Source organism: Silene latifolia, chromosome 7, assembly GCF_048544455.1.
Source record: "Silene latifolia isolate original U9 population chromosome 7, ASM4854445v1, whole genome shotgun sequence".
Lineage (NCBI taxonomy): Eukaryota > Viridiplantae > Streptophyta > Magnoliopsida > Caryophyllales > Caryophyllaceae > Silene > Silene latifolia.
Genome location: NC_133532.1, coordinates 19,429,053 through 19,501,141, shown reverse-complemented (window position 1 = coordinate 19,501,141; position 72,089 = coordinate 19,429,053). Strand labels below are relative to the sequence as shown.

Genomic DNA, 72,089 nt, shown 5'->3' with positions numbered 1-72,089 from the left:
CATTTGTGAGGTGTCCTGGTCAGTGGCTCCTGCTGCAACCTCCCCTGGTTGAACAGGGCTTGTCCTCAAGCCTGGTGACTCCTCCCCCTCAGCATCCTCATAATATGGACTTAGGTCACCTACATTAAAAGTGTCATGCACCTCATACTCTCCTGGTAGATCCACTTTGTAGGCATTTGGACCAATCCTCTCAATAATTTCAAAGGGGCCATCAGCTCTTGGCATTAACTTGTTCTTTCTTCTTGCTGGAAATATCTCCCTTCTTAAGTGAACCCAGACCAAATCCCCTGGAACAAATTCTTTCCTTTTCTGATGCACCTTTGACTGTTTCATGTATTTCTCATTGGTCTTCTCAATCTCCCTTTTCACAGTTTCATGGAGTTTCAGTAGTTGTTCTGCCCTGGCCTTAGCATCATGATTCATCTCATTTCTTGGTACAGATGACAAGTCTACAGGCATCAGGGGATTAATCTCATAGACAACCTCAAAAGGACTATGACCAGTAGCAGTTGATGGTGATCTGTTGAAGGCAAATTTTGCTGCTGCTAACTTGATGTCCCAATCTTTTAGACTCTTGCTTACAAGACATCTCAGAATCCTACCCAAGGTTTTGTTGGTGACCTCAGTTTGGCCATCTGTTTGGGGGTGGTGAGATGTACTGAACAACAGTTTGGTCTTGAGCAGCTTCCATAGAGTTTTCCAAAAGTAACTCATGAACTTTGTATCTCTATCTGACACAATTGTCTTTGGAACTCCATGAAGCCTCACAATTTCCTTCAGATATAGCTCAGCAACACTGGCAGCATCTTCTGTTTTCTTGCAAGCTATAAAATGGGCCATCTTACTGAACCTGTCAACAACAACCATGATTGAATCCTTTCCTCTCTGTGTCCTTGGCAATGCAACAATAAAATCCATACTCACATCCTCCCATGGCCTGCTTGGTACTGGTAATGGGATATATGGACCAGTTTGGAAGGAACTCTTAGCCATTTGACATACTGAACATCTCCTGAGAACATTTTGGACATCCCCCATCATTTTTGGCCAATAGAACTGTTCTTGTAGTATGTTCAGTGTCTTTTGAACACCAGAATGCCCTCCTAAGCCTCCCGAATGGACTTCCCGATTAGGAGGTCCCTGTAGGAACCCCTTGGAACACAGAGCTTGTTCCCTTGGAATAGAAACCCATCTTGCAGCAAGTATTTGTTCCCTGGAACCCTATGCCCTTCAAACTGTGTGATCCATTCCTCAGAGAAGTCAGGGTCTTCCTTGTACATCTCTTTCATAAACTCAAAACCAAGGACCCTGGTTCCCATAGTTGACAGTGAGGAGTGCCTCCTTGATAGTGCATCTGCCACTACATTTTGTTTCCCTTCTTTATACTTGCTGGAAAAGGTGAATGATTGCAAGTACTCCACCCATTTAGCATGCCTGTGACTCAATTTGTGTTGACCATTTATATATTTCAAAGCTTCATGATCAGAGTGTAACACAAATGGCTTTGGCTTCAAATAGTGATTCCAATGCATAACTGCCCTGATAATTGCATAAAATTCCTTGTCATAGGTAGAATATTTTAATTTAGCTCCATTCAATTTCTCACTGAAGTAAGCTACAGGTTTCTGAGCTTGGATCAGGATTGCACCAATGCCTACCCCACTGGCATCACACTCCACTTCAAAGAGTTGATCAAAGTCTGGCAATTTCAGAATAGGAGTCTCACACATCAATTTCTTAATCTTCTCAAAGGACTGTTGAGCATTCTCAGTCCAGTGGAACTCTCCTTTCTTCATACACTCGAATTGGAGCAACAACTGAACTGAAGTTCTTGATAAATCTCCTATAAAATGAGGCCAATCCATGGAACCCCCTCACCTCAGTGATTGTTTTAGGAGTAGGCCATGATTGAATGGCTGCAACTTTGTCCTGATCAACTGTAATTCCCCTCCCAGAGACAATGTACCCTAGGAATGCCACTTCTTCAACCATAAAAGTGCATTTTTCCAGTTTGCCAAATAGCTTTTGTTCCCTGAGGATCCTGAACACAGCTTCAAGATGTTTCAGGTGTTCCCTTTTACTGCTGCTGTAAACCAAGATATCATCAAAGTAGACCACTGCAAATTTGCCTAAACATGGCCTTAGCACCTCAGTCATCAGTCTCATAAAGGTGCTTGGTGCATTAGAAAGACCAAATGGCATCACAAGCCACTCATATAGTCCATGTTTAGTTTTGAAGGCAGTCTTCCACTCATCTCCTTCCCTTATCCTGACTTGATGGTACCCTTGCCTGAGATCAATCTTAGAAAATATCATGGCACCACTGAGCTCATCTAACATGTCATCCAACCTTGGTATTGGGAACCTGTACTTGACAGTGATGTTGTTAATGGCCCCGCTGTCGACACATCCTCCATGTCCCATCTTTCTTTGGAACAAGTAGAGCAGGGACCGCACAAGGATGAGTGATTCCCCTGACAAATCCTTTGCTCATAAGTTCCTCAATTTGGCTTTGCAATTCTTTGGTAGCAGCTGGATCACTTCTATAAGCTGGCCTGTTGGGAAGCACTGAGCCTGGAACAAGGTCTATGTGGTGCTCAATGCCCCTAAATGGTGGCAACCCACTAGGCAGCTCTTTTGGAAATACTTCCTTATACCTCTGAATTAATGGCCTAACTTCAAAGAGGCATCTCGGGGCTCCCTTCCTTGCTTACTTCTTTGGATAGTAACACCCAGACAGGTTGTTCTTGCTTCATTTCTTTGATCATGGCTGCTTCAGAAAGAAATAGCACACCATTGCCCTCCTCTAGCATACTTGGACCTCCATAGTTTCTCTGGTTGGGTGGTAATGGGGTCAGGGTGACCTTCTTACCTTCATGCTTGAAACTATAGATGTTATCCTTCCCATGGTGAGTGGTATTCCTGTCATACTCCCATGGCCTCCCCAGGAGTAGGTGGCAGGCATCCATTGGGACAATATCACACAAGACTTCATCTTTATACACCTTCCCAATAGAAAATGGAACCAAGCATTGTTTGTCCACCCTTACTTCTGCTCCCTTGTTCAACCATCTCAACTTGTAAGGGTTTGGGTGCTCTTGAGTTGTCAGGTTGAGTTTACTAACCATGGCATTTGATGCCACATTTGTACAACTTCCCCATCTATGATTAGGTTACAAACCCTCCCCTGGATCGTGCATCCGGTTCTAAATATCGGGATCTTTGATCGGCTTCCGAGGTGAGTGTTGGGAATGCATGACCCTCCACAAGACTAAGTTGTGACCTGTATCGGGGGGCCACAACTGCATCTTGTTCTGTTCTCCTTCGTCTCCACCTCCTCCATTATCGGGGTCTCATCTTCCTCATCTTGAACCAAGCCTTCCCTCTCCCACTGTTCTACTTCCATTGCTTTGTCAGTTCTCTTAGAAGGACAGTCCTTCCTAAAATGGCCATACCCTTGGCACTGGAAGCATTTAATTTTCCCATCGATCACAGTGTGTTGGTTCTAGGATTCACATGACTCTTCCCCTTGTCTGGTGTTGGTTGGGTTGCAAGTTTTGGAGTTTCTCCAATCCTAACCCCAGAAAAAGGTTTGAAAGTGGGTCTGGTAAGGGGTTTGGAAGCAGTGACCTTGGCTTTTCCCATCTTTTCAATCCTCAATGCCAGGTTGACTGCCTCATCAAAGGACCAGACTTGTTGCATTCTAACTCTTATAGCAATCTTAGGATCTAAGCCCTCAACAAACCTAGCAATTTTCTGCTCAGGCTTTTCAGTGATTTCACATTGCAGGGTAAGTTGTTCAAAGCTCCTAAGATAAGACTCAACAGATTGTTGGTCTTGTTTCAGTTGGGTTAACTTGATAAACATATCCTGTGTGTAATCTTTAGCTATAAACTTATCCTTCAATTTCTTTTTAAGTTTTAGCCAAGATTTAATGGGTTCCTTGCCTTCTCTCATTCTCTGGCTTTTCAGGGTTTCATACCAAAGTGAGGCATAACCTTTGAATTTAAGGATAGAAACTTTGAAAGCTTTCTGTCGATATATCCCTTAAATTCAAAGACTCTCTCAACAGTTCTAATCCAGTCTAACAAATCTTCAGGGTTTAAACTACCATGGAAATCAGGAATTTCTACCTTTATATCTTTGTCTCTTTCCATGTAGATGCCCTCTGCTATAGATTCATCAGTATCTGACATGTCTTCTCCATGTTCCTGGTGGTATGGTTGTCCTCTTCCCCGCTCCAACAAAGCCTCTACCCCCCCTCTGCCTCTGTAGGGTGGCCTGTTAGGAACTCCTTCTGCAAGAGTGTTGACAATATTTACCAGTTCATTGATTCTTCCTGCTATCTGATCCACCCTGGTCTCAATACCAGTAAATCTCTCTTCACTCATGGGTTATTTTTTTGTAGTTTTGTTGTAGTTAGGGTAAAAATGAACTCACTTTCCTTCCCAAGACTAACACAAGATGGAATCGTGTTAAAACCTTGCTCTGATATACCAATTTGCAGTGTAATGTCCAAGGGTTTAGACAAAACCAACAACAAACCAGCAAAAATAAAACAGTTTCTCAGGAATGCAATAAACTTGTGCTAATTAATAAAATTATGAAATGACCTCCTAAAATCATGAAACTTGGCAGTAAATTCCTTTAATATAAGAACTAACTCTGAGTAAATTTCTAGGATTTGTAGAGGACTCAAAGTAATTTAAATACTCAATGAATCGACCGACGTGACACAAATGGACAATGGTCGGGGTAGTTCTGGGATTTTACTGAAAGGAGGGAACTTTGGATATAATTATCAACTGAAGACCCACAGAATACTCACAGGGAATTAAGTTAACAATTTGGGGTGCTTAAATTAAGAATTTCCACAGCTTAACACAGGAAAGACTCAACTAAAACAAACAGCAAAGCCAAACTAGCCACAGACTCAGCACAGGAAAGTTTAGACTCCACTAACAGGTACTTAATCAATAACCACAGTCTAAGCACAGGTTATTATCAAGCCTGACTCTAATCTACAGACTAAGCACAAGATTGAGAGGTTTAAATTTGAGAGAATTCTCAGGTTTCATTCATTAATCAGCCGTGTTACAACAGTCTGAGCTAAGGTCCTTATATAGGCCTTTCTAGGTTACAATTCGAAAAGAGAACTTCATCTAAGGGTCAGGATCCCTTCTCACATGCTAGTAAAAGTCCAAACATAATATTACAATGGTTACAAAGCTCTTAATTGTAAACTGGAATGAAAACAAAAGAGATGCAGGTGACAGTGACAGGCAGTGGTCCTTTGCTGCATTGCTGGCCCTTTCAGTTGTGTTCCGGGTATGAATTCCGAAGTAGGTTGGTTTACCACGCTAGCTTTGTCGAATAATGCCTCTTCTAGCCTTGATTGCTCTCCTCGGCCTCTCCTGCAACAATGAGCAAACTGAGGGCTTGGCTTTGTGCCAAGCGTACTCACTCCGACGCTCAAGTCAGTGAACTTATTGTGATTAAGTAGTATGTTGCTTGATGACGTGTATTGTAGAGAGATGAGAGAGATAATACCAATTTAAGTGGTTCTTAGGTTAGATTCTGGATCCCCTTCTCAATGAGAGAGGTGGAGTATTTATAGACTTTCACCTTTTGTCACGTAGTGGCCAAGTGGGCCAAGTGGCCTAGCAGGTGGAAAGACCGATCGACCCTCGGCCGAGGGACCCTGCGAGACCGAAGGGCCCTGTTGACTTCATGCCGAGGGGTCTTGGATATGAGTACGCGGATGTGTCTCCCGGTGGCTAGTTACCGTAGAGAGACGGGTGACTGGCCGATAGGCCGTACCGGATATGCTGTTTGAAGTCGTTGACTGGCTGTGGATATCTTTGACCTCGCTCAATGTGTTGACTTGGTCAGCGGGTGCAGAATATGCCCCATCAATTTGCCCCCAGCGTAGTCTATGCCGTGGTATGGGCTCCGATGTATGTTGAGCGTATATTCTGCGCAAGTGAAAATTTTCTTCGCCGCTTCTTCTCCCTCGGCTTACTTACATACATGCCGTACCATATCCCCCCTCCACATGGATGGGTAATGGACATCAAATGTGGAAGAGAAGATGCTTTCTGGCGGCGGACCCAAGGTTGAGAGTGCTTAGGTGTACTTTTGATTGCCCCGGCCGTGCTACCTAGCTTGGTTAGTCATGTTGCCGGCGGAGAAACGGATACTTTAGGATTTTGGCTTTGAGGAAGATGAAAAGGCGAAGGGATATGAAGGGGCGTGTTGAAGACGCTTGGTTACTGTTGCATTGATTGACATTCAACTGTTGCGTCGATTGACATTCCGTGTACGCATGCCTGACATGTGTCTCTTCGTTGATTGGCTGACGATTCATGGGCTGCGCTTTGATTGGCCCTCCTTTATGGGCCTTTGCCTATAAATACCAGATCTTTGAAGTGAAATTGGTTACTAATTTCATTCATTCCAAAAAATTTTCTTCTTTCTAGATCTTCAAGTGTTTCTTTCTCTTCCAATCTTCAGAATTTTTACGTCGGCGTGGCACTTTTCTTCAAGGTAAACCAAAAAAACTTATCAACTTTTTAATTTGTTTTAAGTAATTGTTGTGAACCATGTCTTCTGCTGACGCCGGTCCCAGTAACCGTGCACCGGGGGGTTCCCCGGCGCGTTTGGATGAGGAGGAGGCGGTAGCCGCCGTTCCGTTAAGGTCGGGGGGCCCTAGGTCTCCTTCTCCTGAAGTTGACCGCGAAGTCCTGGAGCAGTGGGAGGATGATGACGATGTTGATGACGATGAGGAAAGGAATCCTTCCGGTGGGGAGAGGTCAACAGTCCTGCATCATTATGATGCCTGTACTATCGGCGCCGATCGTGGTTGGATCGATAAGTTCATCCGCTGCTCTGGCTCTGAATTTTTCGAAGATCACTTCTTTTTTGGCCAGGGGTACAACATTGTTATCCCTGGAGAGGGTCAGGCCGTCTGTTGCCCTCCCCCGGGTCACATCGGCGTATATATGAGGCACCTGGAGTATGGTCTCCGGTTTCCTCTCAATATGTACGTCTCTACCATAATTCAGGCGATGAACGTTGCAGCGGCGCAGCTTCACCCTTTTGCCGTTAGGACTATAGTCGGCTTTGTGTGGCTGTGTCTCTTCAGGGGGGTGATTCCAACGGTAAATTTATTCCGCCGAATTCATTTTCTTCGAATGAATGTTCAAGGTGGCCGGGGGTGGTATAGCGTCCAGACTGAGCCAGGCTATCTCACCGTGTCTAAGCTCTCCTCCTGCAAGGGCTGGAAAGAACGGTGGGTGTATGTCGAGGTCCCAGATGATTATCCGTTGCCTCGGTCTTTTCAGCACCACGTTAACTTGCGGTGCGAGAGCAGGGGGGAGCGTGAGAAGATGATCCCCAAAGGCAAGAATAAGATGGACGCCGCAAAGGTCTGTCTCAACGAGGACGAGACGCGGGCATTGAAGCTTTTCGAGGTCGATGACGATGGGACGCCGAAAGTTTGGTTGCCCCCGACGCAAGTCATCCTGATGGACGAGCCGCTTTGCCACGTCGGCCTCATACCGGCCCTAGCACGGGGTGAGTGGGGTCGGTGTGAGGCCTATTTCTGTTTTAGCGTTCTTGTTTTTGTGCCTTGACTTGTTCCTTTGTCTAACCCTTACTTTGTCTCTCTTACGAGAGAACTTTGGCCCGGCTACGTCGAGCAACTCCTCGAGAAGATGGGACTTGACAAAGACGGTAACGTTAAGGAGAGGAATCCGAAGGTCGATGTACATGACCGTCGTCCGTCGCCTACTGACCTCATGGAACAAAGGCTGAAGAGTTTGGACGAGACGGAGGCTCAGGCCGAGGTAGCTGCTGCCATTCCGCGCCGGGTCCGAAAAGCCAAGTCTTCGGCGACTACGGTGTCAACCTCAGTTCCGCCTCCAACTCCCGCTGTCCAGAAGAAGGTGGAAATCGTCGACATTGTCGACGGGGAGGATTCCGATCTTGAGGGATCTCCACTTAGGCGTAAGAGGAAAAGGCCTACCCCTACCGCCGATGCTTCACGCCCACGACTCATGCTAACGAGGGCGCCGAGGAACGGGTCAATCGGCCAAGAAGAGCAAGCCCTCCGTGCAGATCTAACTTGCGGCTCAGATTTAGCCGGCTCATTAGATATACCTGATGACCGGCTCTCTGGTATGTCCGTGAACGTTGACGTGGACTCTTTGATTGAATTTTTGTAGATCAACCGCGCGATCTGTCCCAATTGCGAGCGGCAAATTGAGGAGAGGCTGTGCGGACGGCGGAAAAAATGCCACCGCCGACTCTATACTGCGTCGATATCCAACGACCACTCATAGCGGAGGGTACAAGGTGGGCAAGAGGATTGGGAAGTGGTCCGAACGCGGCTTTCGCATTAGGGAGCAAGAAGAGGCCCTGGCCAAGACGGGACCGTTGATAGAACGGTGAAGCTTGATGTTGTCGCCGCAAAGGGGTAGCCGGGAAGGCTAAGCTTGATCTCCTTGCTTTGCACGAGCGCGTGTGGAGGAAGTTGAGAAGAAGGCGTCGGCCGAGAAGGCCAAGTTAGAGGTGCGACCTCGCCGCCGCCAAGTTCTTTGGAGGAACGGGACAGTACAATGGCGGCTACGACGTTGTTGTCGCCAAAGGGAGGAGTCGAAAAGGGCGTACCGGCTCCCGGGCGGAGTCACATAGGGGTACCAGTGCTATCCTTGCCCAAAGGGAGAAGGATATTGAGATGCTTCAAAAGAAGATTATCCCCCGCATGTGTGCTCAATATAGGGACCTCGACCGAAGAAACCTTCGGGGAGGTGATTGGGGAGTCAGATCCGGATGGCTCCTTTCCGTGGCCAAAATTTGACGGGCTGTTCGACGATAGGCTCGAGGCTAACGAGAAAGCTGCGGCGGATAAGGCTGCCGAGGATGCGAGGGCCAAGAAGGAGGAAGAGGCTGCCGCGGAGAAGGCGGTCCTTCTTTGAGAAGACGAGGGCGCGAGAGAAGAGTCCATTAAGGCCAAGGCGGCCGAGAGGATGCTAAGGCCAAGAAAGCCGAGGATGCTAAGGCCGCCAAGAAGGCCGAGGATGCTAAGGCCGCCAAGGCCGAGGATGCTAAGGCCGCCAAGAAAGCCGAGGATGCTAAGGCGCCCGGATTGCATCTAAGTCGCCCACCAAGGATGATGTTTGCGATGGCGGCAAGGGCAAGCGACAACGAGGCATAGGGAGACGGGCGGTCGTCACCGAGCTCACCGGCGTCTCGGATAGCTTCCGGCTATTCGGGGCCAACTATTAAGCTTTTTCTCCCCGCCATCCTTTTGGCGCTTCAAAGAACCAGTCCGTAACCTTTTGCTTTACTTTTCCTTGTATTTTGTAAAACCTTGGTAGGTAGAATCTTGGCTCATCCCAAAGGGGACTACCGTCGTCTCGTATTTCTCCTTCTTGTAACTCGTTATCTTTTTCTTAATGAGAATTTGCTTGCTTTGCCTCTGGCTTGGCCGAGGCCTTTGATTTACTCCTTCACTTGTCTTCTCGCGTTAATTAATTGAGCGCTTTTCGTTTTTACCTTTGGCTTTAGCCGAGGCGGTTAGAATGCGTATCTCAACTGTGTTTAACGTCTTTAAACTCGGTCTTAATTTGCCGAGGGCAGTTGCGTTAATTAATTGAGCGCTTTTCGTTTTTACCTTTGGCCTTAGCCGAGCGATTTAGAATGCGTATCTCAACTGTGTTTAACGTCTTTAAACTCGGTCTTAATTTGCCGAGGCGATTCGTTAATTAATTGAGCGCTTTTTTTTTACCTTTGGCCTTAGCCGAGCGATTTAGAATGCGTATCTCAACTGTGTTTAACGTCTTTAAACTCGGTCTTAATTTGCCGAGGGCTGTCGCGTTTCACTCGTCTCTTCCCGGCCAGTTACCGGGGCAACGGAGTTTACGTTTTGACCGCCGTTGAACATATGTTAGCATATCGGCTCGTCCCCCCGTCACTCCCGTTAAAGGCCGAGGTGATCGAGGTTTTGGCTCTGTCTGCTGTGTACATATGTTAGCATGCCTTCTTACTGGGGTGACCGCCGTTGTGTTTTCCTCGACATGACTATGGAGGGGATTAACACTTTGATGGAAAATGGGGATGACTCCTATTTAGATATGAACATGCATTGGGGTGCCAACAATTGTTTTGGGCACCTCCGCTTGCTTATATACAAAGTATTTTCGAGATTGTCGGTGTTCCAATGGCTCATCAGAGGTACATCCCCCATGTCCGTCAGCCGGTATGTACCCGGCCTCATTTCTTCAACTACCTTGTAGGGACCTTCCCAGTTGGCCGTCAACTTGCCATGAATGTTTCCTTTATTGGTGGCGGCTGACTTCCTTAGGACCAGATCACCTACCGTTAGATCCCTTTTGTGGACCCTTCGGTTGTAGGCCCTTTTCATTCGGCTCTGATATATCGCTAAGTTGAGGCGTGCTGCATCTCGGCTTCCTTCGACCAGGTCTAGGGAGGTTCTTAGGCCTTCCTCGTTTTCATCCGGGTTAAAAGTGGCCGTTCTGAATGTTGGCACCGTTGCTTCGATCGGCAGGACGGCTTCGGAGCCGTAGACTAAGTGGAATGGACTGTACCCCGTTGCCTCTTTCTCCGTGGTTCGAAGGGACCACAGAACGCCGGGTAGCTCATCGGCCCATCTTCCCTTGAGGTCTTCAACTGTCTTCTTCAAGCCGTTGAGGATTGTTTTATTGGCTGCCTCTGCCTGCCCGTTGCTCTGGGGGTGGCAGACGGAGGAGTATGCAAATTTGATGCCAAGTTCTTCCAACCAGCTCATTATTGTATCACTCCAAAACTCTCGGCCATGGTCGAACACCATGACTTGGGGTAACCCAAAACGAGTTATGACGTTTTCCCAGATCACCTTTCTTACGGCCGTCGCGGTCTTGGCAGGTACTGCTACAGCCTCAACCCATTTGGTGAAGTAATCGACGGCGACGATTAGGAACTTTCTTCCTCCGGATGCCGTCGGAAATGGCCCTAGTAGATCCATTCCCCACTGTGCAAAAGGAAGGGGACTAAGCACCGGCTGCAGGTCTCGGGAAGGTGCATGTATCACCGGAGCATGCATCTGACAGTTGTTGCATTTTTTTGTTTTGTTTCTGGAATCTTCAAACATGGTGGGCCAGAAGTAGCCGGCTCGGAGAGCTTTGTGGGCTAGTGTTCTTGCCCCCATGTGATGACCACAGATGCCTTCGTGTATTTCTGTCAGTATTAGCTCTGCATCGGCTGGACCGACACACTTCAGGAGTGGCCTTGTCACGGACCTCCTGTATAACTCTCCTTCAAACACCAAGTACCTTGCTGCGATCCTCTTTATCTTTTGTGAGAGATTGCGGTCCTCCGGTAGCTCATGTGTCAGTTTATACCTCTTTATCGGAGTCATCCATGTCGTCTCGGCCTCCACGTCGCACACCATGCCGATGGTTTCGTCAATGCTTTTAGCGTTCCTGATGTCCACTAGCACGGTTCGGCTGATATTCCTGATGGTTGAACGCGCTTTTGAGAGAGCGTCGGCCGGTTGTTCTCGGACACAGGGATGTGTCGCATTTTGAATGACTTTAATTTTGAGGTCTCGGCTTTTACCTTTTCCAGGTATCTTACCATCCCATCGTCCCGAGCTTCGTACTCTCCTTCGTATTGGTTAGTTACCAAGAGAGAGTCTGTTTTCAAAATGATGTGTTACGCCCGCGGCTACGGCTAACTCAACTCCGGTTATCACTGCCTCATATTCGGATTCGTTATTTGAGGTTGAGAAGGTAAACTTCAAAGCGTACTCGAACTCGTCCCCGTTTGGGCTGATGATAAGGATGCCGGCTCCTGAGCCGTTCGTTGTGGAGGATCCATCGGTATATACCTCCCACATGCGGGACACGACTCTTCCCGATACGTGCACTCGGCCAAGAAGTCTGCCGCCCTTTGCCCCTTTATCGAAGGCCTCGGTTTGTATTGAATGCCGAAGCCGATAGCTCCACCGCCCATTTGATAAGCCCGCTGATCGTTCGAATTTTTCCAATGCTTTTTCCAACGGCTGGTCGGTTAAGACCGTCATGGGATGCGCGTCGAAGTAGGGTTTCAACTTCCTTGCGGCAACAACCACGGCAAAGGCTGCTTTTTCAATCAGCGGGTAGTTTCTCTCGGCGGGCAACAGTGTATGGCTGATGAAGTAGATTGGGTGCTGCTGCTTGTTTTCTTCTCTGACGATTACGGCACTGACCGTGGCCGAGGTTACTGCTAAGTATAGATATAGCGTTTCCCCAAATCGGTCCGGACGAGGTCGGGAGAGTTTGCAAGATGGGCTTTCGGTTGTTTGAAGGCGGTGCTCTGTTCCTCCCCCAGCAGAAGTCTTTATTCCCTTTTAGCACTTTGAAGAATGGGGTGCTCTTGTCGGCTGACCGAGAGATAAAACGGGCAAGGGCCGCCATCCTCCCGGTCGATTCATAACCTCTTTGCGATTCCTCGGCTCCGGCAGGTCTAGAATTGCTTGGACTTTCTTCTGGATTGGCGTCAATTCCCCCGCGCTAACAAGCACGCCGAGGAATTTGCCGGCCCGGACACCGAAGTTGCACTTTGTCGGGTTAAGCTTCATCTTGTATTTTCTTAGTGAACAAAATGTCTCGTGTAAATCGGCTAAGTGCTCGCCGTCAGACTTGCTCTTGACAATAGCATCGTCGACGTAGGCCTCAATGTTTCGTCCTTTTTGATTTTGGAATACTTTGTCCACCAGTCTTGTGTAAGTCGCGCCGGCATTTTTCAAACCGAATGGCATCATTTTGTACATGTAGGTGCCGTGTATGGTGATGAATGCGCATTTAGGCATGTCTTCCTCTGCCATGAATACCTGATGGTATCCTGAAAAGGCGTCGAGCGGGCTCAAGATTGTGTAGCTCGCCGTTGCGTCTATTAAGCTATCTATCCGAGGCAAGGGGTAGCAATCTTTCGGGCATGCTTTATTAAGTTGCGTAAAATCAACACACATCCTCCACCCCCCTGATGACTTTTTAACCATTACAACATTAGCTAGCCATTCAGGGTATGTACAAGGGATGATAAAGCCTGCCTCTAACAACTTATCAACCTCGGCCTTGATGGCATCCTCCTTTTCGGCCGAGGAATTTCGCACCCTCTGCTTCACAGGGCGGGCGCCGGGGAGTACGTTCAGCTTGTGAATGATGACCTCTCGGCTTACACCTGGCATCTCGGCGGCTGAGTACGCAAAGACGTCTTTGTTCCTCCTCAGCAGGTCTAGGAGATCGGCCCGAATTTTGGCTCCGGCCGACACCGACGATTACGGTGCGTCCCCGGATCAATCTCTATCTGCTCGGTCTCTGCCCCTTCGACCATGCCGACGTGGTTGGTGCTCATCGGTTCGTCCTCCTGTCGTAAGGATGGGCTCTTCCCTTTTTCCTCTTTCTTTGCTACTTTGAAGGATTGCATGTTGCATCCTCTGGCCGATATTTGGACGTTGACCACCTCGTCTTTTTCGTTCTTTGAGACGAGTTTATGAACCTCCCCGCGGTCCGAGACATACATCAGTGTCAGGGCCCGGATGGACATTACGGCATCGACCTCACTCAGGGTGACACGACCGATGAGAACGTTGTATGCGGATGAGCCGTCGATGACCACGAATTCGGACATCACATTCTTGGCCGCGTCAGACTGGCCGAACATCACCGGTAACTTGATAGACCCCAGGGGGACCAAGCCTGCCCCGGAGAAGCTGTACAATGGGTTGGTGCATGGGCTAAGGTCCGCAATTTTCAGGCCGAGCCCTAGAAAGCACTCCCTGAACATGATGTTCGTGTAAGCACCCGTGTCAATCAGGCATCTCATGACTAGGTGGTTAGCTATGTCTAAGTGGACTACGAGTGGGTCGCTATGCGGGGCGATGATTCCTTCGTAGTCCTCCTTCCCAATAGTTATGTTCGGGATGTTGGAAGCACGGGCCGCTGTAGTGGGCACGAAGTTGACGGCCTGATACAGTCCGTTCAGGTGCCGTTTGTGTCCGCGAGCGGATCCGCCGTTCTCGTTTCCCCCGATGACAACATGAATTGTTCCTATCCGTTCAAAGACGGATTTTTTATCTGAGCCACCGGTGTTAGTCTTTTGCCTCCGCGACATATTTGCCGAGGCTCCCCTTCCGGATCGCTCTTCAATGGCATTCTTCAAATGCCTAGCGAATCGTTGGTTAAGTGACCGGTGTGGCCGTGGTACTCACAAGATCGGCTCGTGTCACCGTCCCCCTTGGTTTGGGGGCCTTTCCCACTTCCTCGCCCTCGTTCGCTCGGGAGAAAACCTCGGCGGCGGATACGACCGGGGGGTGTGATCCTTGTACTTCTTATGGTAGTACTGCGGACTGAACTCCCCCGCGTCGGGGGTTCGCTTCTGGCGGGCTTGTCAAACCGCGACCTATTATTGTCGCGGCGTCCTTCATCCGGTTTGTCCTCCCGGTGGCTCTTTCTTTCTGAGTGCCCGGCATCGCCGTGGCCTACCCAGATTTTGTGATAGTCTTCGACCTTAATGGCCTGGTCGGCCAATTTCCTGGCGGACTCTAGGCCCAGGCCACCGCACTTGATGAGCTCGTTTTTCAAGTCCCCTCTGGGGAGGCCTTTCATCAGTGCGAAGGCCGCTAGTTCGCTGTTCAGCTCCCTAATCTGCTGAACCCTGGCATCGAACCTCTTCACATAGCTTCGGAGTGACTCGCCTCCCTCCTGCCTGATAGTCAGGAGATCCGATGTCTCGACGGCTCTCCTTTTATTGGTAGAGTACTGGGCCAAAAACGCGTCTCTTAGGTCGGAGTAGGAGTATACCGACCCATCGGGTAGCCCCTTGTACCAGCTTTGCGCCATCCCAACCAAGGTCGTTGGGAAAATTCGGCACCAGACCTCGTCGGGTTGCTCCCACACCGACATGTGAGACTCGAAAGCCTCGGCATGATCGGTTGGGTCGCCCTCTCCTTTGTATGATATAGATGGTAGCTTTAGCTTTGGCGGCACCTGGGTCTCTAGGACGTAGGCACTGAGGGGCTGTCTGACCACGTGTCTAATGACACGCGGCGATCGGCTCCTCGCATCCTTAGTCCGGCCCCTCTCCCCGTGGCGGGAAGGGCTTCTTCTCCGACTCTGGTGAGTCGGACTCCTTCTCCGACTCTGGTGAGTCGGACTCCTTCTCCGACTCTGGTGAGTCGGACTCCTTCTCCGACTCTGGTGAGTCGGACTCCTTTCGCTCGTCTGGGGCATGCCTCGTTGGCGTCGCGGCGACATCGTCCTTCCGTGAGTGCGGGAAGGGCTTAGTTCTACCACTGACACTCTGGGCTCCCCCGGCGTCTTGGTGGGTTCAGCCTCTCTTAGTGCTCCGTTCAAGTTTCTCGGAGTCACCTTTTGGGCCCTAGCTTCCTGGACGGGTTCCGCCGCTCTTGTCGGTGTGACAGTGTGAGCCGGCGTACTGACAATCAGGTCCAGGAGTTGCTTCAGTTTTGCTGCATCAACCACACGTCCCATGATGGTGACCTGGTCGGCGGGCAGCGGCGTATCTGGTATTATTGGCATCCCGAACTCCGGTTGAATTACCCGGCTAGTGGAGGGCTGCACAACTCCAGAATTGTGGACGGTATCCTCGTGGTAGAATTCGGTCTCGTCAGTCACGAGTACCTCTTGTTCTTTTGACATTTTCTTAGCTTTTGGGTGGGTTTTCGTTTTGGTTTGGGAATGATTAGCTTCTAGTACCTTCCCCACAGACGGCGCCAATTGTTCCGGGTATGAATTCCGAAGTAGGTTGGTTTACCACGCTAGCTTTGTCGAATAATGCCTCTTCTAGCCTTGATTGCTCTCCTCGGCCTCTCCTGCAACAATGAGCAAACTGAGGGCTTGGCTTTGTGCCAAGCGTACTCACTCCGACGCTCAAGTCAGTGAACTTATTGTGATTAAGTAGTATGTTGCTTGATGACGTGTATTGTAGAGAGATGAGAGAGATAATACCAATTTAAGTGGTTCTTAGGTTAGATTCTGGATCCCCTTCTCAATGAGAGAGGTGGAGTATTTATAGACTTTCACCTTTTGTCACGTAGTGGCCAAGTGGGCCAAGTGGCCTAGCAGGTGGAAAGACTGATCAGCCCTCGGCCGAGGGACCCCTAGCAGACCGAAGGGCCCTGTTGACTTCATGCCGAGGGGTCTTGGATATGAGTACGCGGATGTGTCTCCCGGCTGGCTAGTTACCAGGCCGAGAGACGGGTGACTGGCCGATAGGCCGTACCGGATATGCTGTTTGAAGTCGTTGACTGGCTGTGGATATCTTTGACCTCGCTCAATGTGTTGACTTGGTCAGCGGGTGCAGAATATGCCCCATCAAGTTGTATGTAGGCACTTGAGGACGAAATGATTGAGTCCTTGACATTAAGAATGACTCTAGGTTGTATCTGTTAGTTGTTGAGACAAGCCAAAAGTCTCTTGAGTGCTTTTCCTTCACGGTTTGGCCAAAAATGGAAAGGTTACTTTTGTTGTTTGTCACTTGCTGCAGATCTGTTCCAGCTTAGTTTTCTGGGACTTGCATTGTGATTCTTCCTTGGACCCCTAGGACTTTTCTGAGCCTAGTTTAGTGACCAACCAGCTGGCCATGGTGGCAGCTGGTGGTTGGGCTTGTACTCGTATCTATTGGCCACTAAACTTAGCCCAGTTTGGTTGGTTCCTGAAATGGGTGTGGTGCTGTTTTGGCCTGCTTGCATTTGTGAGGTGTCCTGGTCAGTGGCTCCTGCTGCAGTATGCTTGACTCAATCGGGATTCGAAATGCGGGGATGAGAAAAACTCACGCCGACGGGACGAGCCAATTGGTCGAAAAGGGTTAGGTGATGGGCCCGGACAAGGAACCCGACTATGACCGTAATATCAATTAATGCATTTCAACCAAGACCTCGTTCGAGTCTCTCTATCTAGGGATCACAAAGAAACAAGTGTCCTAGTTATCACCAGCAGAGTCGCCAATCTGTGGACATAGCCACCTAGACGTCAGGCCAATCTGTGGACGTATAGCGGTCTTTTTGAAAGCCACGCTCGGCGGCGTAAAAAATGCTTTCGACCGGATCGTTTTAGATCGGTCGGTTTCGTCTCGGCAAGGATCTCGAAACGATGCAAGAAATGTTTGGAGTGGCCACCAAGCATTTGTGGGATGCTTGGAACCCGTTCGAATCCACTTTATACCTAGGTCAACCAAGGCAAAAAGCGGTGTTTGACATAGGTACTAAAGATAAGGAATCGTCCCTCTTTACCATCCTATCTCTAGAATGACTCTCGTACGCCCTGGATAAGGTCGTCCACTATCCAAAGTTTCTGAGTAAGAGGTGAAGGTATGTATTGGGAAGCCCTTTAATCAGACACCCAATCCCGCCCGCGGTAGCAACCTCTATTGATCGATCTTTGTTGGTTAAATGCAAAAATTGATTAAACGGGTAAATGTATGAATGCGCATCCACTATTTTGAACCTAACATGCGAGCTTTCTATGTCGGTTTTTTTAATACAAGTATCAAGTATAAGATGTCAAGTTGAATTTATTGTTGATTTGCATGCAAGACGGAAATTAAACATCCATTTACCGAATTAGGTTTATGGTGCATAACGTGATCCATTTGTCTTAGTAAGGCATTTTGAAAATATGATGTTGAATGAGCATATTCGTCATCTGATCCGTTCTGCATTTCGGTTAACCGAAGTCGGGATCGTCCTGGACAAATGCTGGAAGGAGAACAGATCCTGCATCAGGCGGCCATAAGAGGCGCGAGCCTATTGGCGATGCAAATGGGTCTCCCCTGGTTTGAAAATAGAAAAGTGAGTGGCATGTTTTATGCGCGGGTCAACAGACGATACAAGACGCCTTCTTACCATTGAAAAAGTTTGTAAAATGTATTAAAAATTGGATGTTTGAACCCGTCATGATTAGAAAAAACCGTTTAGGCCGCTTTTGTGTTGATTTGAAGAACGAGACTTGAATAATCGTCATTGTTTTGGCAATATTCGATGTCGGGTTCGGTTTTGCAAGCTTGACATGATTAGTTTTGAAAATGATTATGAACTAATTGTTTTAAGTTCATTTGATTGTAATTAGTCAATGTTCATCATCGTACTCGGGTTAAAATCCGACATGGTATGTAAAACCAAGGATGACTTTGTGTTGGTGACTAATACATTTGTTTTGAAAATTTAAAGAAATGAGAAAGGTTTTAAAATACCGTTCAAAATGTAAAGACATGAAATAAAAGGTTTTAAAATACCTTTTATAATGTAATTAACCAAATATTATCACCGAAACACGGATTAAACCGTGATGGTATCAGGAACCAAGGGTGATTAATGTTTTATGGTTAAATACTTGTCATAAAAAAATGGTTTGAAAATACTTGAAATGGTAAAAACCGATTACAAGTATGAAATAAAAATGAAGGAGATGAAGAGACCAAACACGGTTTGGATTTAGGTTGAGCAGGGTACTTTAGGCGCGAGCCTATGTGCTACATAAGTAGCCTCTGCCTCAACCAAAAATCCGATTTTGGCTCATTCTTCCCATATTTTGGACCATGTTATAGTCATGAAACAAATGAAAACATGATAGAAGAGGATTTTTACACCCTCATACTTACATAATAGGCTTGTGGCGAGAAACCGACGAAAGTGTATCAACTTGTTTGGCCGGAAAACTCGGTTTAAAAACCGTTTTAGCAAGTAAAAGAGTGTTTTGTTAAGTTTAGTGATGGTGTAGTGGTCGAGATGGTCGGTCAAGTGATTTAATGCACGATGACGGTACCAAACAATGTGGAAGGCTTGTGTTCACGATCGGTAGGTCGTAAACACGTGTCGGTTGGTGACTTGAGAAGTCGAGTCTCGGATTTTAAGGGAGAAAAGAGGGGGCGGACACTCGCGTAACTCTCAAATGGTGGTATTTGAGGGGTATTTATAGGAAAATGGATGGCTGTGTGTGTTTTGAGCGACGTGGCCGCATTGGCTGCTCAAAGAGGCGCGAGCCATCTCACACGTCTTCGAGGTGTCTTGTCGCTATCACACAAGTGCAATCATGATTTTTTCTATCCTAAGATTTGGAAGAACTTGGTTTGTACTTGACCATTTAGGATTCCGGGAAATATTAACATTTAAGCATTTGAAAGGTTTATTTTTTTGTGTTTGACTCGTTGTTAGAGTCGGAATTTGAATTTTGAGTCGGTTTTTGGTCCGATGTCGATTTTGACTCTAGTTAGTGTCATTGCGACCCCGTCGTCATGCATTATACTCTCCAGGTACTTTTGAAAAGTTTTGAAATGTTTTATTTTCGAAATCGTTTTAAGTTTTCCGATGTAAAGTTGTACACAAACTGTCGATCAAACCCTGCGATTCCTAAGCATGTTGTAGTCCGATAATCATCGGGTGTTTGTTGGAGACTCAATAGATATTGGGTATCTACAAAGGACTACATAATTTATCATGATGTTGTAATTTTCGATACCACATATCGCACAGATCGATACAACCTCATATGCGGTGCCTTTGTGGGTGTAAATAATCACTGGTCAAATGTCATGTTCGATTGTGCGTTCCTTTCCGACGAAAAGCGGGAGTCCTTCGAATGGTTGTTCAACACTTTCAATGAATCAATGGGCGATGATGTCTTCCCTTCGTCTATCTTTACCGATTAAGACAAAGCTATGTCAAATGCTATAGAAGAGGTTTGTCAGAAACACAAGAATTTGCTTTATCTAGTTGCAAATTTTCTTTTTGTTATCTTGATGCTTAAATGTTAACAATGACCATTATTGACCAAGTACTATTGTACGTATCATAAACACACCATAATTCTATATAAAAGTAGCATTATATATACTCCATATAATTACACTTGCAATTGTATTGTCGTTTAGTACGAATCTGCTATAAGAGGCTACAACAATTTTTATGACAGGTACGAAATAGATATCTAGTATTGTTTAATCAAACCATATTTTCATTAACTGGTATTAGCTTATTTTCACCACTAAAAAACATATTTTCTATGGTACTCAGAGAATCTTATATTGTTTAATCAAATTGTCACAATTTTCTATCATTCTAGGTTTTCCCCATGTCACGACACCGACTTGTCAATGGCACATACAACAGAACGCCATTTCTCATTTTGGATGCCTTAAACAAGACGCATCATTCCAACATGTTTTCAACAAATGTCTTAAAGGGTGCTTTAATTCAGATGAGTTTGAAGCGATTTGGAGTAAGATGATATATGAATATGGGCTAGAGAATCATGAATGGTTCGAACGGTTATATGAACTTCGGGAGAAGTGGTCTACTGCTTACAGTAAGGATTTTTTCTCTGCTGGCATCCTTTCATCTCAAAGAAGTGAAAGCACAAATCATGCTATCGTCTTTCAATCTAATAAAACCACTTCACTCACCGATTTCTTTGGTATATATAATGACATTATAAAGAGGTGGAGGAGTGAGGAAGAGAAAATGAATTTCAATGCGGTAGATCAACACCTTCATCAAATATGTCAACAGTGGGACTTATTAGGAGTGCTTCAAGCGTTTATACTATCAACTTGTTTAAACGTTTTGAGGAAGAATTTATATACTCATTAGTTACAAATGCTATTGTTGTAGACAACGAAGATACAACAAAGGTATATAAGGTTTTCCTATTGGATGATCCTGACAGTTTTCATGTCGTAACCTTTGATTTTGCTAGTACTCTCATCTCATGCCCATGCCGAAAGTTTGATGAAGTTGGAATCTTGTGCTATCACTCCCTTTGTGTATTCCATTTGAGTTCAGTCTCTGATATTCTTGAAAGATATATCAAGAAACGGTGGTCACGATATGCAAAATCAGAGGTATTGTTTCTTGTTTACTAATCTTTATAAACTTTACACATTTACATATATTTCACAAATTTTCAGTTATCGTACCTATTGTTGTTAAACCATTACCATCTATTTCTATCATTGTACTTATATGTCACTTTTTTACGTCATAGGTGTGGGAATGGATGAGAGAACAGTCGGTTAGTATTATGCCATCAGTAGAACGTCTGTCCTGGCGTCGTGATATTCTCTGCAACTTTCATACCCTCATACTACAAAGTCAAGGTTTAAATGAAGCAAGGACATTCTTAGACCAAGTTTACACAAGTGTGTGCGCTGAAGTACGTAAAATTATTGAACAGACTTCTACTATCGATAACACCAACAATGACAGCCATAATGCGCCTCAAAGAGTACTAGACCCCTTACAATCGAAGACAAAATGCCGAAGTGCTAGGTTGAAGCGTCCTTCTAAAAGTAAGAAAACGAATGGAAGGAGAGTTCGTTCAACTTCAGCTAATTGTTTAGTACCATATACTCCGCCAACACGCTTAGTTTAGATTTGTTTGAGTTCCATAGACTACCTTGGAATATTTTTTACCCCAATGTTCTATTTTGTTTGAAACAACTTAATTGCAATTTTAATTTGATATCCAATACAGCATTAATACTATAATTCAAGAGTTTACTTTGATACTTTTGGTAACGATACAAAACATACAAACGGTGGTACGTAGTTCACTTTAATTAAGTATGGTTTCAAATAATATGAGGTACTAACCCGGATCTATTCTGATACATTCTTTAGTAATGCTAGTACTATAATTACATTAAACTTAGAAAAGTATGAACGTCTTTCATAAATAAGGTACTAAATCAGATCTATTATAATACATTTTTTTGTTAATGGGAGTACCAAAATTAAATTAAAGTTAAATCAATATACCACCAATGGATACGCTTCCAAAATTTCAAACGTACGAGAACCAATCACAATAGGTACCCAAACAGCTATAATAGATAAACTTAACTTGCATAACCATTCCAATATGATGACTAATAAAGTGCGCAATAAACTAAAACAAAATAATCCAACTACATAACCAACAAAAAAATATCTTAAAAGGTGTTCAATAATACATAAATAAGTTAAAGTCACTTCTTCTTGTTGGCTCCATGCTTCTTTGCTACTTTCACTCTAATTAGTCCCTTGTTTTTCTTTGGTGGACTAATATTTCGGAATCTATTAAAACCAACATCATTGATACCGAGGTCAAATGACGGCATTTCTCTTGCTGTATTAGTCGCATCCAAAACACGCTGAACTAACTCATCACAGGAACGCATTACTTCTTCGTTACCCACCAATTGTGTAAAAGTGACTTCGCCTTCACCATTTTCAACACCCCTAGCATCTTCAACATCTGTTGCACCCTTCTCCATCTCGCATAACTTTGGGAATTTGTCCTCATTCGAGCCACCCTCTCAATCGTTAGTCTTGAGTGTATTTCTTGATCCCTCTTTATCAACATAGCGTCTACCTCACACTCCTACGGATTTGAACCACAAATTATAAGGGGTACAAATCTCAATAATTTGGGTACACGAAACAGGTATGACAATACTTACCAGGTATATAAATTATATAACTGGGGTTCTTTGACAATACCAATAGGTACAACATTACTAGATGCATGTCATAGAAACTAACGAATAAAAAATTGTACTTGTCCTTTAATAAAAAGTTACATATTTAAAAAAAGGTACAAATCTGACATATCTGGAGACAAATTGAAAAATGTACTTCCATTTTTTGCTTTCTGGCGAATTTCCTCGTCAGTAAGTAGATCAGCAGGAACTTTATATGCTAGAATTCTTTCATCGCCAAATTTAATTGACTGAATCTGAACCATCGTTTTACTCGTAGCTTCTTGTTCGACTTTCTTTGCTTGTTCATCGTGTTTCCTTCTAATGGGATACGTTAAGGAGTCCCACTCACCAATTTCGTACTTTCCTTTCATTACTAAAGATGCTTTTATCTCTTGCTCTACCCGAGTTTTCAAATCTTTTGTAGTCCAATGTTGTAGTAATGGCAGTTCGAATGGTGCTGGTTTCGACTGCCATGTCAACTGGTCGAAATAAACCAGCTGAAGAAACAAAATGCAACCCCCAACATTCTTTAAATCTCTAGACCTCCACTTGGTGACTGCTTCACCAAGTTCACTCAAAATGTAGTCACACCAGTCCAATTCAGCTATCTTTTCCACATTTTTAAGAGAAGGAGCTAGATGGAGGTCAACATTCTTATGCGCTTGGGGTGCTAAGTGTACCTGATACCCGTCGTTGTGAGTACCAAAGATAAAATTTATAATCTCCTATTAAGACTAACCTAGGCTAGCGGTAACAGGGTCGAATCACAAGGAGGCAGTTGTAAATTCTAGTTGCTCTATATTTAGTCTAAGGTAACAAATGTGGGGGTTGGTTTGAATTGGTCTACAGTTAAAAGTGGATAAAGACAATAAACTAAATAAACGATTTAAACAGATAAAAGAAGGGTACTAGGATGGTCGGTTCATTATAGCTTCGGCGGCAGCAAACTAAATCGGTCTGAATCAAACACAGGTAAGGCGGGAGATAAAGAGGTCCTCTCGGTCCACTCTTAACAAATAGCATCTTTCGATCTCGCTATAGGTCCCTAATATCACTAATACTAACTTTCGTCCTGAAAAATGACTAACGGTCTAAACTATACCTATCTTTCGATCTTAGCACAGTCTAGTCGATTTAATTGATGGTCTAATAACCTCCCCTACCTTTCGATCTAATGGGTCAGTCACGAAATAGGTATCTAACTGGTCGCATGCATTCGATTCGTTAAACACAAGATTAAAACAATTAAAACGAATATAAAACCCTACGAGGTCAGTCGATCGACTGGCAATGTCAGTCGATCGACTAACACGCGAGACAGTCCTTTCTAATCTAATGCCGCCTATGCCATAAATTACCTACATCCTAGCACTAAAGAATTAGCTACTCATGCTAAAGGTAAAAACAACAATAAAACTAATAACGATTACTGAATTCATGCTTAAAGTAAATAACTAACAATGATAATACGATAATTGGCTTTCGGGATACTAACTAGCAAATCTATACTAATAACGAAAGTAAAACAATAAACTAAAATTACAGCAGAAGGAATACCGAGATTTCAGAGGAAAGATTAAGAACAAGAACAGAATTCCAATGCTAACCGATGTTCCAAACCCTAATTGCTTGAATAAACTAAAACTGAAAGTTATTGTATGTATTTGTGATAGAAACTTGGATAGAAAACTGATATCTAAACTGAATGTTTATGTTACGTTATATAGCAATCAACATAACACCTTATTTCCTAAACCTAAACTTCACGGGCTTCAAGATTCACGGTCTTTTAATTTACGTCTGGAATAGGGATCTGGTCGATCGACCGACAAGGCTGGTCGATCGACTGCTCCTCAGCAAACAGTAGCTTCTGGAACCCGAGCATTGGTTGATCGACTGAAGGTGATGGTCGATCGACCGGATGAGCTGCTACTTGACTTCTTAAAACACGTGGACTTGTCTTTTGGGCCTTGGATTGCGCACCAAGCTCGTTCCTTAAGTGATTCCTTTACGTCATTTGCAATGCAGATTACTCGGGGATGGATTTGGCTTGATTTCCCGTTGAATTCTTCACATTTCTGCAATAATGTACAAAATACGGAAGTAGACGGAAATGGGGAGAAATGCAGCATAAACTACATGAATGAGCTCTGAAATGCGTGTAAAAAGGGATGTGAAACATCATATAAATGACACGCATCAAACTTCCCCAAACCAAACCCTTGCTTGTCCCCAAGCAAGAACTAGACTCGATCTAACGACCTAATGGAACGAGTCCAATCTCAGAGCGAAATGCAGACTGTTAAGCCTAAACCGATTTTAATGCACAACCAACAATCAATTAGTAATGCGAATCATGCAAACGAATTACAAAGTCGTTAAAGATTATGCTGAACTGTCAACTGTAGAGACTTATCAAATTGGACTCTCACGGGTCGCTCAAATCACTCAAATAAGCACAGGTGAATAATGTATAAGATAGAAAGAAGTAGTTTTGTAGTGACTCTCACCTAACTACGACCTATGAAAACATGCCAGCAATAAAATATGAAAATGACCTCTACGACCGTACATATGCATTCCAACCGAACAGATGACCAATGACACATGCCGAGGTATATATGGGATATGTGAGGTATGGGTAAGAAGAGGCAAAACATTTTATGGTAAAGTGGAGGCACATGTGATCAAGCTAGTACCAAAACGGAACCAAGTGGCAACATCCAGCTTCTTGCTCATAAACAAGCGAAACGGTGCTATAGCAAGCACAAAACTCACAATCTCCAAACTATCAAATCAATAAACTCCCCATAGGATATAGATGAAACATGGGAGCAAAAATCGCCAAAAGATAAGGATTAAATTATGCGAATTGATCTCTTTTCTCTTCGAACCTCAGTCGATCGACCATATTCGGCAGTCGATCGACCCATTTGAACAGTACAGAACCTCTTTTTTTTTCATTTCTTTTCCGAATCATTTTTTCATTCATTTTTTTTTCTTTTTGTTTCTTTCTTTCCTTTTTTCATTTCCCAATCATCATCTTAACAGAGCATATGCCACCAAAAATGAGTAACAATCCCGAAAACACAGACTACTAGCTTGACAAGGGACAGCTAAATGTAGGATGTAGTAATGGGACAAAAAGGGTATTTTTGGCAGTGTGAAGCTTATGGGTAAAATGAGAAAAGGAAACCTCTACCACATGTGTCAACCAACCACAGACCGAATGCATACAGGTATTAAGTAGATCAAATTCATATTCATGCAAATTAAGGAAACATGTCTCATAAGGAGTACTACTCACATTCCTAAATAAACCGGTCATGAATGTCACCAGTTATATGCTCTAAACCTCAGAAAGTATAAGTAGTTTGCCAATATTCTAAGTCAAGTCTCAAGTTCAGCAAATAAATTAACGAAAACTCGTAGGTATGCATTTACGATTCTACTAATAACATGTTGATCTAGCAAGGCTCAGGCAAAACAGGTGCAAATGCAAAATCATCATAGAAATACTACCGTTCCGACTCAACCTATATGCTAAAATAAACGTGCATTTTATGGGAATTTTTGAAATTTTTCAATTTTTTTGAATTTTTGGTGTATATGAAGAAATAAACAACAATAATGCAAAACAAAAAAATAAACGTGAATGCAAGCAAATATGCGACGCAAAACCCTTCCCCAAACCAAATCGCACAATGTCCCCATTGTGCAAAATCATGTAGTGAAGAAAAGAGAAATGGGAATTGGCGAGAAAATAAATAAATGAGACACAAAGGAAAGATATGGAACTCACAAGACTTTAAGCGCAGCAGAGGAAACCTCCCCAAACCAAATATGAGCTAGGAGGTTTCAGTAGCTAGCATGCTACCAATAAGAGTGCCTGAAAGACAGAAAATACCACGCATAAGACTGAGAAAACAATTTTGAGGCGGTAAAATTGTGCACAAATAAAAGAACTTGAAGAAAGAAGTAATATGACGGAAAATAAAGTGGAGTAGAAAACTCCCTTAGGTCCGCATATCGACCAAACACAGCAGGGGAGAGGTCGTGAACAGGTACAGCAGCAGAAGTGGTCGATCGACCTATAGAGGCAGTCGATCGACTAGATGAACAGATGTGAGCTCCTGGAAAGTGCAACTCAGTCGATCGACCATGATGGCCAGTCGATCGACTGAAGGTACTGCTGTACTCCTTATTTCTTCGTATTTGCTCAATGAATTGAGCTAACAAGCTCTAAATACCTGCAAGTACACAATAAAACGCGCCCAAAAATTGCGCAAACCCAGAACGAAGTCTAAAGTACTTAAAAAAAATCCTAAGCAAATAAAATAAAAGCGAAGTTTTCGCGCACACAAAAAGCAATAAAATTGTCTTATCAAAGCAAATAAAGAGAAGTTTATAACGAAATCGATCAACTAATAGTTGATCAAGAAGGACCACGGTATGGCCCACTTCGTCGGCTTCTGGCTACTAGAGGTAGCCTCAATGGTGCTCATCTTATCAGTTGCACCCTTCTTAGCTTCAACAGTCGGAGAGCTCAATGGATCAACTTCGTCATCCCCCCAATCAAGGATTTCTTTGGGTTCAACGGAATCCAAGTCAGACCGTCTCACCTTGGCTGGACCATCATCCACTTCCTCATCAGTTCCATAGCTTAGGCATCCAAGGCCTCCTCTTTGAATGATAGGCTTCTTTACAGCTGGCACAACTTGTAGCACTTCCTTCCCCGAACCAACTCCTGCATTATCTAAAACAACAGATTCATCCTCCTTCGTGCTCCCAATCTGGGGCGGAGGGGTTAACACAGCAGTAGTGATAGGGATAGGCAATTCAGGAAGCATAAAGTACGATTTCTTTTCAGAAACAAGTAACAGGCCACATGGGATCCTTCTTTTAGCAGGTTGGGCAAAAATGATAGAATGTTTCCCAACTTTGAAGGTCAAAGTTCCAGAGCCTACGTCAATAACTGCACCAGCAGTGTGCAGAAACGGCCTTCCTAAGATGATCGGTATATGGGCATCCTCGGGCATGTCAAGGACAACAAAGTCAACAGGGAAGAAAAACTTCCCTATTTGGACGGGTATGTCCTCTAGGACTCCTATAGGCTCGACCGCAGATCGGTCAGCCATCTGAACTGTCATGTCTGTGATAGCAAACCGGGTCAACTTGAGTTTCCTAGCTAAACTCAAGGGCATGACACTTATACTAGCCCCTAGGTCACACAATGCCTTCTCAATTGAGAAGGTACCTATTTTGCAAGGAACAGAAAAGCTACCCGGATCCTCTAACTTATGGGGCGCAGTGTGAGACAGATAGGAGCAAGACTCCTTGGTGAGTGCGACAGTGTGCACTGTTTCAAGTGACCGCTTTTTGGACAACAGTTGTTTCATAAATTTAGTATAAGCGGACACTTGGTTAACTAACTCAAGGAAGGGGACTTGTACATTCAGACTACGGATTACTTTCTCAAACTTACTGAAAGATACCCGTTCCTTGGTCGGCACGAGCCTCTCCGGATATGGGGCTGTAAGGAGTACCTTAGCCCTCTCCTCCAATTCACGCGCACCGGCATCCTTGGACTTAGGCTGAAAGTCCGTCACCTTCTCTTTGTTGAAGCTAGACCCCTCCTCAGACCGTCTCAAATGAGAACCGTTAACCGTCATCGGGTCGAACTTCGGGGCCGGGACTGACCCATCAGCACTCGGGTCTGCCCCCAAAATTTTCGGGACGGTGGTTCCCCGAAACAAGTGGTCTCGTAGATTATTTGGCATCAAAGGACGAAATTCTTCAAGATCGCCAGCCGATCTCGATCGATCGACCACTCTCCTCGATCGATCGAGAGATGTGATTCCAGCTCCTGTAACCCGTGCTTCAGTCGATCGACTAGGTATATCAGTCGATCGACTGAAATACCTGGCAGACGTCTTTTTCTTTGATTTGTTCGTTGAAGCTTTCTCTTGACTTGTTTCCGGCTCATCTTTTTCAACAGCGTCCTCGACCATGGTAGGACCATCAAGGGTGGACCCACTCCTCAAAGTGATGGCATTTAGGGTCTCCTTTTGTTCCGGTTGAGTAGGTAAGTGTCCGGGAGCTCGGGTGTTATTTTTGCTAGCCAATTGAGCTATTTGGCTCTCTAGTAACTTCATCCCGGCCTCTCTTGCTTGGGACTCCTTTAGCAACAAGTTCTTCAGCTCGGAGAATTCAGAATTCTGTGGTTGTTACTGCTGCGGCACATAAGGGGGCTTTTGATATTGCTGTTGCTTTTGATGAGGTGGTATATAAGGTTGTTGCTGCGGTGGAGCTTGAGTTGGGTTAAGGACATTTTGGCTCCTCCAACTCAAGTTCGGATGGGTGTTCGGCTCATAGTAGGTGTTGGTCTACCTATAGTGTTGAAAGGCAGCACATGATTCGAAGGGACTAGGGCAGTTTTTCGAGACATGGCCCTCACCTCCACACCTTTCACAGACGAAAGGACCGTCTGACACAGCATTGACTTGGTACATCCCACCTTTAGAGGCTCCTCCTAGCTCATACTTGTCAAATCTCGCAGTGAGAGCCTCAAGTGCAGCAACAGAGGAGGATTCAGCAGCTCTCCTCTGGTTCCCTCTCGAATTCCCATACTCGACCTTGTGGGTAGCTAGATCGTCAATGATCTTCCACCCCTTGGTTGCTCCCAAATTTTCAGCGAATCTTCCATTGGCTGCAGCATCCAAAATGGCCCTCTGATCGTCGTACAACCCATTGTAGAAATGGTTGCACAAGCTCCACTTTTCGAACCCATGGTGCGGTATGGTTCGCACCAACTTCTTGAATCGGACCCATGCCTCGTAGAAATTCTCATCTGGCCCTTGTTTAAAGCCCGTGATTTGAGCTCTAATAGCGATCGTCCTTGAAGCAGAAAAGTACTTCTTGTAGAACGCCAATGCCAATGTATTCCAATCAGTGATCTCCTGAGCGGTCCGGTCCAAATCTCTATACCACTCCCTTGCAGCATCACGAAGGGAGAAGATGAACATGGTCTCCTTGATTTGATCCTGGGTCACGCCACCGGTGGTGGGGGAATGGAGCGAGCAGAGTCAATAAAGGTCTCCATATGCCTAGCCGCATCTTCATTTGCGCTCCCCCAACCGATTTCTCTCGACCATAGTAATGTAGGCAGGCTTTGGCTCGAATTTCCTGGCATCTCCTGGTAATTCGAACCCCTTGTATAAATTGTCACTGTCGGCTCGGAATAACTAGCTATACTTGCTTCCTCGGCCATGACTGGAATTTCCGGAGAAGTAACTGTCTCGGGTGAAGAAGTGGAAACAAAGCGAAGATGGTGGATTATCTTTGAACAGTTCGTTCTCGTAGTAGCTTGACAGAGTACTCAGCTCTTCCTCTGTCGGTAATACTCTTTGTGTTCGCCTCAACTCGCGCAAGGATCTTTCAAGCTCGGGTTCAACGGTACTAATTCTCCACTCGTGACTGCGCATAAGAAGAAACTACAAAAAGAATATAAGAAAAGTTTAAGGAACAGATGTCCCTTAAACTAAGAAAGACTAAAAATAAAAACAACTAAAATTAGGACTATTGCCTCCCCAAGAAACGGCGCCAAAATTTGATACCCGTCGTTGTGAGTACCAAAGATAAAATTTATAATCTCCTATTAAGACTAACCTAGGCTAGCGGTAATAGGGTCGAATCACAAGGAGGCAGTTGTAAATTCTAGTTGCTCTATATTTAGTCTAAGGTAACAAATGTGGGGGTTGGTTTGAATTGGTCTACAGTTAAAAGTGGATAAAGACAATAAACTAAATAAACGATTTAAACAGATAAAAGAAGGGTACTAGGATGGTCGGTTCATTATAGCTTCAAGCGGCGAAAAACTAAATCGGTCTGAATCAAACACAGGTAAGGCGGGAGATAAAGAGGTCCTCTCGGTCCACTCTTAACAAATAGCATCTTTCGATCTCGCTATAGGTCCCTAATATCACTAATACTAACTTTCGTCCTGAAAAATGACTAACGGTCTAAACTATACCTATCTTTCGATCTTAGCACAGTCTAGTCGATTTAATTGATGGTCTAATAACCTCCCCTACCTTTCGATCTAATGGGTCAGTCACGAAATAGGTATCTAACTGGTCGCATGCATTCGATTCGTTAAACACAAGATTAAAACAATTAAAACGAATATAAAACCCTACGAGGTCAGTCGATCGACTGGCAATGTCAGTCGATCGACTAACACGCGAGACAGTCCTTTCTAATCTAATGCCGCCTATGCCATAAATTACCTACATCCTAGCACTAAAGAATTAGCTACTCATGCTAAAGGTAAAAACAACAATAAAACTAATAACGATTACTGAATTCATGCTTAAAGTAAATAACTAACAATGATAATACGATAATTGGCTTTCGGGATACTAACTAGCAAATCTATACTAATAACGAAAGTAAAACAATAAACTAAAATTACAGCAGAAGGAATACCGAGATTTCAGAGGAAAGATTAAGAACAAGAACAGAATTCCAATGCTAACCGATGTTCCAAACCCTAATTGCTTGAATAAACTAAAACTGAAAGTTATTGTATGTATTTGTGATAGAAACTTGGATAGAAAACTGATATCTAAACTGAATGTTTATGTTACGTTATATAGCAATCAACGTAACACCTTATTTCCTAAACCTAAACTTCACGGGCTTCAAGATTCACGGTCTTTTAATTTACGTCTGGAATAGCGATCTGGTCGATCGACCGACAAGGCTGGTCGATCGACTGCTCCTCAGCAAACAGTAGCTTCTGGAACCCGAGCATTGGTCGATCGACTGAAGGTGATGGTCGATCGACCGGATGAGCTGCTACTTGACTTCTTAAAACACGTGGACTTGTCTTTTGGGCCTTGGATTGCGCACCAAGCTCGTTCCTTAAGTGATTCCTTTACGTCATTTGCAATGCAGATTACTCGGGGACGGATTTGGCTTAATTTCCCGTTGAATTCTTCACATTTCTGCAATAATGTACAAAATACGGAAGTAGACGGAAATGGGGAGAAAATGCAGCATAAACTACATGAATGAGCTCTGAAATGCGTGTAAAAAGGGATGTGAAACATCATATAAATGACACGCATCAGTACCCATAACATACATGACAAAATACCTTTTGAAGTCATCCCCCCTTCTTCCAACTTAAGGATCTCATAAGCAATGGTTTCAGCACTTAGTTCTTTGTTTTGGGGTACCCCAAACTTAGCCTTCCACACTTGTACATATTCCATATGTTCTTTGTCTGCTTTCTTGTTTGTCGCCACAATCACTTTTTTGCCCGTATTATATGGCAATATAAACACATCGAACACATCATATACGGTAAGAAAACATTCTTTATTATCATCCACATGAAATTGTCTACTTATTGGGTGGTAAGCATTGACAAGGAAGGGTATCATTCCTTGTTGGAACTTGTTCATCTTTAAAGTTAGTAATGCACCAAAGTTGATGTCCTCTATATCAGCTTTTTTTTATCATTAAGTTGACCAATTAGGCGATGTAGGCCTTGGAGTGACCCGTATGCAGCTACCTCCTTCACATTGCTTCAAAGAAAAAACACAAAAAAATATTAATTAACGAGGAACAAATTACCTTTCAAATAAATACGAATCGCATCTAGTACGGTACAATGACAACAAATAATGTACAACAACTCAGCACCAACATATCTCTAACCTAGTTGTGTTTAAAGATGGTCGTTCCAACCTGATTGTATTTGAAGATGGTCGTTCCACCTCGGTTATAGTGTTGACAACTTGAACATTACTAGAGCTTCTCTTCCCCCGCGCACCCCATGTGTTGCAAAATTCATTTTCATTACGTAATATCTCAGTTGTTCCACCTCCTTATTCGTAGTATTTGAGCATTCGCCCTTTTCTGTCATTTGAAACACCAATTAAAATTGTTAATGTATTCGGCACACAACTCTTAGCATGAATACAAATGTTAAAATCACGGGTACAGAACAGAAAACAAATGGTACTACACGTGAACTATAGAAATAGTGTACAAAATGCTCACATGAAGCATACAAAACAACAAAGTAAAGGTACTAAACAACTAGAATACAATTAAGCTATAATTACGTACGGGTACTATGAACAAAGAAATAAAACATAGGTCCTATGAACAAAGAAAGTTAAGGTACTATACAAGAACGATACAATTTACATATATTAAGGTACAAGTACGAAATTTTAAAAAACAGATACAAGATGTAAGTAAGAGATACAAAACACAAAAGCTAGGGTACTATACAAGGACGATACAACTTATCCACATTAAGGTACAACTAAAAAAATGTAAAAAAACAAGATACGATATGTAGTTAAGAGATACAAAACGCCAAAGTTAAGGTACTAAACAAGGACAATACAACTTAGCTATATTACGGTACAAGTACAAAATGTATAAAAACATATACAATATGCAAGTAAGAGATACAAAACACCATAGTTAAGGTACTATCCAAGAATGATACAACTTATCCACATTAGAGCATCCGCAAAGGTGTAGAATTACTTCCCCATATGCACTTTTTCTCTTCATATGAGGAACCTCACTAATTCACCAACTTCCCCATAATTTGAGGTTCCACCATTATTAGAGGAGGTTCCCAAAAAAATATAAGGGTAAATTGTGTTCCTTTTGGGGAGGTTCCCAAATTTTTATATGTAAATGGGGAACCTCATTGTTGCATAAATGTAGTTATAGTTTGGGGAGGGTAGATGGAAAAATTAGTGGAAAATGAGGTGGACGAATAAGAAAAAGAGAGAGAAAATATGGGGAACCCCATTGTTGCGGATGCTCTTAAGGTACAAGTACAAAATGTAAAAAAGTAGATGCAATATGTAATTAAGAGATACAAAATACAAAAGTTAAGGTACTATACAAGGACAATATAACTTATCCACATTAAGGTACAAGTACAAAATGTAAGAAAACAAATACAAGATGCAAGTAACAGACAAACACCAAAGTTAAGGTACTATCCAAGAATGATACAATTTATCTATATTAAGGTACAAGTACAAAAGGTAAAAAAACATATACAAGAGTTAAGTAAGGGATACAAAAGATCAAAGTTAAGGTACTATATACTACACGGACACAACTTAACTATAGGGTTTTTTGATAACCACTACCTTTGTATTACCCTGTTTTAAGAACTACTACCAAAATAATTTTCGCTTAAAAATTACTACCAATAAGTTTGAATTTTTTAAAAAACACTACCAAATTTCATCCAAACTCAATAAAACACAATCTCAGCCATTTATTTTCGAATTTCCATCCTAAGTTGTTATTTTTATACCTTAAACTAGTTAATTTGATGACGTTTAAGCAACTTTTTTACCTTAATTACGTTAGATAGGTGAATTAGATGAAGCTAATTTAAAGTAAATTTGCCCCAAAATGATTGGCAAACAGTAGTATTAGTAGTGCTAAAGGGGTAAAGTTTACAACTTAAGATGGAAATTCAAAAATAAATGGTTAAAATTGTGTTTTATTGGGTTTAGATGAGATTTGGTAGTGTTTTTAAAAAAAATTAAACTTACAGGTAGTAGTTTTTAAACGAAAACTATTTTGGTAGTAGTTCTCAAAACCGTGTAATACAAAGGTAGTAGTTATCAAAAAACCCTTAACTATATTATGGTACAAGTACAACATTTATAAGTATAGGTACAAGACGTAAGAGAGAAACAAAACCACAAATTAGAGGTGCAATCAAACAATTAAATAATTAAACTATACTAATCTACAAAATATGTGAATAAAGGTACATATCATAGAATACTAGAAACAAGAAGTTTGTATAATGAATAAGACCGACATAAGTATAAATGTATAATGCAATTTCACAGCAACTCGGCAACGAATGGTACAATTAAACACCTTTACCTTTCTCCTGCATGAGCAAACAACCAAAACAAATGAACAATACGCAACACAAGAAGACCAAAATGGACGAAATGTTATAAAAAAAATAAAATAATGGTACAATTTAACAACGGATCTGATTATAGACCGAATGTTTACGCATTTCACAACAAAACATCCAAACGAGGTACAAAACACAAAAAAAAAACTGACTAATCATAACTATATAGATAAATAAAACAACATGCAAATACGGAAACGGATCCGATTATTCACAATCAATATAAATCGTTGGTTGTTTATCCTAATACACAACATCAATTAGATTTTCGAATTTCAAAACAAAAACACACATGCAAACTAGTAAAATAATAAGATGGATTCAAATCGAAAATTTCAATATAAACCATTAACAACTACGATTTTCACTCTCTTCCTTGGTGCTGCCTTGACGGGGCTCTTCCTCTTCGTCTTCTTCTTCATTCTGAAATTTGAGTTTAAAATTTGGGTGAAAAAATGGTCATCTTTCTGTAATACTACGGTTTTATGTGTCTTGAGGTACTCTATCAAGTGGGGCTTACTTTGTCGAGTAAGTTTGGTTTTACGCAAAACAGTAGTCTGCCTGATGGGTACTCGATCAAGTAAGTGTGACACTCGATCGAGTAAGGGTCACTCGGTCGAGTAAGTGACTTACTCGATCGAGAAAGTCGGTTAACGGGTGATATTTGACGGGTTTTGTTAATAATGCGGAATTGATATATAAGGCCTTCGTCACTTTTACTAAAACACTTTTTTAAACCTAAAACCTTCAAGAGAACATTAGAAGTTACGTTGAATCATCCTCGCCACATTATTAGCAAATCCCGGAGCTAGGAGTGTCGGTTTTCATCGTTCTTTACGTATTCGTGATCTTTGCGTCGAGGGTAAGTCTTACATATCATTTTTATATTGTTTGGTTAATATTGGTTAAACCCTAATTGGGTGATTTGGGGGTTTTAGGTGGTTATGTGGCTATGATAGTAATAATATGTATGTAAGTATGTATAGGAGGAGGGTTCGTTGAGGAGAGATTCTGAGTCAGCTGCTTGATCGCCTGATTCCGTGTTGCTTTCCAGGTAGGGTTTTCCCTACTCAGTATTAATTACATAAGTGTGGTTGGTGATTATTATTATTGTTGTATATCGTATTGACATTGGATTCTGATTTGGTGGTTGTGATAGAGTATTATAATTGTTGTTGTATAACTGTCTGTGATATTCGGGGTGCATCCCCAACTGAGTGGAGTCACTTGCGGGAGTGGCTTCACGCCCTTGGTTCGCCCTCTGTGGTACCCGCCATAGGAGGGGATGTGCACATTAAGGAAACTTGGGTTTATCGCTCAGTGGTTGATGAGAGGGGATTTGGTGGGTACGGCTGCGGTCCCCCACTGGCAGTGTGGAGTACTTGTTGTGATGGGTACTCTGGCAGGACTACACACTTTAGTGTGTAGTCAGTTGTGTAGAGATTGGGTATGGAGACTGGAGAATTGTGTGTTGATTGAGCTGTTTGGCATTTGTTTCGTTGTGGCTTTATTTTGTGTAATTAGTACTGGCCTCGTTGTTTGTTTTAAAAATTGTGGTGATCCATTCGGGGATGGTGAGAAGTTATTGAGCAGATATGATATGACGAGTACGGAATAGTTGGAATGAGTCATCACGTGGATGTTTAGAAGAGTCTTTCGCTGTGTCAGACGATGTTTTGTAGTTTTGATAGATTTACCGGTAGACCATTTTGTGTACATTGTATTTCAGTTTAACAGTTTTGGAATTGTCGTGTAATCACTTTAAACCGTATTTTGCTTTTAAGTATGTTTCATTATTGTCTTATGATTATCATTGCCTCGGGTAACCGAGATGGTGACGTTTCCATACCTTAAGTGGTCCTGGTAAGGCACTTGGAGTATGAGGGTGTCACAAAGTGGTATCAGAGTAACGATCCTGAAACCTGTAATCAATGAACCTAATGAATAAAGGGAGTCAAACTAAAATGAACCCGGGGTAGAAGTTGTAGGAGCTAATGCAAAGGCTTGGGAGACGTCCTAAAGTCGCGAACTCGCCCTACAATTTTGAACCGGTCACATGGGGTACGTGTCGGGATTGTTATGTGTCATCTTCGTGTTTGCATATATATATAATAACATGTGGTGTGAATTGGTGGACGCATGAATGTGGAGGATAGGAGGTATGGAATAAAAGATGAGATTATGTGATTTGTATGTTGGATGCATGAACGCATGATGTTTGATTTATAATGTGGTATGTTAGAAATTCGAAAGTAAAGTTGTTTTGTTTGAGTATATAAAGAGTTGTGTATATATATATATGTGTGTGTGTGTGTGTGTGTGTGTGTGTGTGTGTGTGTAAGTGTGTGAGTGTGTGTGTGTGTGTGTGTGTGTGTGTGTGTGTGTGTGTGTGTGTGTGTGTTGTTGTTGTCGTTATGTTGGTAGTATAGAAAGTTGGGAAAGTAAGATGAACATGCGGGTAGTTATACAAGTCTGCATGACTCGATCCAGTGGGGGGCACTCGATCGAGTAGGTGAGAGGCTCGATCGAGTGGGTCTGACTCGATCGAGTAGGTAGTTATACGTTTTCTGGGCAGAATCAAGTTTTGGGGCACTCGATCGAGTAGGTGGTGGAACTCGATCGAGTGGGGTCGGCTCAATCGAGTAAGTAGTCAACTCGATCGAGTGTGTTTTTAGCAGCTTTCTGGTAAGGTTCTGGAGTCGAGGTACTCAATAGAGTAGAGGGGGAAACTCGATCGAGTGACCTCAACTCAATCGAGTGGGTTGAGGAGCTCGATCGAGTGGGTTTTATACAGGTCGTATGCATGCTTAAGATGTGGGATATGTATTTATGTCTACTTTTTCTTATATAGTTACAAGTTGCCGCCAAAGAGAACTGCGTTGTACGCTAGAGCTGAGAGTATGACTATTTATGACATAGTGAAGATATTGGAGCACCAGGATGCTCTCACTGAGGCCTTTAAAAGAGTGGGAAAGGATAAGGATGTTGATCACTCCAAAATCAGCATTCACATAGCTAGGTTCAACCCTAAGGAGTATAAGGGGACCGGGGCGCCAATTCTGCTGGATAATTGGCATAGGGAGATGGAGAATATCCTCGAGTTAGTTCATTGCCCGGAGGAGTTGAAAGTGGAACAAGCTGCATTCTACTTGAAGGAAGCGGCCGGTTAGTGGTGGGATAAGGTTAAGGTGAGTGCTCGGGATATGTATATGAAGCAGGGGCTACCTGCGATACCTTGGGATGAGTTCAGGAAAGCTATGAGGCGTGAGTTTGTGCTAGAGCACGTGCGCAGTAAGTTGAGGGAAGAATTTGATGATTTCAAGATGACATCTGAGATGACGGTGGCTAAGTACTACCGCAAGTTTAATGAGAAGTCCAGATATGCTGAGGACATGGGGCTGAGTGAAGAGAACTTGGCACTGAGATTTGAGAAGGGGTTAACCCCCAAGATTATGGAGAAGCTACCGGTGGAAGTTCTTACAAACGTAAAGGAGGTCTATGAGCGAGTTGGGAGAGCTGAAAGATTGGTTGAGAAGACCAGGGAGAGGGGTGCTGAGAAGAGGAAAGCTAAGAGAGAGGGTGGTGGTCAGTCCAGCTACAAGAAGGGTAGCCATAATCAGGTGAGGGCATATTCATCGGGCTCGGGGTTTAGTGTTGGGGCTTCATACGGGCGTGGTTATGGTAGTGGTGGTGGTAGTTGGGGTATGACCTGTTATAACTGTGGCGGTGTGGGCCACAAGAGACATGAGTGCACCAGTACGGTGAGTGGGAGTTTCCAGAGACCGTCACAGGGGAGTTTATCACAGGGTCTTACATAGAGTTATGCTAGTAACAGGCCAGCTAGGTCATGGAACAACAAGGGAAGTCAGAGCAACAACGGTTGGGCTAACCGCAATGGCGGTAATTCTTATCAGAGACCGGCTACGAACACCAACAACAACCAGGGGTTGGCTGTAACCGACTACCTCAGCTAGTACTGTCCAGGGAGGTGGGCAGAAGACCAGTGGCAAGCTGTTTATGATGGATAAGAAAGCAGCTGAGGATGATGCTCACGTTATCACCGGTACATTTCTTGGTAATGGAGTTTTTACCTTTGTTTTGTTTGATTCGGGGGCGTCACAGTAGTTTGTATCATTGAGTCATGTTAAACGGTTGGGTTTCAGTGAGTATGAGTCTGTAAGAGAGGAAATTTTTATACCTTCGGGTGAGTCTGTATCTTGTGGACGGTTGTATAGATGTGTGTCTATGATAGTTGTGATCATTATCTACCTGTAGACTTGTTAAAGTTTTCTTTATATGGTTTTAAGATGATAGTCGGGATGGATTGGTTGGAAAAGTACAAGGCTAAGATAGATTGCCATAAAAAGAGGGTTTCTTTGAGAGGTCCTAAGGGGATTAGTGTGTGTTATCGTGGGTTTGTTGTCAAACCCAAAGATAAGTTGATTGTAGGAGTGACCTTGAAGTCCTATCTGAGGAAGGGGTACCCGTTGATCTTGTGCCATATAAGGATCATAGAGTGGAGAGTCCGACAGTTGAGCAGATACCAGTGGTGGGAGAGTTTCCAGATGTCTTTCCAGAGGAGATTCCGGGGTTACCACCGAAGAGGGAGATAGATTTTAGTGTTGAGCTAAAACCGGAGACGGGGCCGATCTCTAAGGCACCGTACCATATGGGTCCTAAGGAGTTAGAGGAGTTAAGGAAGCAGTTGGATGATTTGATTGAGAAAGGATACATTAGACCTAGTGTATCACCGTGGGGAGCACCAGTTTTTTTTGTGAAGAATAAGATGGGCGCTTGAGGTTGTGCATCGACTATAGGGAGCTGAACAGAGTAACGGTAAAGAACAAGTATCCTTTGCCAAGGATAGATGATTTGTTTGATCAGTTGAGCGGTGCAACAGTCTTTTCTAAGATTGATTTGAGGTCGGGCTACCATCAGGTGAAGATTAGGGAAGAGGACATACCAAAGATAGCGTTTACATTGAGGTATGGTCATTATGAGTATGTGGTGATGCCGTTTGGGTTATCTAATACACCTGCCGTGTTTATGGATTTGATGAACCGGGTCTTCAGTCAGTTCTTGGATCGGTTTGTGGTGGTTTTTATAGATGATATCTTAGTCTTTTTTAAGACTAAAGAGGAGCATGAGGAGCATTTGAGGATTGTGTTACAGACCTTGAGAGAACATCAGTTGTATGCAAAGTTGTCCAAGTGTGAGTTCTGGTTAGAGGAGGTTGCTTTTCTGGGGCATGTGATTTCAAAGAAAGTGGTAACTGTGGATCCTGCAAAGATTGAAGCAGTTACCAAGAGGGAAGCACCAAAGAATGTGGCAGAGATCAGGAGTGTCTTGGGTTTAGCAGGGTATTATCGACGGTTTGTTAAGAATTTCTCCAAGATAGCTAGACCTATAACAGCCTTGATGAGGAAAGAGAAAAGGTTTCGTTGGGATGACAGTTGTGAGACGGCGTTTCAGACATTAAAGGAGCGTTTGACCACAGCTCCAATCTTAGCTTTGCCTTAAGGGAGTGAGAACTTTAAGGTGTATACAGATGCTTCAAAGAATGGTTTGGGTTGTGTGTTGATGCAGAATGGGAAAGTGATTTCTGATGAGGCTGTCGCAACCTATCAAAAATAAACCAATTGGTCTCTAACTAATATAGCTAGGGAAGTCAGGATCGTATCCACATGGAGGCTTTTAGCGTTCTACTTGTCAAATTAAGTCTGTCTAAGTAACAAATTCCGGGTTGTTTGATTTTGTTTGCTAACTACAAGTAGTTAAGGGAAGAGAAATAAAAGATTAGAGAAAGAGTATAAAAAATATGGAGAGAAGAACTAGGATTGTCGGTTCACCAATGAATGTCTAACGGTATTATCTAGGTCACAGATCGGTCGCAAATATCAGTCTAAGGGGTAGTGAAAAGGTCCTCTCGGATCACTAATCGCCCTAGAATGATTCTAACGGGCTCTCACAACTTATTAGGGCACTCTAATGTTTGTAGCAGGTCTAACCCTCGCCAGGCTCTCGATCTTAGGTCGGGGTTTACTGGATCAAATAATCAATCATGCGCATTAACTGACTAATCGCGATTTAATGCTACAATTAACAACAAAGGCATAAAGTAATTGACCTATCTAAAACCTAATTAACAACCGTCATAAATTCGTTGGCTCCCCTAAATCCTAGTGGAGAAATTAGCTAGACATGTTCATAATAATGAAAACGATAGTAATAATTAAAAGGGATGAATTCATGATAAAACGATGATAGAAGAAATTAAACATAAAACTAATAATGATAATAAAGATGGAACAGAAAGTGAGCAATAAGAACAATAGAGATGAAAGAACAAAGATTAATTAAATTACCAATAATCCGGAAGAGTAATGAAGAGAGAATGCAAAGTTTAGATCTAAAAGTTGTAAAAGAGTTCTACGTAATTGAATTTTTAGCAGCCAAAGGTAGAATAAAAAGATGACCTAATGAATTGTTCTTCTAGTGTTTTTATACCAAGTGCCAAAAGATAAAACAAACAAATAACTAAAAGCCCAAGCACAAGATAGACGCGGCCAACGAAGCATCTGTCGATCGACACTAAGTCTCCGTCGATCGACACACTTGGACCCTGTTGATCGACACAAACATTCAGTCGATCGACAGCCATAAATAGCTCCAAAAATAAATCTTCCTGTGACGATGGCATGAATGTCGATGGACCATCTTCCTCTGTCGATCGACACACCTTCCTCTGTCGATCGACACATTTGTTCTGTCGATCGACACAACAACTCTTCACCAGTCGTCCGTCTACAGCTTTCAACACAAGGTCGAACACGGACTCATCTCCTTTCTTAATTAATGGGTTTTGGCTCATAATCGCACATTCGGACCTAAAACCTGGACAAGTCACACAACTTACCCAGTAGCGAGAAATGGGAGGGAATAATAGTGTATGGTCGTAATAAACCATAAAAATGCGTGCTAAATGAAGGGAAATATCGTATGTAAAGAGCACGCATCAAACCTTCCCAAACCAAACCCTTACTTGTCTCCAAGCAAGCAATAAGCAATACAAGAAGGAGGACAAAAGGAGTGGCATGATACTCAGAGCCAGCTACACAATTGACCTGCACAAACCAATTTAATGCACCAATGGTCACCAAAGCTAAGGAATTAATTCCAAAGCGAGAGAGCACAAAAATTCAAAATGCAAACGAGTTAAATTAATGACCTAAAACTACCGAACCGTCGACCTTGCAAGACCCATCAACGTCGGACTCTCACGGGTCACTCATCACTCATTCAAGGCACATGGTGAGTATAAATTTTTTTGTAAGATAGAAAGAATATAGACACTCACCTAACTACGATCTACAAAAACATGCATGAAGTATAACATGATAAGTATCTCTAGCAACCGTACACATATACTCCAACCAAACAAGGTCCATAACATATGCTGAGGACTTACATATGAGAGTGTGGAGGGGTAAATGGGTAAGAAGGGGCAAAAAGATTTGGATATGTGGAGGTAAAAGCCAAGCTAGCACCGAACACAACCAAAAATAAACACATTCCACTTCTAATCCAACAACAAAAATTAAGCATAATGCCAAGTGTGGCATAAACTCGCTCACAACCACAACAATACTCCTCAAATTATGAATAGGATGAATATAGGAGTAAAATAAAATTTCCATCTTTTTTTTTCTTTTTCTCTTCAACTTCATTTTTTTCTTATCATATTTTCTTTCACTTCTTTTTCATTGTTTTCATATTTTTCATTTTTTTCTCTCTTTTTTTTCTTCATCAATTTTTTTCACCTTCCTTCCGACACAAAAGCATTCTTCATAGACTGACCACAACGGGACTTCCAAACTTACCAACAAGATTAGCTTGACATGGATAGGCCATATAGGAATGTAGTTGAATAAATGGGTCAAAAGGGCAAATTTGGCTAATGTGAGGCTAATAGGTTAAACATAAAGGAAGGGTCGCCTCTCCACATGTGTCACCACCACAAACCCGAGTGTATGTAGGCAAAAAGAGACAAATTTCATGCTTGTGCAAACTAATGTTACATGCTTTGTAAGGAGTACTACTCACATCCTAAATGAAACCGGTCATGAATGTCACCAGTTTATAAGCTCTATCCTTATAATGTATATGTAGTTTGCCAACAAGTATGTCAAGTCTATTCGTTCGGTAGAATCTATCAAAAACTCGTAGATTATGCAAATTATTTTCTCAAAATAAAGGTGTCACAAGTGCAAGGCTTAGGCGAGATAACAAAAGTATAAATGCAGTGTCATCATTGTTACATAGCCACTCCTGACTCGACTAAAACACTACCTAAAAACAAACATATTTTTGTATTCTTTGAAATTTTTCAATTTTTTTTTTTTTTTTTTTTTAAATAAATGCATGCAGAAATGCAAGAAATATGCATATGGATGCAACACAGACATATGTATACCCTCCCCAAACCAAATCACACACTCCCCTCATTGTGTTCAGCAAACAATCAGCAGCATCAAAATATAGGGGATGGGACATACAAATCAAGACGAATGCAAATGAATATAAATTAGGAAAAGAGACTCGCAATAAGCGTGAGACGGACCTCCCCAAACCAGCATCAAACATACGGAAGTCATGGCCAACTGCCACTAATTAACACCCATAAGATCCGGGTCATCAGCATCAACAACATCATGCATATAAAGACCTGCGTGAAACTCAAATAAAAATTAAGTCTCTTCCCATAATTATATTCATTAAAACCACACTAACATGCTAATTAAAAATAAACCAACTTGTCTCTAACTAATATAGCCAGGGAAGTCGGGATCGTATCCACAGGGAGGCTTTTAGCGTCCTACTTGTCAAATTAAGACTGTCTAAGTAACAAATTCGGGGTTGTTTGATTTTGTCTGCTAACTACAAGTAGTGAAGGGAAGAGAAATAAAAGATTAGAGAAAGAGTATAAAAAATATGTAGAGAAGAACTAGGATTGTCGGTTCACCAATGAATGTCTAACGGTATTATCTAGGTCACAGATCGGTCGCAAATATCAGTCTAAGGGGTATTGAAAAGGTCCTCTCGGATCACTAATCGCCCTAGAATGCTTCTAACGGGCTCTCGCAACTTATTAGGGCACTCTAATGTTTGTAGCAGGTCTAACCCTCACCAGGCTCTCGATATTAGGTCAGGGTTTACCGGATCAAATAATCAATCATGCACATTAACTGACTAATCGCGATTTAATGCTACAATTAACAACAAAGGCATAAAGTAATTGACAAATCTAAAACCTAATTAACAACCGTCATAAATTCATTGGCTCCCCTAAATCCTAGCGGAGAAATTAGCTAGACGTGTTTATAATAATGAAAATGATAGTAATAATTAAAAGGGATGAATTCAAGATAAAACGATGATAGAAGAAATTAAACATAAAACTAATAATGATAATAAAGACGGAACAGAAAGTAAGCAATAAGAACAATAGAGATGAAAGAACAAAGATTAATTAAATTACCAATAATCCGGAAGAGTAATGAAGAGAGAATGCAAAGTTTAGATCTAAAAGTTGTAAAAGAGTTCTACGTAATTGAATTTTTAGCAGCCAAAGGTAGAATAAAAAGATGACCTAATGAATTGTTCTTCTAGTGTTTTTATACCAAGTCCCAAAAGATAAAACAAACAAATAACTAAAAGCCCAAGCACGAGATAGATGCGGCCAACGAAGCATCTGTCGATCGACAATAAGTCTCCGTCGATCGACACACTTGGACCCTGTCGATCGACACAAACACTAAGTCGATCGACAGCCATAAAGAGCTCCAAAAATAAATCTTCCTGTGATGATGGCATGAATGTCGATGGACCATCTTCCTCTGTCAACCGACACACCTTCCTCTGTCGATCGACACATTTGTTTTGTCGATCGACACAACAACTCTTCACCGGTCGTCCGTCTACAGCTTTCAACACAAGGTCGAACACGGACTCATCTCCTTCCTTAATTAATGAGTTTTGGCTCATAATCGCACATTCGGACCTAAAACCTGCACAAGTCACACAACTTACCCAGTAGCGAGAAATGGGAGGGAATAATAGTGTATGGTCGTAATAAACCATGAAAATGTGTGCTAAATGAAGGGAAATATCGTATGTAAAGAGCACGCATCAATTGTCTATGCTTCTAGGCAATTGAAGCCCTTTGAGGAGAACTACTCTACACATGATCTGGAGTTGGGTGCAGTTGTGTTTGCTCTTAAGATTTGGAGACATTACCTATATGGGGTGACCTTTAAGGTGTTTTCAGATCACAAGTGTCTCAAGTACATCTTCACTCAAAAGGAGTTGAACATGAGACAGAGGAGGTGGATGGAGTTGATTGGGGATCATGACATGGATATTATATACCATGAAGGGAAAGCTAATGTGGTTGCAGATGCTCTGAGCAGGAAGAGTGTGCATTCTCTTTGCACGGCTGTGTCTTTGATGAGATTGAGAGATGAGGTGGGGAAGTTCGGGATACATATGATCCAGAAAGGGGATGCTATGGGGGATTTGATAGTGGAACCAGACCTTTATGATGATATTCGCAGTAAATAGGCGTTGGATCCCAAGATTGAAGAGTGGAGAGCTGGAGTAGATAAGGGGACAGTGTCTAGATTCTATATTCATTCAGATGGTAGTGTGAGGTTTGATGGGAGGTGGTGTGTTCCTAATAATGAGGAGTTGAAAAAGATAATCATGACAGAGGCTCATTGCACACCATACTTGGTACATCCAGGCGGTGATAAGTTATACAAAGATTTGAAGAAGACTTTTTGGCGGCCTGGGATGAAGAAAGAAATAGCTGAGTTTGTGGATCGTTGTTTGACTTGTCAGAGAGTGAAAGGGGAGTAGCGACGACCACAAGGTAAGATTCAGTCTCTTGAGGTACCTGAGTGGAAGTGGGAGTCCATTTCCATGGATTTTATCGTGGGTTTACCGAAGAGTCAACAGGGTAACAACATGATATGGGTTATAGTAGACCGACTGACCAAGTCAGCTCATTTTGTGCCAATGAAAGATACATGGACTAAGACACAGTTAGCTATGGCTTATCGGAAAAACGTGGTTCGACTACATGGGGTGCCTAAAGACATAGTGTCTGATAGAGATTCAAGATTCATCTTACGGTTTTGGAAAGAGCTGCATGAGTCTATGGAAACTACCTTAAAGATGAGTACAGCATTTCATCCTGCGACAGATAGCCAGACAGAGAGGACCATCAAGACTCTAAAGGATATGTTGCGAGCTTGTGTTATGGATTTTGGTGGTAGCTGGGAGCAGAGGTTGGATTTGATTGAGTTTTCCTACAACAACAGCTATCACACCAGTATTGGCATGGCGCCACTTGAGGCTTTATATGGGAGGAGGTGTAGGAGTCCGATTTGTTGGGACGATAGTGGTGAGGCAGTGGTTTTAGGACCAGAGATGGTGCATGAGATGGTGGATTAGATTAAGCTTATCAGACAGAGGATGAGAGCGGCCCAGGATCGACAAAAGAGTTATGCAGATCTGCATCGACGGGATATAGAGTTTCAGGTTGGGGACAAGGTTTTTTTGAAAGTGTCTCCTATGCGTGGGGTCATGAGATTTGGTAAGAAAGGGAATCTGAGCCAGAAGTTCATAGGACCGTATAAGATCTTGGATCGTGTGGCTGAGGTTGCTTATCGGTTAGCTTTACCGTCTGCTTTAGATAGAGTGCATAATGTGTTTCATGTATCTCAGTTGCGGAAGTATATTAGTGATCCGTCACATGTGTTAGAGGTAGAGAATATAGATCTGGATGAGTCCTTGTCTTATCTTGAGGTGCCTAAACAGATTCTTGATCGAAAGGTTAGGAAAATTAGACATGGTGAGACAGTGTTACTTAAGGTTCTTTGGTCTAACCATGAGGTTGAGGAGGCTACATGGGAGGCGGAAGAGGCTATGAGGGAACGGTACCCGTCTCTTTTTTATCAGCTATGTATGGTTACGGGGACGTAACCTTGTTTCTTTTAGGAGGGTAGGAGATGGTCGCATAGAGTTTTTACATGTTTTATGTTGGTTTTGATATAGTTAGTAGTTGTTTTGAGTCAGGTTGAGGTTGGTTTGGGAAGTATGCTTTGGAGTTTTATGTCGAGTTTTGTTTATGTTGTTGTGTCGAGAGGACGTTGGTGTGTTTTTGTTTTGGTTGTGGTTTGAACTTCGGGGACGAAGTTCTTTTTAAGGAGGGAAGACTGTAATACTACGGTTTTATGTGTCTTGGGGTACTCTATCGAGTGGGGCTTACTCAGTCGAGTAAGTTTGGTTTTACGCAAAGCAGTAGTCTGCCCGATGGGTACTCGATCGAGTAAGTGTGACACTCGATCGAGTAAGGGTCACTCGATAGAGTAAGTGACTTACTCGATCGAGTAAGTCGGTTAACGGGTGATATTTGACGGGTTTTGTTAATAATGCGGGATTGATATATAAGGCCTTCGTCACTATTAATAAAACACTTTTCTAAACCTAAAACCTTCAAGAGAACATTAGAAGTTACGTTGAATCATCCTCGCCGCATTATTAGCAAATCCCGGAGCTAGGAGTGTCGGTTTTCATCGTTCTTTACGTATTCGTGATCTTTGTGTCGAGGGTAAGTCTTACATATCATTTTTATATCGTTTGGTTAATGTTGGTTAAACCCTAATTGGGTGATTTGGGGGTTTTTGTGGTTATGTGGTTATGATAGTAATAATATGTATGTATGTATAGGAGGACGGTTCGTTGAGGAGAGATTCTGAGTCAGATGCTTGATCGTCTGATTTCATGTTGCTTTCCAGGTTGGGTTTTCTCTACTTAGTATTAATTACATAAGTGTGGTTGGTGATTATTGTTGTTGTTGTATATCGTATTGACATTGGATTCTGATTTGGTGGTTGTGATAGAGTATTATAATTGTTGTTGTATAACTGTCTGTGATATTCGGGACGCGTCCCTGGCTGAGTGGAGTCACTTGTGGGAGTGGCTTCACGCCCTTGGTTCGCCCACTGTGGAACCCGCCACAGGAGGGGATGTGCACATTAAGGAAACTTGGGTTTATTGCTCAGTGGTTGATGAGCGAGGATTTGGTGGGTACGGCTGCAGTCCCCCACTGGCGGTGTGGAGTACTTGTTGCGATGTGTGTAGTCAGTTGTGTGGAGATTGGTTATGGAGACTGGAGAATTGTGTGTTGATTGAGCTGTTTGACATTTGTTTCGTTGTGGCTTTGTTTTGTGTAATTAGTACTGGCCCCGTTGTTTGTTTTAAAAACTGTGGTGATCCATTCGGGGATGGTGAGCAGTTATTGAGCAGGTATGATATGACGAGTATGGAATAGTTGAGATGAGTCATCATGTGGCAGTTTAGAAGAGTGTTTCGCTGTGTCAGACGATGTTTTGTAGTTTTGATAGATTTACCAGTAGACCATTTTGAGTACATTGTATTTCAGTTTAACAGTTTTGGAGTTGTCATGTAATCACTTTAAACCGTATTTTGCTTTTAAGTATGTTTCATTATTGTCTTATGATTATCATTGTCTCGGGTAACCGAGATGGTGACGTTTCCATACTTTAAGTGGTCCTGGTAAGGCACTTGGAATATGGGGGTGTCACACTTTCTATACAGTGGAAAGTAAATTGAAAAAAATTTATGGAAGGTGAAGTTGACGGGTTACCCAAGATGTGTGAGTCTAGTGGAATTCCAGGGTAACCTCAAAGCCTCCTAAGGAGGAATTGCGAGGTCCTGGGTTCGATTCCCTAGATGAACACTTTCCTGGGGACCTGACGCCCGAGAGAGGAATAATCCCGCGGAAAGAACTCACATGGTACAGGGCGCGCTAGCAGGGGGGTCCTCGTGTCCGGGAGGATCCAACCTCCTCGTCATCAAAAAAAAAAAAAAAAAAAAAAAAAAAAAAAAAAAAAAGACGGGTTCAAGATTTTGTGGGGATATGATTCCAAAGAATATTATTTCTTTTTTTAATGAATAATTAATTGGACAATTATTTTATTGTCTATTTTATTCAAGAAAGTGGTATGGTCCACTTGTTTAATGGTTAATCTCTCACTATTATATTGAGAAACGGTCTCTCAGAAAACCTATTGTTCATTTTAACAACAACAATAATAATACCAATAATAATTATAACAACAACAACAACAACATTAATAACATTATTATTCATTTTAATAATATTATTCATAATAATAATAGTAATAATAGTAATTATAATAAATAAATTATTATTAACAATATTATTAATTATAATAATAATAATAATAATAATAATAATAATAATAATAATAATAATAATAATAATAATAATAATAATAATAATAATAATAATAAAGAATAATAATATTAAAAAAATAGTATTATTGATAACAAAATTAATAATAACTATTAAATTTAAGACGAGTAAAGTTGAAATAAGTTGAACTTAATAGTGTTGAGTTATACTGAATTGAATGAAGTTGAACTGAACTGAACTGAATTGGGATGAACTGAACTAAATAGAGTTGAACTGAACTAAAATGAGCTAAAAATAGGTTAGAAAGAACAGGGTACAAGTCTAAGACAATGAGACAAAAGAAATTTTTTTTTCCCCTTTATTGATCCATCTAAAAAAGTTGTGAACTCTTGCACCACTTCCCAAAAATCAACATGGCCTCCCTTCAAGGACCCACATTCCCCTTCCCACCAATTCCCAACCACCGCTCCACACCCACACGCACCTCATTAGCCACACCCCGCTCCAAACCCACCAACAGACCCGACCCATTTCCAGACCCAAACCCAAACCCTGACCCATCTCCATCTTCATCGTCTTCCATTACACTCTCAAACACCCAGAAAAGGTGGGGACTTTCATTGGAGAAGAACAAAACAGAAGCAGCAAAAGAGAGAAAACAAGTAATTAACACAAAAATTGCATCAAAAAAGGCAATTTCAGTAATACTTAGAAGGGAAGCTACTAAAGCAGTAATTGAGAAAAAGAAAGGGATTAGTTCTAAGAGATTGTTGCCTAGAACTGTTCTTGAAGCTCTTCATGAGAGAATTACTGCTCTTCGTTGGGAATCTGCCCTCAAGGTATCCTTTTTCTTAATTAATTTGCATTTGTGTTTTTGATTATTGTTTTGGGTTTTTGATGATTAGTTTTTAATTGGGTATTTCAAAGAATTTGTGTTTTTTCTTTGGTTAGTTGCATAATGTAGTTTTAAGGTACCGTTCTTTTCGACTTAATTTTCGGTAATTTCAGATTTTCAGTTCAAGTCATGTCCTATCAGTTCAATTCAGTTCGGGTTTTATAAGTTAAGTTCAGTTTAGTCCGTTTAGTTCAGGTTACGTCCGGTTCTTTTGGACTTCAGCTCAGTAATGTTCAGGTGAGGTCCTATCAAGTATCAATTCAATTTAATTTGGGTTTTAGAAGTTAAGTTTAGTTCATATAGTTTTAGCCTGAAAGAACGGCCCTAAATGATTGTTGTTTTTGGTTATGTAAAAATATTACTCCCTCCGTCCCAATGATTTGTTTACCTTTTAATTAAAATACCCCGTTACAAAGAATAAAACAGGTAAACGAGGGAGACAGGGAGTTCAGCTAATTGCTGAGTGAATCATGTATGCTGCCATGTAAGGAGAGTGTAAATGGACATTTGCCAACTAATCTCATAATTGTCATTACAACAGCTCTATCCATTGTTGTTTGTTAGAGGAGTGTGATGAGCTTTACTCTAAACAGAGCTGTGATTTCCTATACTTCTAGTTATTGATGAGGACAAAAATTCTGCAGTAAGAAGTAAGAGTGTGAATCTATCATCCTTGAAAGTTAACTCGGCACAGCATTCTACTTGAGCAAAGTGCATTTTTTCTTATGATGCCTGGATTGTGGTAAGAAGAAGAAATGCAATAGGACAGGAATGTATCCCATGCTTACCCCTTTTATTTTATTATATCTGAAGAGTTGTTGGGCTGAGCTCTTTAAATGTTCTCCAAGATGGTCTCGGAGGAGCTCTCTTTTGATTTGCATGTACTCTCCAATGAATACGATAGGGATGAGCTCTGCACCTGCTCTTGGGGTGTTGAGGAAGAATAGAGGAGAGCTAGTTTTTCATTTAAAGTGAGTCATAACAAGTAAAAATGTGAGAGACAATTTATTTTCGCGACATTTTGTATGTAAATATAAAAAAGGTTGGACCAAAGTTTGAGATGGAGACTGGAGAGCATGTGGAAGAGTTTTGTTGTTGTATGTGAAATGGTGTTTTGCTCTCCAATGTAAAGAGTGTAAACTGAGAGAACAATAGGTGTTCTGTATCTTTTACTATTATACATGCTTTGTGAGTGTTAGAATTCGAAATGGGCTGTCCCTTGGGTTTATGAAGTGAGCCCCCTCTCTCCTTTCGAATTCTGACATGGCCTGGGTTCCCGTAATCTAACTGAGCCTGAGTGCCACTGCAGGAGGGTTATTCTCTTTAGAGGATTCCGAATCTCTGTTTCAACTCCATTGCGGCCCTTGGTGTCATCCTTGGTTATTTAAGAGCTTCACATGTGAGAGGAAGTGTTGGAATGCAAGAAACCCACATGTGAAGTCCCACATTGGTGGTGGAGTAGAGAATTAGTCACTTCTTAAAGCCTAGGGATTCTCCTATTGCCAATTAGTTTTAGGAAAGATGGAGTTCCCTTAGGCTTATGAAGTGAGCGCTCTCTCTCCTTTTGTATTTCTTATGGGGTGAAGGGGCCTAGTAGGTACTTGTTCCAATTGATACAAGCCTCTGAATTTCATATGGGGTCCCCAATCACAAGCCTATTTATATATATATATGGATAGTTTTGTTTCCAATTGATACAAGCCTCTGAATTTCATATGGGGTCCCCAATCACAAGCCTATTTATATATATATATGGATAGTTTTGTTTCCATTTTCAGTTCTTTTCAATAGAGTTAACAAGCATATGAACGTTGATTAATCTGATAATTTAGCAGACAACTATTTTGCAATGCTCATCAACGTTTTGTCTGACCTAGGTTGAGTGGTCTACAACTTCTATCATAACTGGCCTAATTTGACTCCTTGCTCAAAATAGCAGTACTCTTTGGTTATGGAATATGATGGAATAAATCAAAATAGCTCACTAAAGTGGCTGCGCTTATTTCTCTTATGAAGTAGCGGTCCTTTATGCAGTTCTCGACGCAATTTTCATCTTGGGTCATTCGGAAACAGCCTCTTTGTGTTGCTAACACAAGGGTAAGGCTGGGTACATCCGATCCCCCCTTACCTCGCAATTTGCGGGAACCATTGAGGCACTGGGGTAATGTTGTTGTTGTTGGATCAAAATAGCATTACGCTTCATTCTTCATAGAATGGATCATTACTAATAAGCTGGCAAATCTAACAAGAGCTTTGACAATCTACTATGATTACTAAGATTGTCACCTTGTCATACAATGCAGGTTTTTGAGCTCCTGCGGGAGCAATTGTGGTATAGGCCCGACTCTGGCATATATGTTAAACTAATTGTCATGCTTGGAAAGTGTAAGCAACCTCAAAAGGCACAAGAACTATTTCAGGCCATGGTTGATGAGGGATGCTTCATAAATCATGAAGTATACACTGCTCTCTTGTCAGCATACAGTAGGAGCGGTCAGTTTAATGAAGCATTCACATTGCTCGAGTACATGAAGAACAATCCTAACTGCAGACCTGATGTATATACGTACTCGATCCTTATAAAATCGTGTCTGCAAGTCTCTGCCTTTGATAAAGTCTCTATGCTGCTTTCTGATATGGTATCACAGGGAATCAAGCCTAGCACAGTCACTTACAACACTCTGATTGATGCTTACGGAAAATCAGGAAAGTAAGAGATTTGCTCTTTCTCTTGTCATCTCATGCATATGCATTAGTGGTTAGCTCTGTGCAGTTAACTATTGCTTGGTTTAAAATTCTTGTCTGGATGACTGACCTACAACAAATTCTCCACATCTCTTATTCAACCATTATATCTATTTGACATTATCAATTTTCTTGTGCATACAAAGTCACTCACTGTCTATTTCAACTCTTTAGTCCTAGGCTCAGTTGCATTGGCAATGGTAAATATTTATTGGGGCTCGCTTGGCTTGGATCTAACCGTTGCAGTATAAAAGAGGTCAGGAGAAAGGAGAAAGATTTGAAAATGATGGTGGTGTAGGGAAGATAAGGGCGGTGGTGGAGGAACTATTATTCTTTTAGGAGGGTAATACACTAATACATCACCCTAGAGGGAGGCGAGGGAGAGGTGGGTATTACTCCTTTATGAGGTATGAGTAGTAATTACTCTCTTCATCTCGTTTCTATCTCTACCACCATCACAATCACCACCACCACCACCTGTGAGTCTCCTCTGTATTTCCCTCCACTACCTCATTAACAATTTCCTCAAATCCAAGCAACCCCTTATTTTGACTTTGATGTGTAGAATCCTTATTTGGTCCATTAAAATTATGTCATGTATCTTCAACAGGATAACCAAATAAATCAAAGACATTCGGAATGGTACACACGCGTATAACTGCTTTAGAGCAATCATCAGTAAGATAGTAACCCTATGATTTTCTGCTTTTCTTCTTGCAACCAGATGTTTTGACATTGTGATGATGCACAGTATATTCAGTTTCTCCTATTTTATAAAAGGTTTGCAGAGATGGAGTCAGTATTAGCAGAAATGCTTTGCAAACGGCATTGTGAACCCGATTCTTGGACGATGAATTCCACACTCAGAGCATTTGGTGCCACAGGTCAAATCGAGATGATGGAGAAATGCTATGAGAAGTTTCTGGCCGCAGGAATTGAACCCAACATTAGGACTTTTAACATACTCTTGGACTCGTATGGTAAAATTGGAGATTATGAAAAGATGAGTTCTGTGATGCAATACATGCAAAAATATCACTTCTCCTGGACACTTGTAACCTACAATGTGGTAATAGATGCATTTGGCAGGGCTGGGGATTTAAAGCAGATGGAATTCTTGTTTAGATTAATGAAATCTGAAAAGATAAAGCCCAACTGTGTCACAATCTGCTCACTTGTGAGGGCTTATGGTCGGGCCGGAAAACCCGAGAAGATAAACAGCATTTTACGGATTATTGAAAACACTGATGTGACTTTGGATACCGTGTTCTTCAATTGTTTGGTCGATGCATATGGGAGGATGGAACGGTTTGCGGAAATGAAAGAAGCTGTTGAGATGATGAAGAGCAAGGGATGTAACCCTAATAGGGTTACTTATAAAAGCATGATTAAAGCGTACTCTATTGCTGGCATGTCAACCCAGGCGAAAGAGTTGCAGAATTTCGTCAGATTTTCAGAGGATTCTAAAGATCGGGGTCGATATCACTGAACTTTGAAGCTCTTATGGCTATGTTTCTCCTACTCGGCTAGAACCTAGAAGTATTTGCCTACCCTAGTATCGGGCTTAGCTATTTCATGCTTGATATCACTGAACCTGGAACGGCCTCACAACACCCCATAGACAGCCCATAAAACCGCCTGCTCAACCCCTCCCCCACTGCTGCCACACAGCCCGTAAACAGCCACCAAGACATCTGCATAAGACTGCGCCACAGTGGTACCAAAACAGTTCCCATATACCTGCAAAAACTATCTCAAGAAGTCCCAAAAACTTTGTAAAACCGTCTCCAAAAGCAGAGTACAACATGACCTAATTTACTACATACTAACGCATAAAGTAGTCCGAAATTGAGCCATGTTAAGACAGCATTTGAGACGAGTTTAAAACGGGAGTTCACAGGTATAAAGCAACTCGAAACAGTCCCAAAAGGCTACTCTCCCCGTCCCAAAACGGAGCCAAAGCAGCCACAACTACCCATCTAGGTCGGTCAGAAACCGAGTTCAAGCAAACACAGTTCACGACAGAATACGGGCTTAAAACAGTACACTCCAAACACCAATTTGAGACGATATTTACCATACAAATGAGAAAAATGTAACGAACCAAACTTTATTAAACAAGAGCATATAAAATGACACATCTATAAATATTATTAAAAGGCTAGACATTAAACGCCACGTAGACAAATGTGACATGACAACAATTAATTGTGACGTGGCAAAATATAGTCCACGTGGAAATACTAGCATAGTAGTACACATGAAAAAAAATTATCAATTCCACATTTAAAAGTTACTCTCATAATTAATGATAAAAAACTAAATTTAGATAATTTTAATTTCATAGTATAATTTTTAAATCACTCTCATGCAAAGTGGATTTAATAATAATAATCTATAAATATAATTAAAAAGTAAGCTAAACTATCAACCATCAACTATATGTCTTATTTTAATTTCATAAGATAATTTTTAAACCACTCTCATGCAAACCTTTTACATTACATTTCTCCTTGCTCCATATTTATGTATGTAAAATCAATAACTCTATAATCTAAATACAAAATCTATATATCTAACTTAAAGACATGCTAAATTACCTATCATAATCTACATGTCATATCTATACAATAATATAAATAGGCTATCTTGAGCATATATATAAGACATGCGACAACGTAGAATCACTAAGAAAATTTCATTTGATAATGTGCGACTAATTAATAATATTCATTTATAGAATTAAGATAGAATACTTATTATCACGTTTATGACCCCTTATTCATCTCTAACTCTTCATTTTCTCTTTAGGTCTTCCTTTTCCTTTTTGATGATTTATTTCTCCCCCTAAAATTTAACTCCTTATTTGATGCTAAGTAAATATAAGTAAAGTCTTTAAAATAAACACTTTTATTTTTTACCCTCCTTTTCTAAGCTTTTGGCATATTCATATGTTATTGAAACTTTCCATTGCATATAATTTTTATTAATCATTTGCATTTGTGAAAAAAATAAAGTTATATCATACATAAGATTTGTGTTTTATTTGGTATTGTTTAAATAACTTTTATTGATGTCAATTTGTATTTCTCACCTTGATTTATTTTTGCAGATGGAATGGTACAATTTTCTTATTATTGCAAAGCTGGATTGTGCAGTTAATTACGTTATGCATATGGTATGTTCTACGAGTTTTGTTTGTGTAATTTATATAAGCTTATTGTAAAATGCACAGTTTTTTGTAATTTATCCACTAATATCGCTTTGTGGTAGATTTATTTTATACTATCTTTATGTAAACCCTCTTACAAGATTAATTGAATTATCGTTAAATGTACGTTTATTTCTTATTCCATTTTTGTAGGTGATGTTTCCTTTGTCTTCTCATAATATTAACATAGTGTGTTAAAAAAAACTACATGGGAAATGTGTAGGCAACAGAAGGATTTAGTTAAACAAAAACTTGATATCCGTCCTTGAACCATGTTCTAATGATATTAAAATTTATTTGGTACGTAATTGTCTCACTTGATATAAAAACCAAATATTTTTAGTTTTTAATTCGAATTTAGAGGATCTTAGTAAATTGTTTTTTTTATAACTCTGTTTTTGTAAAAAAAAAAAATACAATATAATTAAAAGGCTACTTAAAACATCTAATTTTAATTCACATGTCATTTTTATAGTATTGGTTAATATTAAGGCTACATCAGACTTATTTATTAAAATTTTTCATTAGATTTACTAATATTTTTTTATGAAAATCATAATATCGATCATGATTTAAATTATAAAAATGAATTAACAATTTACTCTCATCATTTAAATCGTACAATTTATTCATCTAACTCTTCATTAACCATAGAGATAGTAGTTAAAAGGTCTTATATATAATAAACAAAAAGTCTAATAATTTGGATTACAAAGTTACTAATAATATTTTTTAGTAGAAACCATAAGATCATGTACTAAATTACAAAAATAAATTAAGAATTTACTCTCATTATTAAAATTTAAATCGTAAAATTTATCCATATAATTCCTCATTAGTAATAAATATAGTAGCTAAAAGGTCTTATATGTGGTAAATGAAAAATCCAATATATCTTGGATTATAAAGCTTCACAATTTCTCATATTGTTACTTTTGATTTATTTCAAAACCATCTTAAATATTATAATTAGCACACTTACGAAAAAGTGAAAAATAAGGTGTATATGTGCATGTGATTCAAACGTTCATAGTCTTCTTAAAATAAGGTGTATAGTTAGTTTTGTAATTAAGATGATGCTTATTTAATTTTAATTTTAATTTTAACTAACTCAGTTTGCAGATTATTGATTGTGAGGAGGTTTTTACAAAGTAGAGATTACATGTTTGGATCTAAATGTGAAAAATGAAAACATACTTTTTACTCTTTTAGTTGGCTTACAAAGTATCACCATTCATCATCGGCGAGATTCTCTATTTTACATGTATATTTTTGATAAAAAGTATAGATTTTGAGGAAAAGTTAAATTAATAGTATCAATTTAACTTTCTTAAAAAAACCTATCAGATATGTAACCGCGATCTTGGAGTGCTTTATTTATCGACCTAACGACGCAACCGTTTTAGCTTAATTATTTATAACGTACATCATAAATATATAAAAATAACAAATTTGCAAAAAAATTAAACAAACATTTATAGTTATAAAATTAGCTACATTAAATTGTTGACTACAAAATATTCATGAATAATATTAACATGTATTAAAATATATAGAAATAAAATTCAAATTAAAAATCCTATCTATATTACTATGATCATGAAAAATAATGTAAATGAAGTAAATATTTACAAATGTTTGGTTTATAGCTTATTCGCGATTAAAAAAATATTTTATATTTTAGTTAAAGATGGACGTCAACAAAAGGCAATAAATGGAACACATAGAACAAGTCCGCGATTTTCGCGGGTACAAAACTAGTATAATATAAAAAGGCAAGCCTAAATATTAGCTTTCAACATTCACCTTTAAGATTATTAGAGCATGACAAATCATCATTATTATTTAAAAAATTGAAAAAATCATAACATTAAACACTAATTAAATCACAATAAATATTAGTATTTTTTTTTTATTTGTTAAGAAAAATTAAACTTAAAATTAAAGCCATATATCTCATATTAAACACAAATATAATTCTCACCATAATCTTTCAAAATAATGCTAACCATTCAATCTACCTTGAATTATTGTTCACAAATAAAAATATAAAAAAAATTATTTTGACTTTTTTTTAGGTTGAATTAATTACATAGGTAAACAAAATTGAAAACAATAACAATAATAACAATAATCGTGATAAAACACTAATAAATGTAACAATATTCGTGGCAAAATATTAATAATCTACGACAAACGTTTAGTAAATTGTAGAAAATATATATTGATAATATATTGACGATATATTATGGTAGTATAAGTATAGATTGATAAAAAAATTAAATAACGTTATTTAATAAAATAATATTTCCAAACAGTGCATTCATAATGAAATATTCAAACAAGGCATTAGAGAATTTACATTTGGATATCAGTCCCTCTCTCCTCCATCACACCCGTCCCCTTCTCTGATCCCTCCTCCTGAATACCATTTCCTTTCTTCCATAGAAAATTTCTTGGGCAGTTTCTCTTGGGTTGTCGCTGAGGCTTCTAGTTCCGCCATGAACTCACCATGTGCTTCTCTGCTTTCTCATATGCTTCATGTGCTTCCTCAACCCTGGTCTTCAATTGTTGAAGAGGGGTATTGTGTGGAAATTTTGCACGACCTACTTCACAGAGCTTCCCAGCTTGTTCGTAATTCTTTTTCAGCAACAGATGTTCTCTGAGAACCAGGAAGGTTTCTAAAACTCTTAGGCGGGAATAATCGCCATTATAAGACATCATGACTTTATCAGCGTGTGCAGTAGCAGCTATTAAAAACAAAACAAAAACATATTAGAACAAATTACAAATTACCAATATGTCAGTAAACCAAACTAGCAAAATTGATATAGCCATTAACACACCTTTAGTATATCCCCTAGAATGAAACAATAAGCAATAAAGTTCTTCCAAACCTCCTAAAATGACCGGAGGGGCATTCCGATTCCGTGCATGCTCAAAGGCACGATTTAATGCTCTCATGGAAGTATTACGACCAGATCTCAATCCCATCCTCACATTACTCTCAAAAGCGGCAAATTTTTCAGATACCGGTTCTACAACCTCAGATGTTGGTACAGCCTCAGATGTTGGTGGTATATCTTCAGTCGGCGGAGATCTAGGTTGTGACCGTGACCATCCACCTTGTGATTTCTTATTACCCATCACAATCGAAAACCCTAATTTTATGAAAGAAAAACGGCGGCAACTGCAAGTCTCAAGTGCAAGTTATGGGGAGGAGGAATATGAAATACCCAATATATTCGAAAACCCTAATTTCCCGTTCGGTGTCAATTATTTTATTTTCTAAATTCTCGATTTTATGAAGTGTAAACTATTTTTTAATCACATCAGTGTAGATCACCAATAGTCGATATTAGGCCAAGTTTTTCCTGATTTTTTAGAGCTGAATTGAACTAAACTAAACTGAATTGAACTGAGCTAAACTGAATGGAGCTGAGCTGAACTAAATGGAGCTGAGCTGAACTAAACTAAATAGAGCTGAGCTTAACTAAATTGAACTGAATTGAGCTGAATTGAACTGAAATAATAATAATAATAATAATAATAATAATAATAATAATAATAATAATAATAATAATAATAATAATAATAATAATAATAATTAATATTATTGTTATTATCAACTATAATAATATTAATATTCATAATATAATACTAGTATTAATATTAATATTTATAAAAAAAATTTATAATATTATTTATGAATAATCATAAATTATAATAATGAAAAAATAGTAATTTTTTTATTAATAATATTCTTAATAATAATAAATAATAATGTCCATATTAATAATGATATTAGTAAAAATAATTGTTTCGAATAAAAACACTGAAGTAAGCGTTGTTTGAATTTGGGTAGGGTCAACACGCTCTCTCATATTGCACCTCGAGCCTATACTTACTCTCTTCGGATGGATCTTGCACGCGTAACAAACAGGGCCTCGAAGGGTTCGCAATAAATTCTTCACCGATGAGGTATTTATAGGGTTTCAATGTGTACCTAAAATGATGGCTTGGCAAACATGGTTACCAAATTGCTATGAATACGCCTTACCGATTCGCGATTCGCTTATAGAAAATGTGTTATATGTATTTTCGAATCAACTTGATAGAATTCGCTTAACGATTAAGTGATTCGTAGGGTACCAATCGAATTCGTAACCATATTGGCAAGTATGTTGACTTGTATGACCCCGTATTGGGTAATGTGTCAAGTCGGTTAGGTGTGTCCTATCAATAATATTAATAATAAATGTTATTAATTTTAACAACAACAACAACGTCGACGACGACGACGACGACGACAACGATAACAGCAACAACAACAACAACAACAACAACAACAACAACATAAAGCTTTCCTCACTTTTCTTAAAACACTTTTACACTCTAAAACCTTTCAAAGAGAAGATTAGAAGTTACGTTGATTGTTCTCGCCACATTATTATCAAATCCCAAGGTTAGGAGTGTCATATTGCATTGTTCTTTACACCGTTGTGATCCTTGTGTCGAGGGTAAGCTTTTTAAATAAATTTCATAGTCTTTCGTTGAGTTTCGTTAAAACCCTAATTGGGTATAGTTGGGGGTTTTGGGAGATTTATATGAATGTGGTAGTAATTGTATGTATGTATGTATGTATAAGAGGAGGATTCGTTGAGGAGAGATTCTGACTTAGCTGCTTGATCGTCTGTTGGTGTTTGCTTTCCAGGTAGGGTTTCCCTACTCAGTATTGGCTACATAATGTGTGGTGTTTGTGATGGTGATTTTTGGTTAATTATATTGTTGGTTTGATTTTGATGGTTGTTGGTTGTATATTGTTGATTGACTGTGTATCTATCTGTGATCTTCGGGGTGCGTCCTTAGCTGAGTGGAGTCACTTGCGAGAGTGGCTTCACCCCCTTGATTCGCCTTCTGTGGAACCCGCCACAGAAGGGATGTACACATTAATGAACTTGGGTTTATCGCACGACGGAGATGAGCGGGGCTTAGGTGGGAACGACTGCGGTCCCCCACTGGTGGCGAGGAGTACTTGTTGCGATGGGTACTCTAGCAGGGCTATACACTTTAGTGTGTAGTCAGTTGTATGGAGATTGGAGATGAAGTCTGGAGATTGGTTTGAGCTATTTGAGTTGTTTGTGATATTGTTTCATTATGGCATTTGTTTTTATGTAATCAGTACTGACCCCGTTAATTGTTTTAAAAACTGTGGTGATCCATTCGGGGATGGTGAGCAGTTGTTGAGCAGGTATGATGGCTTATGCGAGGGATAGCTGGGATTAAGTCACCACCGGTCTTAGAGTCTTCCGCTGTGTTTTATTTAGTTGTTTGAGTAATTTGCTTTTTGGAGAACAGTTGTATTCCTTTTTACAGTTATTGAAACTTTGTTGTATCACCTAAACTTTATTATCATTTAAATATGTTTCGTTATTGTCTATTTGAGTATCATTGCCTCGGGTAACCGAGATGGTGACGTTCTCATACCTTAAGTGGTCCTGGTAAGACACTTAGAGTATGGGAGTGTCACAAGAAAAGCCTTAAAGGTGATGTATAAGCATGTATTAAACAAATAGTTTTTGAGTGACTCCTGTTATCTCAGGTAGTGCAGTAACAATTAAAGATAAAGAATAGAAAAAGAATCGATTTGCAGCAACGAGGTATGAAGGCCTCTACCCTGACAACTATTTCGGCATGACCGTGGTGGCGATCAACAGGTGCCGGTAGTTCCCCAAGGTTTGACACTGCAGCACCCAGACTTGCCCACTCAAGACTGGAAGCTTTGGAACGATGATAAGAACAGTACCCAAAAACAGATTTAGAAGAAAGGAAACATTTGAGAGATGAGAGTGAAATGTGTGTTTTGGAGTGTGGAGCTGAGGCTCTATTTATAGTAAATAGGAGCTGCTAGAGAAGCCAAAAATGTGGCCTTAATACGCAGCCAACAAACCGAGTAAGTGGGAGTAATACTCTCTCCCACTAACAGTCATTGACTGACTGTTACACACATACACTACACTTGGACAGCCCATATACACACAAGAGCAAAAAGGGTATAAGTGGGCCAAGGCCCGCACCACAGGTGCTCTACCCAAACCTAAGCCCGAGCCGGGCCGGCGCGCGTGCGTGTGAGTGTTTGGACCCAAACCCACAAGCCAAAGTCTCACAAAAAAAGCCTCTTTGGTCCACTCAGTTAACCAACCAAGTGGAGGAACATATATAAAATGCTGAAAGCTTGTGTTATCCACCGATGTTGGACAAACACAAAATCATAAAATTTGATTTTTGCCTTTTCTAAGGCATCACTTCCAACAATCCCCCACAGATGGCTGAGAAAAGAAATAAAAGAATTTCTAGGTAAAGGAGGGGTTGGATACTTCGGTATCAATATCTTTTGATTTGAATTGACACTTTAGTGAAATGAGGAAACAACTTACTTACAGCGAGAGAATATCTTGCGATTTGATTCCTAGCTGAGCTTCAGTCGATACCCCCCCCCCCCCCACACACACACCACATATCATTCTTTTAGATCTTGATCGTTCCGTAATTTCTATGTGCAATGCGCTCTTTATAGAGCCATGCGTTTTACCTTGGTACTAATAGATGTGTTCACAAGACTTCTCATCGTCTTATGATAATCACACCTACGTAGGTGGCTCAAGTGCTTCTCAATAGCACTTCTTACACGAGCCATTAAGGAAATAAGTCCAACCTTATGTATAATTCATCAAGTGCGTCCTAAAAGCACCACCGTAAAGGCTATGAATCATACTACGCCATAGGAATAGAAGCTTGAGACCTAGTCACTCTTGACTTAAGGACTTAAGCCTCATTCTCCTCGACGTCTCAACGACTAGTCTCTTAGTCAACCCTTTAGTAAAGGGATCAGCCAGATTGCTTTTGGAATTCACATAGTCCAAAGCGATCACTCCATTATCAAGGAGTTGTTTAACTGCAGCGTGCCTGATTCGAATATGTCATTTTTTTCGCATTATAGACGCTATTTTTAGCTACACCAATATTTTCTTTTGAGTCACAATGTAAGGAGACCGGAATTTTCCATCCTCCCCACACTGGTACATCTGCCAGTAGGTTTTTCAACCAATCAGCCTCTTGTCCTGCCAGTTACGAACTCCGACTCCATGGTAGAGCGTGCAATACAAGTCTGTTTAGTAGATTTCCACGATATAGCACCTCCACCCATGGTGAAGACATAAACACTAGTAGAACATATCTCATCGTTACCTGAAACCCAATTTGCATCACAATATCCTTCTAACACAGCAGGAAATTTACTATAATGCAAACATAAATCGGAAGTTCCTTTTAGGTATTTTTTGTAAGTGCATATTTTATATATTTTCACCCCCTATATTAGCTCCATTTACATGTCATTTAGCACTTATCATAGTGTTTTGAGCTAATATTTGTTATTCTAGCTGCATTTGCTTGTTGATACCTGTCTTTTAGTACCAAAAATAAATACCTAAATACTACTAACATAAGTCAGCGGTAAGTAGGGTCGATCTCCACAGGGAGGCGGTCACTATCTACTTGTCAATTCAGTCTATCTACGGTCAAAGTTTGGGGGTTTGAGTGTTGTTACTAAACTAATGATGGCAAGGTAAGGGATGGAAAAAGAGAAAAACCAAATAGAGAGAAAAATGCCAGGATGTCGAGTTATCATGATAGATGCACAAGTCAACTAAAGGTAGGTCAGTCGATGATAGAGTCAAAAAGTGTCGTGTCACTAGGGCCTTTTTAGGCCAAGTTTGTTTAAATTAAGGGCCTTGTTAGTGGGAATAATGAGTTAATCTTCCCATCCCAATGATTGTCATGACTAATGCATTTTGACTCAAATGTGGAGCTGTGTATAAGAGGAGGACCCGAAATCCCAAGAGTGAGCCTCTAGCCACACTCGTAGACAAGCAATCACGTGGAAACGACATTGGATTGACCAACTTCGGGGTCACCATCCCTTGATAAGAAGAATGAAGGGTAAGTCTTGAAGAAATTGCAAAAGGAAGTGATGCATTGAAGCGGGGAGGCAGACCAGAACGCTGCCTGCGTCATATGACGCAGCCTGCGCCCTTTTACGCAGGTCTGCGGAGTGTGACGCAGCCTGCGTCTCTCTCAGCTTTGTGAAGTTGATTTACCGTGCTTAAGCCTTTGGGTGAAAGAAAATCCGTGTTTAACCTAGATGGGAGTGCAGCCCTATAAATAGTTCATATTTTGGAGACCTAAATCTCATCTTGTTTAGCAATAATTTCAAAAAGCTTGTGTGTTAAGAAAACTTGATATTTTAAGAAGAAAGGCGAAATCTTTGACATTGGATGTTAATCTTTCTTCATTTTATGGGTTGTAACAAGATTATGGAAGGCTAAATCCTTCTTTGCTTGGTGTAATTCATCCAAAGTTTTCAACTTTGGTATTGTAAGACTCTTTTAATCTCTTTTTATATATCTATTGATCTTTCCTTATGCTTATTTCTTATGTTGAGTAGATGAATGTATGAATTGATCACTCTTGCATCTTATTTGCCCAACTATTGCAAATTCTAGAGAAATGGTTTAATCTATCTAGGATTAATTGGAGCAAGCTTGTTGTATGTTGATTTGGTTTAAAGGATTCATGCAATAAGTAGGAAATTTCATCTCTTTTCTCATTTGTATGGTTTAATCTTGTGAGAATTGATCCTAGCCTCTTATCTTGGCACAACTCTTAATGCTCATGTTTGATTTGCATTCATGGTTTAATGAATTGTTGGTTAAACTTGAAGGATGTACATGGATGGTTTAATTTGTGTATGTTAACATCTTGATATGAGAGTATTGGGTGGATAATAAGAAGAGATTTACAAAAGAGTCAAACTTTATCATTGTTGGTTACTAAAGAAGGATTACATCAAGTCCTCTTTTATATTGAATTTTCTTGCTCACCAAGTGTTTGTTATATTGCTTGTTAGAGAAAGATTGCAATTTTACTTTGTGTTCATGTCACCCATCAACTCAAACCCCCCTTGTATATGTTCATCTATTGTTTGTCATTGTTGATAACCATTGTTTGTGTATAAACTTGTCATTAAAGCCTAAATTAGTAGTAGAGTCTTGTTTAGAAGTCGATAGTTTACAATTCAAGTATTTAGTTGTTAGGCCTTCTCTTGGGTTCGACCCTTACATGCACTATATTGCTTTATCCATTAAAGTAACCTAGAGTATAGTTTGGCCTTATAAATTGTTAATTTGATAGGTTAATTCTAGCATTTAACGACCTAGTATTTATCATATCAAATTTTGGCGCCGTTGCCGGGGGAGGCAACGAAGCTAAAAGCTTGAATTGTGAAATACATGTTTAGTTGTTTTTACCTTCTTTTTATTGTTAAAGTAAGAGGAAGTTCTAATCGGTTTTTGTAGTGTAAAGGTTTATGCCTAGTTCTCAATTAGGTGGTGAATCAACCCCCGTTGAAGAGGACTCTTTTGGGGCATATTCGTGGTTGTTCACAAACCCTTGGTATCAACGGCATCAAAGGGAACCCCAAGGTGAACAAGAACCTGTTGAACCAATCTCTGTAGATCCCATTGAAGTATAATATCCTAGAATGGCGAATGATAATAGAACCATTCGTGAGATAAGGGCAAGGAACTACGATGAACAACCATTATGCATCATATACCCTCCTTTGGGCGCAAACGCCAACTTCGAACTTAAGGGTTTCTTCATTCACAACTTACCCAAATTCCATGGGCAAGCGGGAAAGGATCCTAACCGGCACTTATCGGAGTTTCACATGATGTGTGAAGGAGCCATCCCAAATGGAGTGACGGAGGACCAATTCAAGCTTCGTGCCTTTCCATTTTCCTTGATGGATGCGGCTAAGGATTGGCTTTTCTATCTCACTCTGGGGTCCATAAGTACATGGAAAGAGATGAAAGCGGCCTTCCTTGAGAAATTCTATCCCGACTCGTGCCACAACCGTGCAAAAAATGGCAATCACCACCATAGAGCAAGACCATGGGAAAACCATGTACGAATATCGGGAAAGATTTAAGAGGTTAGTGGCTCAATGCCCATACCATGGGTTGAGTGGGGATGACCTTATTATTAACTTTTATGAGGGTTTAGGCCAAGAAGATCAAAGGATGGTCAATTCCGCCACCGGAGGAGGTTTGGAGAATTATTCCATAGCGGATGCGAATGATATCATTGAGAAACTTGCCTCAACCACAAGAAATTATGGTAGAAGTCAAAGGGGATCAAGAAATGCATATTCAATAGGAACCTCCTCCTCTTCTACTCAAAATCTTGAGCAAAGTGTGAATGAACTAACTCACCTAGTGAAAAACATGATAGTGAACACTCCAAACAGGGAAGGAAGTCAAAGGAATCAAGTAGAATTCAACTATTGCCAAGGTCCTAATTTGGAGGAAGCTTGCCCCATTATGATAGAAGAAGGAATTGGGGTGGAAAATGTGAGTGCAATGGGTTATGGAAATTACAATGCTAGGAATCCTTCCGGGGGAGGATATTACAATTATGATCCTAATGGCAACACCTACAATGTTGGGAGTAGCGACAACCCTCGTCTTGGTTGGGGTGGTGACACTTCCAAAAGTTTTGTTAATGGCCAATTCAATCACTTGAGAGACCAAAATTCCCGACAAGGTCAAGGTTCAAATTTTCAAGGAAATAGAAATGGCAATTCCAACAACCAAGGTCGAAACCAAAGCCATGGTCAATCATCTCAATTTGGCAACCAAGTTAACAACACCAATTCTCAAAAGGAACCAAGTGTTCAAGACTTGCTTAAAAACATTTTGCAAGAGCAAGTTAAAACAAACAAGAGGTTTGACAAGATTGAGGCCGACAAGGGTGTTAGTGATGCCAAGTTAGCCAACCTTGAGGTCCAACTTGGACAAATTGCCCAAGAACTTGCCAAACAAAACCAAAGGAATTCCACTTCTATTCCCTCCACTACATTCCCTGAAGGAAAAGTAGATCTATATACTTACATATTCATATATGTTTTAATTTAATTTGTCATAAAATTAATGATTGATCTTATGCATGCAAACAAATAAACAAAATAAGGAAGAAACATCCATTCTTACATTGGATTTTCGGTTCAAATGGGCACAAGAGAGATCACCTTCCTCTCTTGTTCTTGAGCTTTCCCTTTTGGATGAACAAAGACCCAAGTGTAGGATCTCTCCCAAGGATTTATACCCAAAGCTTACTCTTAATTAAAATTAATATTATAGTTACTAGTACAATATTAATTTGGTGAAGAAAAATGACCCAAAATATTTTTGGTCTTAGCTCCTAAAACCGGGTAGGAGAAAGGGAAGAAAGGAGAAAATAATTTTTATCTCTCTAAAAATTATTTGATGAGATGAATGAATAATTCAAATGCACACTAAAACAAGTAATGTGTTGGACAAATTATAGAGAAAACCCTTGGTCTTTTCTTTTGCCAAAACCGGGTAAGGGGGGGTTTCTTAGGGCCAATGCATGAGTGTGTTGTTCTTAACAATGCAAACTAGGGTTGCATGGCTAGGCCATTAGTGAATGATTATGTTTTCCACTAATTTAAACAACACAATATTAGCCAAAACCTCCCCTTACTTTCGGTACATACATAAAATGGAATCCATTTTATTTTGTCAATTTTGTCTTATGTCACATGTCATATGTTACATAAATTTGTTATGTATTTTTAACATATTAAAAATCAACGTATTAATAAAAAAATACGTCATATACAAAAATCGACTTAGTAATTCATAATTACTTGTACCAAAATATTTTACCAATTTACAAATCACAATAAATTGTATTTATAATAATTCATTCAATTTTAATTGTTTCTTTAAACAATAATTTCATCTGAGTAGTGATACAATTCAATTACTCAGACCGTATCTCATTTAATCAGATTTCAATGTGATACGTAAATTTTACCTCCAAAATCGTCCGTCAATTTTCAAGTAATTTAATTAACTCGTAACGTTATACGATTAGTTAAATGATCAATTAAGAGTGTTGCCCTATTGGTATGACCTAGGGGATCAACTGATCACCACCGTCGCACGACAGTAATGTCAAACTCTAGTCAACCAATCATTACCGATATATGTTGACCAGTTGACAGTAAAAATTACTTCCCAATTGTATTCTTTATAATGAGATTTAAACATGTGATCATCATGATCAACAGTCGTGATCGCATTATTGTCGGAGGACACATATTCCAACAATCTCCCACTTGTCCTCGACAAGTGTGCGTCACCAATTCTCTTGTCCTATTACTATCTCCCACTCAATGCAAGGTGTCTTTCAGGTCGTACTTGCAAGTGATCATATCGAGAGTGGTTTCCTCGATCTGGAGAATAACTGATTGACCGGATTTATCTATCATAGATACATTCCGAGCGTGGCCACGCATTTCCAGTTCATTACTCCTCGAGTGGCCCTGAGATATTGTTATAACCCTGACTAGGGGTGGACAATTCCTATCGCACTCATTCCCTTCGACTAGCCACAACCATCATAACCCAAAATATGCCCATTTGACCCCATTTACGAAGGTCGTAGTAACACAAATCAAAGTTAATCTGAAACTGTGCCATCTTAGGTAAACAGTCTTTAGTCAAAAGAATCGACTCATTCGAATACTATAGTAGCTCTCGCCACGACCAGGCTATATAAATTTGCCAGAACTCTATAAGCGGTCATTAGGCCCGACAAAATGTTCCTAACAGTCTGCCTATGTGATCGACCAGTCATATCACATGACTCTATGGCACTTGAACTTGCCATCAATCGCATCACACTCTAGTCACTTCGAGACGTCACCTCATACAAGCAACTATGGGCAAATACAATGTTAATCCGTGTTCACTTTAACGGGGTTCAATTGTCTCCACAACCCGTTTGGATGTAACAAAGTATAAGATGAGTTAATAATAACTCAAACGACAAATGTGGACATCACACTCGGGTAGTCAATATCATATTACAACCTTGTGATGTATATCGTAAGTGTAAACACTTATTGATTGCAACAGAAGTTTAACATGCCATGTGTCCATGTGTTCAAACTTCTTACACTTGCATTTTCCTTTACATTCATGTTCTCTCTCATAGCATGAATCTTACCAAGTACGCATCATGGTTCCCGACCTTGGTTTTGGTTCTTTAACTTGAAAGAACTTCCTTATCAATTATCACATAACGAACGAATTTGTGATGAATGATATAACTTGTACTGATCAAGTACTCCATCCACACACAATGCACTAGGTATATGTTTTGTAGAGTCTTACAACAATTTGACAAGATGATTAGCCTAGCACTTCTCACAAGTCCTAGCATAGTTAGGAAAGATTAGTTTTGAGTAACTTCTTATTCAACTAAGTATCTTTCCAAAACTTCTTATTTCTCTTTCTAGCTTGAAAGGGTTAGGATTCTCATAAATCCTTGCATGTGCTCGGATATTCTATAATATGTGCAACCTCTTGACACATAATAGAGCATTTCGTCAAACACCGAAATCGCTCATCGGATTCTACTCGAGAATTCATGACGTTTCTATTATGGCTTACCAATGAATCATCATGCTCTTATGCACATGATTCACCATTGGACATGTGCATGATTATTCTAATGGCGGAAACATTAGTTACTAATAATCATGAGATCAACCGTTCATAGGTTCAATGAACGACCATGACTGCTAATGGCAATTCCATTTTCATCTACATGAATAGCCTATGTGTATGTTGATATGATGTGTATCTCCCAATACTTATCCAACATCCCTTGATGTAATTGGATTCATCATAGTCCATTTTCATCCAGAATTGAAAACTCAAATGCTTCTTTATGAAAGAAGGTATTAGCTCGTCATTCTTCAATGAGTGATGAGTTGTAAACATTCAAAGGATGACAGCTCCCACTAAATCCCATGTCTTCACATGATAATTTGTAAACTCTCACTTAATTCCACATGTTTCGAAATTGATTACTCAATTGAACACGTTTCAAAATTTGGAATGTATGTTGCTTTGCAAAGTCATTAAGATGAAACCATATATGTTCCCATCATATCCTTTCAAAATTCCTATTTTGAAGAGGTCTCATTTTAACCTTATGGAAAGAGATTTTAAATCTCTAACACACTCATGTCATAATGATGTGTGGCAATGTCATTTATTAAATATAAGTAATATCTAATACACATCCTTCAAAATATCCCTTTTAGAAGGATGTTTAACCAATTCATTTTCATAATGAGGTTAAGTAATTGACATCTGCGTGGTTTAAAACTTTGGCTATTGGAGATATCGGTATATCAATCCTTGCAACTTCTAGTGATAAATATTGCTTATTACTAGGATGTTTCAATGATTCATTTAGGCTCTTAAGTAAATCTCAAGGTTGAAACTATTGGTCAAAATTTTTATAAACTTAGTCAAAAACTTGTTAAGACTTTACATTAGTCATTTTTCTTCCAAAACTTTCTTTTGGTCTCCTCGTGTAGTTATCTTAAGAATATACTCTTATGATTACCTCACTTGGTCTCTTTAGTCATATAGAACTTACTTGAGACCATAGATCTCATCTATTTGGTATACTATGTAAATAGATATACCTTCATTCAAATCATTCTCTCTTGCGTAGATCTCCATTTACACAAGTACACAATTTTATCTTGCCTTGTGTGTTGTGTCTTCATTTTTCTCCCACTCTATCTTTAGAATAAATACACTATAGATCTATAGATAGCATATGAGATACAAATAATGATGTTGAAATTTTAAGGAGAACTATCTCATAGATTGACTAATAGTTTTAAATTTCATATGTGTACTTGGTGATTGACATACCTTTAAGAGACTTCGTAGACTCAAGGTTACTTTGTAAATGATCATACACAAGCCTTAAGCATGTGAACATATAATGAAACCCGTCATTATATTTGTCTATTAGATCACTTTAAGTTATATGTTTCTAAGAGTAAGCATTTAAACATAAATTTTAGAACAAAAGGATAAAATGATAAAACGGGTGACTTGGGTTGCAAACCAAGTCACCATTATCCAAATATAACCCATTATCCAAAATACCTTTCCATGTCAAACACGGAAACTTAAGGTTCTAAAATTCAAAACATGAATAAAATAAGACAATAAAAAGCGAAGCTCCATGAAAGCTATTCCTAGCTCCTTGATGGTTTCTTAAGCTTGCTTTTCCTTTCCTTTGTCTTTGCTTGGTGGAGGCCCTATTTACAATAAAAAGGGAGATACATTATCACAACTTTGCATCATAATACCATAGTTGAATTAGAAACATAAAAGAAGGATAGTCATTTACCTACTGGAGTAATCTTTCCAGCCTTAATATCACCAAGGTATTTGGAACAATTTCTTTTCCAATGTCCCATACCATTACAATAATGGCATTTATCAAGAGGACCCTTCTTGATTTTCGAAGTTCTAGCTTCACAAGTCTTAGCTTTGGTGAATGTGGGAGCTTGCTTCTTGCCCTTCCTCCAATTCTTCTTGAACTTCCCCTTACTCTTAGTGCTTATGTTAAGCACATCTTTAGGTGGGTTCATATTTAACCCCATGTCCCTCTCGGCTTGCACAAGTAACTTGTGCAATTCTTCAAGAGACACATCCTTATCTTGCATGTTAAAATTCACCCGGAATTGAACATACGCTTTGACTTTGGACAAGGAGTGTAGAATCCTATCTACAATGAGTTCTTTGGGGATTTCAACCTTTTGAATTTTCAAGGTCTCGACAAGCTCCATAAGTTTGAGCACATGAGGGCTAACCTTTTGGCCCTCTTTGAAGTCGAGATCAAAGAATGCCGCGGCCGCCTCATATTGGACGATCCGCGGAGTTTGTGAAAACATTGTCACAAGCTTGGAGTAAATCTCATTAGCATTGCCCATTTTAAAGGATCTCCTTTGGAGATCCGCCTCCATCGCAAATATCAAGACATTTTTCATTGCGACGGACTCCTTTTGGTAAGCCTCATATGCTTCCCTAGTGGCGGCGGTCGACCTAGTAGTAGGTTCGGGTGGAGAGGCCTCGGTAAGGTAACGAAGCTTGTCGTCACCTTGGGCGGCTAATTTGAGTTGGGCATCCCAATCGGAGAAATTTGACCCATTCTTTTCAAGTTTACATCGATCCATGAAGGATCGGAGCCATGATGAACTAGCGAGAGGCGTGGCGTTAGGGGTTGGTGTTGCCATTTGTTATGAGAAAAAGAAGTGGTCTACAAAATAAAATAGAAGGAGTAAAACAAATGTCGTTTTAATAATAATACTCGTAAAAATGTATGATTTAAACAAGTTTTATGCATTTTTCTAGTGACCTCTACCCAACTAGATAAATGATTCCAAGACCCA

The 72,089-nt window shown here is 40.5% G+C and overlaps 1 protein-coding gene across 1 annotated transcript; it reads left to right on the top strand.

Annotated features, from left to right (window-relative positions):
- The first annotated feature begins 49,205 nt into the window (after positions 1 to 49,205).
- LOC141591891 (pentatricopeptide repeat-containing protein At5g48730, chloroplastic-like) lies at positions 49,206 to 54,120 on the top strand. Its single transcript, XM_074412384.1, has 3 exons — positions 49,206 to 49,657; positions 52,017 to 52,423; positions 53,239 to 54,120. The coding sequence occupies exons 1-3, from the start codon at positions 49,232 to 49,234 to the stop codon at positions 53,945 to 53,947; spliced, it is 1,542 nt and encodes a 513-aa protein (XP_074268485.1). The 5' UTR covers positions 49,206 to 49,231; the 3' UTR covers positions 53,948 to 54,120.
- Positions 54,121 to 72,089: the final 17,969 nt, after the last annotated feature.

What these genes read in the sequence shown, in the direction of transcription:
- LOC141591891 (XM_074412384.1), top strand. Translation starts at nt 49,232, where the DNA reads ATGGCCTCCCTTCAAGGACCCACATTCCCCTTCCCACCAATTCCCAAC. An exon ending in GTTGGGAATCTGCCCTCAAG is followed by an intron (nt 49,658 to 52,016) that starts GTATCCTTTTTC and finishes CATACAATGCAG; the next exon opens with GTTTTTGAGCTCCTGCGGGA. An exon ending in GCTTACGGAAAATCAGGAAA is followed by an intron (nt 52,424 to 53,238) that starts GTAAGAGATTTG and finishes ATTTTATAAAAG; the next exon opens with GTTTGCAGAGATGGAGTCAG.